This window comes from Miniopterus natalensis, chromosome 8 (genome assembly GCF_054644295.1).
Source record: "Miniopterus natalensis isolate mMinNat1 chromosome 8, mMinNat1.hap1, whole genome shotgun sequence".
In the NCBI taxonomy this organism is placed as follows: Eukaryota; Metazoa; Chordata; class Mammalia; order Chiroptera; family Miniopteridae; genus Miniopterus; species Miniopterus natalensis.
Window position 1 is genome coordinate 38,797,533 of NC_142088.1, and position 72,089 is coordinate 38,869,621.

General features: G+C 39.7%; 1 long non-coding RNA gene across 2 annotated transcripts; it reads left to right on the forward strand.

Annotated features, from left to right (window-relative positions):
• The first annotated feature begins 13,597 nt into the window (after positions 1-13,597).
• LOC107532816 (uncharacterized) lies at positions 13,598-44,621 on the forward strand. Of its 2 annotated transcripts, XR_001602778.2 has the most exons (5): positions 13,598-13,630; positions 16,439-16,503; positions 28,906-29,098; positions 35,954-36,055; positions 44,427-44,621. It is a non-coding gene; the product is annotated as an uncharacterized LOC107532816 (long non-coding RNA). The 2 variants fall into 2 exon arrangements; XR_001602784.2 differs by lacking the exons at positions 13,598-13,630; positions 16,439-16,503 and adding an exon at positions 27,103-27,175.
• Positions 44,622-72,089: the final 27,468 nt, after the last annotated feature.

Consider the following 72,089-nt stretch of genomic DNA (forward strand, 5'->3'; position numbering starts at 1 on the left):
AGAGTTTTATCGGATCCACGACAGCACTAGCTGCTTATAATTTTTTTGGTTTGTAACACAAACCATGACTTAAATCAAGGATAAACAGAAAGGAGTTGAGCTTGTTAAAACAAAAATCACCACTCATACTTCCCTGTTTTTTTTCTTTTAAAATCAACTCTTTTGTTAAACAGCTAAAGTCATCATTTATAACTTAAAAAGACTCTATAGATTTTTGTTTTCATAAAAGCATTACAGCTGGTAAAAGACCTTATTTTGTCCTGCTGTTCAAGCCCAAGTTAAAATTCTGGCATTTCTTTACTAGCACTATCTCCCTAAAGCATTATGCTTTGTAAAGACTATTTTATATTAATTCAACACATGTGGGTTCCTGTGCTCTCTGGAGCAGGCCAGGCCAGGCAGAAAGGGGGGAGAGTGAACAATGGCTGGGATTCTTCCCTGGGCCCCCAGGACCAAGCAGCTCTGCCCCCAGAGGAGACCAGCTCTTTTTCGGGTTTAGTTTTTAACTACCCCAAACTGCCCAGGGTTCACTTGCCTCATCTTGTCATAGAATTTCACAGAGAGAAATGCAATTCTGTTCGGCCAGGTGCTCTTCCACCATTTCAATTTAGGCATTAACTCACCACAGCCCTGAGATCACTTGCTTATCTACTTACAGTGTCATTGCTCCTTTCTACCCACCACCTCTCCGGTGGGGGCTGTGCTAGGTGGGCACATCGAGAGTCAAGGAGATATTTCTAGCCATTCAAGGATGCTCTGTTCCTAGTGCTTGACTAGCCATCCACTGGGGGAAGTAGGAAAGACGTATAAGACAGACTCAGTCTGAACTCCAAGAAAGCAGCTTACAGTTCCCTTAGAACAGTGGATTTTTTAAAACCTCTTTTTTTGGAGGGGGGTGTGTGTGTCATGGAGCTCTTGGACACTCTAATGATCAGGACATTTACATAAAAATTTGCATTCAATTTTAGAGGGTTGGGGCATCCCTAATCCTACCCATGGATCTCAGATTTAAGACACTCTGTTTAAGACCATTGTCTTCAAACATGGTGAACATTTAGAAGATAATGTGTTTGGCTTTGTAAGTACAGCAGAGGCCTGGTGAGGCCTGAGGTAGTTTGGAGAAGGCTTTATGGAGCAAATGAGCCTTGAGCTTGACATTGAAGGATAGATGGTATTTTGAAACCAAGTCAAAGTATTTTGCATGGAACAGCATGAGCAAAGGAAGAAAGGTAATATTTTATTCACTTATTCATTAATACATTCATTCACTTAAAAACATCAAACACCTACTGAATTATACAATAAAGGCATAGTTTCCTGACCTTGAATAATTTATAATCTATAAGATAGACTCCAACATGCATATAAATAACTGTCACAAGGAAAATGTAATTGTTCTAAGCAAAATCCAAAGATTTTGTAGGAGAGGATGAATGCAGCCAGTTTCAAAATGCTTGATGTAGGAGCCCCGTTTCAGCAGGGCGCTTTTGCAAGGAAACCAATCACATGGGCAGATTTTGGTGCTGCAGTGTTCTTGCCACTGGTTTGGCTGTCACACCTCAGACAGAGGAGGGAAGCAGGCTGGGCAAAGTTAGGTAGGGGGAAAGTGTGCTGTATGTTTGGAAAACATGTTTAGCTTGATTTCAGTACAGGTTGTGAGCAGAGAAAGCTTCGAAAGGTGAGTGGGGTCAGGTCATGGATGCTCTTAACCAGTAAGGGAGTTTGAGTAAAGCACGGCTTATCACAAATTTTCCTTAATGTGGTGTTTTAGGAAGGTACACCTGGCTACAGTGCTCAGGAAATGTTGGGGTGCAGTGGCCCTACCTGTGGGGAGACCTCACAGGCTTCTATAATAATGTATAAAGGAGCCACTAGGTGCCTCTTGTTGGGGTGTGTGTGAGGGAATTAACTTGGTGACCAAGAGAAAGTAGGTAGTGAAGGGGGAGACACAGGAATTTCTAATTCAGATCCACCTGCTGGGACAAAGATGGGACATGACTCATGGGTCACTTTCCAAAGAAGACACCATTTTACTCACCAGGAAAGAAGCAGGCATGTCCCATGACAGTGGGCTTCTACGGTGCCTCTGCCTCTCTCCCTGAAGAAGCCTCTCAATGCCCTCCTTGCTTCAGGATAGGATGTGCCTGCCAACTGTACTATTTATTCCCATAAAACATATTAGTGTCTCCTCACTCAGAGCAGGTTTTGCCCCACAATACCTGGTGCATAAGTCCCAGGTCATTCCCATAAATCTTTGACCTTTAAACCAAACTCTGCCAAGTGTCAAGGCCATTTCCTTGAGTGGGGCTTGAAGCTTTCAGAATATGGGCACTCTCTCATTTAGGAACAAGCTGCTTTTTCTGCCTCGTTTGTTTGTTTTTTGAAGTGGAATCTCCTACAGTTACCTTACTTGACCTCCATAAATATAAAAATTAGAAATATATTATTATTAATTGTTTTTTGCAGATAAGACCCAGAAGAGAGAAAACACCTAGCTTAAGATAATGTAGCTAGCAAAAATGACCCCAAGATAAAAACTTTCCACCTCAAAAGGGTATTGATGCTCAAGACAGCCCCGATTGAAAAGTAGCAGTCTCTATGTTCTCCAACCTTATCCATAGAATTTATTCCAGGAGCCTCAGTTTAATTCTAACATTTATAGTCTAAACTTAAGTCAGAATCAGGCCGAATATTGGAAACTTTGAGCTTTGCCTTCATTTTAGGGGATACTTAATTTCCCATTCAGCAGCAGATTCATTCCTAAATCTTACAGAGATTTCTACTGTGGCAAGCTTGTATTCCAACCCTGCTGAAGTGCTTTTCAAACTCTAAGCCAAATATCATTTCTTCAGAGCTCCTCTACTTGGGAACAAATCTCTCATCCCCTTCCAAGTCACCAGTGATTTTAAATATCAGCGCTTACCCAGCCATACAGTTGGGCACTTTGCTTGCTCATCTATCCAAGTCCATTGGAAGACTCAAGGCCAGTGGTTTGTTTAACTAGAAGTTTCCAGAGTCCCAGAGGACCTCAACATTCAGCTGCTTCTTCATCACCAGTGAGCTGAAATGTTATCAGATTACAGAATTTTGCGGTCATGTTCGGCATTGTTACATCTGATGCCACAAAACTCTCCTTAAACACATGCTGAGTTAGCTAATAACCGGTTTCTTTCGGTTCGCATTTCTAAACCTTTAAACCCTGAAGGAGCCAGCAGCCGCAGTCCAGGCTGAGGATGTGTGTGTTGGACACTAAGCTGCTGTAATGGGCCTTTATGACGTCTCTTCAGGCCTCTGCCCGGTTCTCTTTTGGCAGTCTTCATTGTGATGGGGATGGCAGGTGAGGGGCAGGGTTGAAAGGAAAACCCCTATCTCCTGTGAACTCAGGGCTGGCCTGTACAGCTCTCATTAGACAGCGTCTAAGCTGCCAGAGGCTGGCTCGGCTCCCACACTGGAGCTCTCACGTTAACCCTCCGCATCACCACAGTGGGAGAAAAACACGCCTTATGGGGACTAATGACTAATTCCCTACATCATGTCTAATGTATCCCAGGGTGCTAACTTCAGCACACCTGCCTCCGCTGCTGGTAAGGTAATGAGAGCACTTGTGAGTTACTGGTCACTGACAACATTTATAATATTCTTCAACCTCACGTTATTGCATAGGTCAGTGTGCCGTGTTCACCAGGAGTGGGTGAATTCTGTCTCCCCGGGAGCCCTGTTTTATGGGCAGTTGGTTGGGGAAGTGGTTCAAAACTCTTTATAAATGAGGTGGATGCGTTTGGAAAGGTTCTAGGTGTCCCATGATACCCTTTTAAATTTTGTTACTAATTACATCATCAAGAGGTAATTATAGCACTCTGAGGCCAGAGATTTTAAAATCATAACCATCCAGAAAAATTCAGCCCATAAAAAAAGGTATGCGTTGGCCTGGATAATGGGTGGTTGAGGGAAAGTGTAGGGTGGCGTGGGACAGGAAGCTCGGAAGTCCAGTTTGCTCGAATTCAGTTAGCACCTAAATGTATTCATAGCTGTCACCTTCTAGCCTATGCAGTCTAAGTACAGCTGTGTTAGGGACACACCTCTCAATGTTAGAGAATCAAAAATTACCTAATTCATTCAGGAATGTATCTAGAAAAATTGCTTTGTTTTTGTTTCTTAAATCAGTCACTTTTTTTGGTGGGTTCTTAGCAAACAGAGCTGACATTCAATTTAAAATGAGAAAAGAAATGCAAACTTCCTATGATCAGCATGTCAAGATAATGTCGAGTTTTTTGACATCAAGTGGGCAGAGAGAAATACAATGCAATGAGGCCCAAGTGTGCCTGGACTCTCTTCAGAAGAGCTCTTTAGGATTAGTCTCTTAATCCTGTCTCTAGCCCTCTTTGCATTTCTGCCCTGAATGAACTACAGCGAAGAGCTCACTGCCTCCTTCCCTGAGAGGCGCTCCAGTGGCGTGGCTAAGAACAAGGGCTCTGAAATCAGAAGCCCTTAGTTTGCTTTCTGGCTCCTCCAGGTTAATCTTGTGTATTACTTAGGATGGCAGTTGTTGCTGTCACAAATAAACCCCAAATGATCAGTGCTTTGACACAATAGAAGTTTGTCACCCGTGTAACAGCCCAGTGCTCGTGTTCCTGGTACGCAGCCTTCTGTGCTGGGATTCGGAGATGCGAACCTTCATCTTGGGGTTCGCGCGTCTCCTAGAACCTCAGCATCTTCTGCGTGCAACCAACAGATACGCAGAGAGTGTGGACAAGGCATGGGCGGTTCCCAGCAGGAATATTCATAATTAATATCTCACACTACTCTAATTAAAATAACTAGCCAAACAATATGTGATAAGGCTTGTGTTTGTTTTCTGAACAAAGAGAATCTATTTGATGGGGTGTAAAACTGCTCAGTGTGACAGTCGGACTGTCCCTGAAGGATGTGGCGCCTGCCTGTAAACCATGGCCCCTGCTCCCCTCCTGCCGCCTGTTCCACACAGAACGAGAAAGTTCACATTTCTGATGAACAGAACGGCTCATCGTTTGGTTGTCTACATGTTATTTTTTGGTATTTATTTCTATATCATTTCCATTAGAAATTGTAGGAAGCTTTTGTATTTCAGTCTATATCTGTATGCACTTTAAAAGATTCAGCAAGGGCATTTTCAACCATCTGTGCAAGTCAGTTCTATTTTATAAAACCGCTTCATGAATAGTAACCAATTCAGTAAGGTCAGGTTTTCTTACTGCTGAATTCCTCATTCAGAGCTCAGAAAAATCCCGTGGTCACTAACAAGAATCCTGAGAAAGTAAAAAGGAATTAATGAGGATAATTGAGATACAATTTTATACATGGCAGAGGCTGGGGGAACCTGCTGCTGATTAAGGTGTTACACTCTCTAAAGGGTTGCCTACTTTTATGCAGTTCCATAAGCCAAACCCCGGCCAGGCCAAATCACACCATGCCTGACCCAACCCAACCCGGCTTGGTCGGAAAGCTAAAAGTCAGGGCAGTGTGGCAGAGTTTGGGCTCTGTTAGCAGAATGCCTGGGCTGGAACCTTGGCTTTACTCTTACTGTACCTGAGCAGCCTTGCGCAAGTTATTTAACTCTTCTAAACCTTGGGTTTTTTTTCATCTCTAATTTGGGGTAAAAATAATGCCTACCTTATATATTTAATTGACATAAGTTATGTGATATACTTAGCACAATGCTTGCTGCCTGATAACACAAGTACTTATGTGCTCTGTCTTAAGAGCTTTCCTTGCGTTTACTCATTTAATTTTCATAACCATCCCTATGCGGATAAATACTATAATTTTGTCTATTTTCAGGTGAGGAAACTAAGGCCCAGAGGGGTTGGGCAGTCTCCCCAAGGTCACATAGCTAGTTAAGAGATAAAGTCAAAATTCAAACCCATGCTCACTGAGTTTGCCTCTGTATTGTGTGCAATTATGCTAAATACAGTGCTGTGAGGTATGGTGTGCCTGGACTCTCTTTAGAAGAGATTTGGTCTCTTGATGCTATCTCTGGCCTCCTTTGCATTTCTGCCATGAATGAACTACAGTAAAGAGCTCAGAAATGTAACCCATTACTTACGTTTTTATTAAAAGGTAGAGGTTAAGAATTTAATTCAGGAATGTTTGATAACATAGCTTTTAAATTGGTGGTATTATGGTATAAAAGCCTGGAAAAACTTTGCTCATCAATACCTATTGAGCTGGTAAATGAGTAAGTGAATTAATGTATAGATAGAAACAAACCTTGCATAATGTGTTTCAGAACCATATTCTGGAAATTAGCATCAGTGGAAGACATGGACATTGCACCACCATGGTGTCACATTCAATATAAAATGACAGTTCTGATGTACTAGTTGCATTTGAGCCATGGAAACCTCCCCGCTGAGTCTCGACGTCAGGTGAAGGAAGGCTGCCGTCCTGAGAAGCACTCAGTGTGAGAGGCCTATGTCAGTAATGTGTGTGCAAGGGTGGCTTGCCAGAATGCAGTGCTGGCCCATGTAAAACACATTTTTATCTGACTTTCTAAAGCCACATTTGGTGTTCCATTAGCTGCGGCGTGTAAGAGGCCCGAGTGTCCTCTGCATTATGCTAATTGTTTAAGCATGACAGGTTATTACTTCAGTCAGAGGGGTAATGTAGATTGGGGGGAAAAAGTAGGACACAAACACAATTTTCTAGTTTTTGAGAAGCAATTATAAATAGATGAGAAGCCATAAAAATATTACACATGGGATAGCTTATCAGTAGGACTGAAAAGGCAGCTGGAGCCCGTGCAGCCAAGAGGAGTGGTTCAAAGCTGACAGGCATGCAGCGATGATTTAAAAATAGCAATGGTAATTCTGCAGCAAAACAGAACAATGGGACCAAGAGTCACAGTGCTCAAAAAAGACATTGGCCCAACACAATGCTCTTTCATTGGATAAGCTATTTTCATAGCAAACCCAAATTTCAAAATGTCAGCCTGATAAATAGGGGAGATCTTAAAGAATAAAGTCAAGGTGTTTTGTGTTAATGCTTAAAGAAAAAAAGAAACTTACTCTTGTTTTGAACAGTCTTTTAGAGCTTTAACGAAAGAGTATGTTGTGCTTTGAAAAGAGATCAAGTTATGTCTCGTCTAAATGCTATTTTAATATACACAAGCATTAAATTGGTTTAAATCATATTATGAGGCTCATTTTTTTCCTATATAATAAAATGAATATTGGTTAGAATTTGATAACCATGAAGAGCTATAGAAGTTTAAAATATAATGTCTTACTCTAATTTCCATTTTCTCTGAATGTAAGTTTTATCTTGGTGTGGTAAGATTAGGTAGGGTCTACTAGCACAGACTTAAGCGTTATACATTCCTACGTTTGAGAACCATTGCCACTTATTGGCAGGTAAACATTGGACAGTAATTAATATCTCTAAGGTTCCCTTTTCTCATTTTTAAAATGAAGTAATTAGCATCTACTACATAGGGTAATTTTGAGGCCTGAATTGATGAATACAAAGCATGTTGTATGAGCAAAATAAATAATAGCTACTATTATGGTAAGTTTCGCTGCTGTTGCCTGTAATCTTGGGCAAGCTGTGTGATATTTGGCAAGCCTCTTGGTCTCTTTGACTCTTGAATCTTTCCAGGGATTGGGCTAGGTAGCTTTGAGCTCCCTTGAAGTCTTGGGATCTGATTAGATATGGATATAGATATAGATATAGATGATATGGATATAGATGATATAGATATAGATATAGATGACATAGATATAGATATAGATATTGATATTGATATAGATATAGATACATAGTCCTTCTTTATAGAAACCTCCAGGTCTCTTAAATCAGAGGTCTAAGCAAGGTTTTCTAAGAACAGTATGTCTCTTAGGAATTAGGAATTTTCATTCCAATTGTTCCTCCTTCTAGGCAAAGATCCTCTTAAAACCAAACTCCATCTCTGAGATTAGAAATAAAATCATAACTGATTTCAAGTTCTAGATAAATTGGCACAGCTGGCAAGAGCAGTTCAACTTGTATGCCAGCTCTGTCTTGGAGGCTCATTCTTACTTACTAATCATTTAAAATAAAGAAAAGGTGTTTTAGGTTCTGCCTTGTTCTGCTCTGATCTTCAGCGGAAAACACACCTGGAATTAAATAGGACCCAGAGAGCAGCAGAGTGCAGTCCTACCTGATCTCCTCAGCATTGTTGTTTGCTCTGTGCTGAGAGAGAGAAAAGCCATCCAAGTGAGTTAGAAAGTGGCGTAGCTGCCAGAGTCCAGGGCCAGCTTCCGACTATACAGTATTTTGACATTGATTATGCCTGCCTTTGCTATTGAATGTTGTTCTAGTCAATGGGATTACAATAGGGAGCACAGAGAGAAAATGATACATAGAAGCACAAAGAAAGTAGTAAAAGGAAATGCTTAAGAAAGGCTAAGCTAGTTTGGGGCACTTGAGTTGAAATGTCAGGTTGGGATTCCCTATCAAAGGAGTAACAGGAATGCCAGACCATTCCCCTTGCCAAATCCTGCAGTTGTCACAGAAAACCTAAGATCAGTTTTCTGTTGTCCATCTTCCCATTCTCATTTGTGTTGAGATAATATGAATTATATTTAAAAATTGTTTTGTCTCAAAGATCTTCAAAAAATAAAATTCATGAGATGTGGAAGGCAGAGAATTTAGCATTCATTCATGATAATAATAATGTATTACTTTGATATACTACTTAATGCTTTTCTATATATTTTATCTGCCTAGGCCCTTACAAATATGCTATGATATTATTATATCCACTGTATCAGTTGGATACGTTAGGCTTCAGGTAAAAGGAAACTCAACTCAAAATGTCTTTAACAATAAGTACATCCATTCTTTTAGTTCATGGTTGTGGGCAGATTTCAGAGTTGGTTGATTCAGTGGCTCAACATTATCATCAAGACCCCCCAGTTATTTCTGTTTCTATCAAAGTGCTATCCTTGGTGTTGCCTACCTCCGCAGGCTGGTAAGAAGATGGCTGCAGTAGTTCCAGGCTTCACAGCAGAGCCCAGACATTTGCAGAGGAAAATGAAAGATCATTCCCCATCATGGTTCTCTCTCTTAGGAGTGAGAAGTTTTTTTCCAAAAGCCCTCTGGCAAATTTCCCTTTAAGGCTCAGTGGCCAGAGTTGCATTGCATGCACTTCTTGAACCAATCATTGGCAAGAGAATGGGATTACTTTTAGACCCATCAGGCCTATTCCTAGGGCTGGGGCTGGGCTCAGGGTGCCCTGGGGCACGCAGCTGTATGGGAGGGAGGTTTATGTTAAAAAGGAAGAAGTGGGGAATGGACACAGGTAAGTCATAGTCTCCACTACACCCAATATGTGGATGCAAGGACGCTGAGACTCAGAATGGTAAAGGGAATGCCTAAGAAGTGGCAGGGCCATGGTTGATAAAACTGTGTTTTTTATAAAGCGTGTGTAGAATATGAATGGAACATAGAATGTTCTGGCTGGAAGAGACAATAAAGTCATCAGGTCCTTGACCTATCCTAGTACTTTGAAAGCATGGGCCTTGGTTTTGCTAGCTCCTCAGCCAAAATACCTTCCTAGGGATACCTCTGAAGCGGACTTACCCCCAAATCTGTCGATCTTCCCTTTGAAGGGCAATGTGTGCTTGTTATATAAAAATTTTGTGTGGTAGAGAGGGGGCCAGGAGAGCTCCCAGTCCCTGAAGTTCCCCTGCTCCTGAGGGAGTGGAGTGTGAGAGGGGCAAGAAGACAGAAGCTTGTTTCCAGCAGGGTGTCTTCCGTGAGAACCAGGGGCGGAATGGCTGCCTCGCCTTACGCTGAGCAGCCTTCTGATCCACCCGTGTCCACCTCTGGAGGCCCCTGGGCCTTCTTCTTTCTTCTCTCTTCTCTGTTTTTTACAGTCCTCTCTCTCTTTTACTCTACCTCCTCCCCCAAGTTCTGCTTCTTTTTCCTGTTGTCATTAAGCCCAAGCATTGAGTTCCGTGTGGTTCTATCTTAATAAACCTAGAGTGGGAGCCGGGAATTGTTTTTAGGTTCCGCAAGCAGAAGGTAAAAAACAGCAGCATTGCTTGTTCTAGCCTCAGGATGAAGCATCTTCAACATAAGCAAACGTTTCTCCTGCAAAGAATTGACCGCACAGAGCATAATTCTGGTGCGTTAGTATGCTTGCTGAGTCTTTGTCTCTTTGCTGAACCTTATCAAATATTCCTAAGATTGTCTACCTTTTAGCATAATTGTAGACATCTTAATGCTAAAAAAAAAAAAAAAGGCACTTTCCTCCCTTATCAAAGACATTTTTATCCACATTTGGCAGGTGCACAGGTGGGCATGCTCGTTAACACTGGGCCTGCTCCACACTGTCAGGGCTGTTTGCCACACGCTGTCCCTGACTGGGCCACCAATCTTTTATCTCTTAGTCCTTGGCTCTCTCCCCCCATGATTCAAAGTCTGAGAGGCAGTGTCCGTGTGGCTAATGCTGGGTCAAATGTCCTTGCTCCGATGTGTGCTAGTGTGAAGGGGTTAGAGGATGAGAGGGAGGACATTCCTACTGCAGTTTTTAGAATGGAAGTAGGGTGTTCTCTCTGCCACCAAGACTAATCCAATGAAGAATATGGATGTCAGGGGTTCAAATGTTTGGCAGACAACAAATGACCGGAGTCCATAACACTGGTAAATGAATTGCCTGAGTTTCTAGACTGGAGGAAAGGCTCAGAACCAATGAGAAAAGAAAAATCAAGTTAAAGAAAACCCACTAGTTAGCAGAGCAAGTCAATCAAATGTTTCTTAGAACCACTATGGAGGTGGTTCTCAAACTTCTGGGTGTGTCACAATTTGAGGAGCACTTAGTAAAGATATCGTTTCTAAACCTCACCCCAGGCACATTGGATGAGACTCCTCTGGAGGAAGGGAGCAGGCATCCACACTTTCCAGAAACTCCATGTATAATTACAATGAACTGGGTCTGCAGAGCTCCTCTGAGAAATACTACTTGCAGACTGGGAGAAGTGATTAGCATAACAGTAAAAATAGCTAAATTTAAGTAGAGCTTTCTATGTTAAGCACTTTATCCAGGTTGTCTCATTTTAACTTAACAATGGCCCTGGCAGTACTATTTTGCCCATTTTACAGATAAGCACAGAGATGTTAACTAATTTGCCTAACATCACAAAGATGGTAAGTAGTGGGTCCAAGATTTGTAACCCACAGTGATTCCAAGCTCATACTCTTAAGCCTGAGCAGAGGGCTCCTTAAAAAGGACAGAGAATCCAAATACTGAAGTTTTCAGCCTCAGGTTTGTGGATCCTGGAGACTGGTCCCATGGAGAATACAGAGTAAGAAAGACAATTATCGCACCGGAAGAGGGGGAGAAGCTTGAAGATAGAAACACTAATATAATCAGAGTGGCTAATATGTCCTACCTTATTGTCTTTTAACTTTCTAAAATTGGGTCCGAAAACCTTGAAACAAAAAAGAGGGGGCAGGGCAATAGATTTTGTATGACACTAGCTAAAATTGTACTGTCTTGATTTCCTTACTTTTATGGGAGTAAAATGAGCTAAGATTCCTAGAATCCATCCCAGGTTCTACTAATAGCAATCCTTAGACAATTGGATTTATTCCCCTTGCTTCTAAGCGTGTGTGGGGGGGGTGGGGGGGGGCAGAGACAAATGATAACCAAAGAAAATTTTGTTTTTAAAAATATCTTTTGGGCCATGTTCTCAGACCAGTACACATGGAGCCCAATATTCGATGTGTTTTTTACTTGTGTTCAAGTACCGCCCAGTGAGACCTGACATTTAGAAAGATGGCCCCGCTGCCCTGTAAATCACAAGTCATGTAACAAATATTTGTGCACTGTGCTGAACTTGTTAAGGAATAAAGATGCTTGAAACACGAAGGTTTAATTTCAGTTGAATAGAGAATTCAATTAACCAGAGAATCCCATTTGTTGAAAATATAGTACTCCCCCACCCCCACCCCCACTTCATATATCATAATTTCTGTATCCGAGTGGGAGGGAGGTGTGAGGGGGAGGTCTTACAGGGGAAGAGGTCAGCCTCTCTAATGATACACTTTTGAACGGAAAGGAGTAACCAAGTGTTCTTTATACAACAAAATATATCAGTCATCTTGATGAGTTTGGATTCAACATAATAAAAACCAGGAGAGTTTCAGAAAAAGAAGAGTAGCTTCCTGTCCATCTGAATGGTGGGCTCATAGGGAGGCAGAAAGATGTACAAAAGTCTTTTTGTACCCATAATCCTTTGATCCTTTATTTTTATAGGAGATAAGTCAGTAATTTTTCTGCCGACCCATAGAAAAATTCCTAAGAGAAGCCCAGAAACCACCCTGGATTATAGTGAATTTATAAAGCTGGTAGAGAGCATATATAAAGATGATTTCTTTCACCTTATTGTAGATATCACTTTCCATTAAAAATCGCTTCAACAAATACTTTTTATCTTACATCCTTATGAGGTATGAAGGAGAGTTATTGTGAACGCTCTTTCACAGGTGGGGAAGTAGCGAAATGAGCCTACCTGACCTGCTCAGTGAGGATCACAGAGAGGTGTCAGAGGAGGACCTTTAGGGTCCTTTGCTGCTCCCCCACCCATATCTTCTCCACTAGCCTAACTCTACCCTTCACTAACCATCCATCATTAGCAATGTGGCCTCAAATTATTTTCTGCTTCAAATTATTTTCTGCTTGAAGTCCCATCCCAACCTCATCTCCACACTAAGTAGTATCTTCATCAAGAAAAAATGATTTGCCATTTCTTGTAAAAGTGAACTTCCTACTTGAAGGGAGGAAAATAAGAGAGATGGGCAGCTATGGAATTTTCATAGAAGCTTTTCATGTGGCAGGTGGCATGTGCTTGTCTCCTATTCTCAAGGCAAGTGGCCCTTTGTGTGTGTCTCAGAACATCCATTGGATTTTACAGTCCTTCTCAATGGGAGTTTTTGAGATGTGGGAGAGAAAGAGACTTACTGACCTTTAAAAAGCGGCTGATCCATTTCTAGTCTCTACTGTCGACTTTGCAGTTACTTCAATATTTCAGTGGAGGTTTTTAATAAAAACAAGGTTCAGGAGGCACACATTTTATTTCTACTGGACCACTGGGAATTACCATATTTGATCATTTGGGAGTTATTATAAATGTTCTTTAGTGTCCCTTTACTACATGGCAATCAAATAATAGAGCTTGTTTTGAGGAGGGCAGAAAATGGTAGCAGTGTAGGAGCTAGTTGAAGTGAAACAAAAGAGCCAGTGAAAAATTAATTTTCCCGTGGAGTTGAAATAGACAAGTGAGTCTGTGGACTCATGGCTTTTTACAGTGTACACACGGCTGGCTTTCATTTGAGAAGGGACAGCTTAAAGGCAATGTTCGGGTAAAGGTTGTTCGTGTCCTCTTGGCCGGAATAAAAGTTATTGCATTCCCATATTGGAAAATTCTGAAAACAAAAACAAAGCTGTTTTCCTTTAAAGGTTACTTTTAGTGTGCTGGTTTCCATGAAATAACACAGAAGGCGTCTGTGGTGGCCGAGAAGTGAAAAGGGGACAGTGAGAAGGAGCTGTTGATGGCAGGGGCTTCCGTGCCCTTCCAACGATCGGGAGAAGGATCCCCTGATGGTCCAAGTGAGCTACCCATTGCTTTTGAATAACTGCAAAGATAACATCAGAAAAAACTTGAAAAATAACTAGAATCAGGGTGGTGGGAGGTTGTGCTCATCCAGGTTAGTATGATCAGAGCTTCAACCCAAAGAACAGAGATGAAGGGAAATAGTAGAAAAATTCCATGAAAGTTCAGTTGGCAGTATTTGAAAAGAGACCAAACTGAAGAGTGAAGGGGTGTGGAAGAGGTAACATTAATTTTGGGATTTTAACTTTTTTATTTGAAAGTCTATAATTGGGCAGCACTGCCCTGTGTGATGGGTAAGCAAAGATGAATTTGGTTTACAGCAATTATGATTCACTTTGAGCCAGCCTGGAAAATAAAATGGTACATACCCATGAACCAACGAAGACAAAAAGGGACCAGGAAGATCTGTGCGTCATCTACGTCTGTTTCTAGAGCTACTTTTGGTTCTTGCTGAGCTGGCTATTTACGAAATGCCTGGAGTGGGATAAAGCCATGCCTAGCCCCAGACAGAAATAAGTAGTGTGCCATATTTTGAAATGTTTCCCAAATGATGTTGCAAATCCACACAAAAAATGTAGTGAAAAGAAATAGGCAAAGTATATTTATCAATAAAATGTTACTGAATGTATTGAACCAATGGATAATTATATTAGAAACAAGGTAAAAATAAAAATAAAAGACCTCAATGCATAAATGCTTTCTGAAAATTATATTATTTTGAGTTTAGGCTATTAAAAAAATCCAGACTACTTTTACTCCACTGACAGGAAAAAGAATATTCCTCAACTTTTTTCACCCACTATTATGTAAAGCTAGGAGCTTTACATAATAAAAAATTAAGGAAGTGAAAGTTCCAGTGTATTTCTGAGCATAAAGATGGTACTTTATAAATGTGAATGTGTTGAATCTAAAATTAAGTGAGATTCCCACACATTGCGCTTTATTGCTAAACTATTTTACCTTTTCAGTTGAATTTATATAATATATTCCTTTGATTGCCTGCATTTCTCTTCTACCTTTCTTAAAAGAACCGTCTAGCTTCATTGTCGCTATTTCCTCACTTTCTTCCAATCACCTGGCTTTGCCCGCCTGCCCACCACTCAAAGGAACCTGAAAAAAGTTACTAATTACCAACTCAATGGCAGTTTCTGTTCTCATTTTACCAGACCTTGCTGGAATATTTGACACCACTTTTTCTTTCCTGCATCTGTATCTGCCTTTGGTTTCATGGACATTTCTGCCTCCTGATTTCCACCCCTCTTTCTGAATTAATCTTTCCCAGTTTCCTTTGAAAGTTTCACTTCCTCTCTCTAGCCCTTAAGTGCTGTAGTTCCTTATGAGTCTATCCTTCTACCCTCTGTCCTGCTCTCTTTCCCCTATTTGAAATCTTTTTTGCATCAAAACACACCCGTGGTTTCAACTACAACCATTAGGCCAGTAGCACCAGGTCTGCATAAGCAGCTGTCTCCCTTGGGTTCCAGAGGAGCAGTGCCGATTCCCGGGACACCTCCATGGGGACGCCATAAATAGCTCAACATTATCACACCTGGAACTGAATTCATTTGACCTTCTACTCCATAACCTTCTCCTCCTACATTCTTTATTTTGGTGAATGATAACAGCACCTTCTCAGTTGCCAAAACCATAAATCTAAGATTTATCCTTTACTCTTTCCTCATGCCCAAATGACATCCATGTCAGTCCTCAACTACTGTTGATTGTCTTTTCCACTTCTGCTGCTATTTGAGCTCAAACCCTTATTATTGCAGCCACTTTCATCCTTCTTACCTCCAGCCTTACTATTCATTGATTCATCCATTCATTTATTCATAACACAATCATGGAGTGTTTACTAACATCCAGGCACTGTGCTGGGAATGTGGTCCAAGAGATGAGCATAGCAAACTTGGTCTCTGCTCTCATGGAGACTGCCCTAGGGCCTCTGTGATTACTTTAAAACCCAGATATGATCATGCTATTTCTTGTTCAGCATCTTTCAGCCGGCTCTCAGGCTTCATCTGAGATAAGGGAAACTTAAAGTGTAACCCTTTCCTCCAAGAGGAGAGGACATACATACAGCAGTTTTCCAGGTACTCTTACCAGTTCTTACAATAGGCTACAAACCTAGGAACATGCTCCACACATTGTTAGTGTCCATTTGGAAACATTTCCCATACTCATGGGCTTTACTGAGCCATCTAAAACCTAGTCTTCACCCCATCACTTAAAAGACCTGTACAGATCTTCTTTCTCTGTGGAGATGTCCAGCCTCTTCAGTGGGTCATGTGGAACTCTCTTCTGCTTCTTTGGCCTCATCTCTTACCACCATATTGCCTTTTTCTTTGTACGTTGAAGAGCTTGTCCTTCCCAGATAGCACATACTGTTTTTCACCTCCAAACCTTTGCTCTAACTGCCTGGATTGTCCCTCACTTCCTCCTAAAAATGATGACTTCACTCATTGCTTAAGGCTTTTAAAACTTGACTCAGGGGTCTTCCTCCTCCCAGAACTCTACCCCAGGACCCCACTGACTGGGTTAGATGTGGCTCCTCGGTGCTCCCAAGTACCCTGTGCTCAGCTCATTCGTTGCAGTGGCCTCAGCGTTTAATAAACATCTCCAGTGCCAGCACTCCAAAGGCAGGAACTGTATCCTGTTCCTCTCTGAATCTTTCCAGTGCCCAACATATGGCTGGTGTTCAAAAATATTTCATTGAATTAATAAATAAGTAGAGTATTGAATGGCAATCCTCTCAGAACCATGCAAATTACCTTACGGCACACATTTTCTTTGACTTCCTCTGACAGGCCATTAGTCTGCGCCTGTGTACATTTCCACATCCTGGATGGGACCGATGATTTAATCAGCTAAGGTGAGAGTTTGAAGTTACACCTCAGGAACTAGCCCAGTTTTGGAGAAGGAGGTGAGACCGACTGTAAACCCTTTATTTAAGCATCAGGTTTTGTTTAATGACCTTGAGCATTCCCTCCTTAGTTCTGAGCATGGCCACAGCTCCCTGTCATGTCAGATCATGTCATAAAAGGACTTGGAGTGATCACTTTGGCACCACAGAGTCATCATTTGCCTGAAGAATAACCTGACATCCCAGGAACTCCTCCACCTGGAGAAACTGAAATAGCTCATTTAGCAGCTTAGAGAGTCTTTAGTGGAGGTGCCACTGTCTGCACATGTCTGAGACACTTGGCTGCCATCTCTCCAGACTAGCTTCCCTCCTTTCTTGTGGAAAAGCTGCCAGAGATTTATATATATGGGGGCCTGGTTGGTGCTAATAAAAAGTCACCTACACCTACGTGATCCTGTATGAGTTACCTCTCTGTACCTTAGACTCCTCATCACAGGCATGACAATACCTATGTCATAAGGTTATTGGTAGGACTAAGTTATATTATTATTTAAAGAGCACAAGCAAGATCTGTAGTAAGTGCTTATACATGTCAGCTGCTATGACAACTATTGTGATAATACTGGTCTGTGGTGCTTATGAAGAACCAATCTTGAGATGAAAATTCAGAGAGAAAAATGTCCTAGAAGGAAACCAAAATAAAAATGTAAACCATAGTCTTTGAGTTGGAGAATCATTTCATTAAGGAAGAGTATGTCTCATGTCATTTAATGATCTAAAACAAAACAAAAACCAGAGCATGCATGAAGATTTGAATCTGATTGTTTTCATGTTGTATTATTATTATTACTTTTTTGTCTTATCTTCCTTTTTGTGTTGTCACTAAATTCCCTGTGCAAAAGTCACCTCTTGGGTCCCTCATATCTATTTGGTTCAATTACATTTTGAAGCTTCTCTGAGCTTTGCTTTGCACTCATTTGTGCATGTTTTCTTGTTTGCCTCTTACCTCTTTGCCCACTGCTTCTCTATCTGCTTTGCTCGCTTTTCTTCTACTTCTGGTCCTTCAATGCTTGTGTTCCTCAGGGCTCTACTAATGGACCTGAACTCTCACTTTTCATTTTCCCTGGACAAACTTTACCATTCCAGGACCGTAGGAAGCAGCTCTGTCTCCCAAGCTCCAGACAAGTACATCCAACTGCCTTCCCAATGAGCCCTACTTGTACATCCCACACACAGGTCAGTCAAACTCAGTATAACAAAAATCATACCTATAGTCTTTCCTCTTCTGTATTTTTCCTATAAGGACACCTATCATTAGATTTAAGTCCTGCTCAGATATTTCAGGATGATTCCCTCAACTCAAGATTCTTAATTACATCTGCAAAGACCTTTTACCAAATAAGGTAACAGTCACAGTTTCCAGGGATTAGTATGTACTTATATCTTTTTTTGTGGGGACCATCATTCAACCCACTATGGGTGCCAACACTGAGATGACAGAGAGGTTAGAAGTATAAGACAAAGATTTTAAAGTAGTCATGATAAAAATACTTCAATGAGCAATTTTGAACATACTTGAAACAAATGAAAAAACAGAGACACTCACCAAAAAATAGAATATTACAGGAAAAAATCAAGTGGAAAATTTAGAAAAAACAATATGGAAATCAACAGCAGAATGGAGAGATCAAATGACAGAACCAATAAACTAGAAAATAGAAAAAATATAAATAATCCAATGGAAACAACAGAAAGAAAATAGATTGAAAAACAAAACAAAACAAAAAGCTAAACAGAGACTCAGGGAGTTGCAGGACTATAACAAAAGACCTAACATTCCTGTCATTGGAGTTCCAGAAGGAAAAGAGAAAGAGGGTTAGACTACAAAATTACTCAAAGAAATAATGACCAACAACTTCTCAAATTTGACAAGAGACATAGCCTACAAATCCAAGAAGCTAAGAGACTCCAATAAGATAAAGCTGAAGAAATTCATACCAAGATGTATCATAATTAAATGTCTGAAAACTAAAGACAAAACAATAGGGGAAAGGCAGTACAAATCGCATTGTATTTCTCATCATAAACATTGAAGAACAAACTGGCACAATGTTTTTCAAGTGCTAAAAGAAAATTGTCAATCCAGAATTCTATACTCAGCGAAAATATCCTTCAAGAATGAAGGGGAGTCAAGGTATTCTCAGATGAAGGAAAACTGAATCTGTGTTCAGAAGACCTACCTTAAAATAATGGCTAAAGGAAGTTCTCTAAGCAGATAAGAAACAAAAAAAAAGAGCTTTGAAACATCAAGGACCACTGAAAAAGCTATACAAAAAGATATACTCAAGAAATGATAGATAAGTAAAATGGAATCTAAAAATATATTTAAGTAAACCACAGGAAAACAGGGAAAAGAAAACAAACCAACAAACAAAAGTGAGAATAAACAAAAATAAATAAATAATATAGCAGACTTAAGCCCTAACAGATCAATAATAACATTAAATAAAATTGGTCTAAATATACAAATTAAAAGACTGGCAGAGTGGATTAAAAAAACATGCTATCTGCAAAAAATATATTTCAAATATGATATATACAGGTTGAAAGTGAAAGGATAGAAAGAAATATATCATGCAAGCATTAATAAAAGTAAAACAAGAGTAGCTATATTAATGTTAAAACAAAGAATATTACTAGAGACAGAGAGGGACATTATGTGATAGAAGGATCAGTCTACCAGGAAGACACCATAATTCTCAAGGATTATTCACCAAACCGTAGAGCTGCAAAATATGTGAAGCAAAAACTGATAGAACTAAAAGGATAAATTTAAAAATCCACATATAGTTGGAGATTTCAATACCCTATGCTCAACAATTGATAGAACAAGTAGACAGAAAATCATCAAGGATACAGAATAACTGTACAGCCTCATCAATCAACAGGATCTAATCAACATTTATAGAACATTCTATCCAACAACAATACAATATACATTCTTTACAAGTGCTCTTGGAACACAGAACAAGATGGATAAAACCCTGGGCTTTGAAACAAACCTTAACACATTTAAAAGAGCTGAAAATAAAGCATGCCTTCTTTGACCACAGTGGAATCAAACTAGGAAATTTTATAGCACTAACTGCATATATCAGAAAAGCAGAAAAGTCTCAAATTAATAAACTGAACTTACACCCCAAGAACTTAGGAAAAGAAGAGCAAAATAAGCCCATAGAAAGCAGAAGGAAGGAAATAATAAAGGTAAGAGTGGAAATCAATGAAAATAAAAATAGAAAAATCAATAAATGAGAAGAACTGATTCTTTGAGAAGATCACCTCTAGCAAAACAGATAAAGAAAAAGAAGACACAAATTACCAACTTCAGGAATGAAACAGGGGCCATCACTACAGACCCTGCAAATATGAAAGGGCAAGGTGATACTAAGAACAACTCTACATGTATATAATTTACAACTTAGATAAAGTGGGCTGCTTCTGTGAAAAGCACAAAACACCACAACTTATCCAATATGAAATAGGTCGTTTGAATATCCATATATCTATTAAAGAAATTAAATTGCATTTTTAAAACTCCCAAAATGAAATATCCAGGCCCTGATGGCTTCACCAGAGAATTCTACAAAATGTTTAATGAAGAATTTACACCAATTCTACATAATCTCTCCCAGAAAATACAAGAAGAAATTCTTCCTAATTAATTTAATGAAGCTAGTAGTACTCTGATATCAAATTATACAAAATCAATACAGAAAACCACCCATAGATCAATATCCTTCATGAATATAGGTGCAAAAATCTTAAACTATTAATATATAGGATTCACAATGTATGAAAAGAATTATACAGGAAGATTAAGTGATGTTTATTCCAGGGATGCAAGGCTGGTTAATATCAGAAGATCAATGCAATCTACCTTATGGACAAAGAAGAAAAAGCACATGATCATATCACTTGATGCAGAAAAATCATTTGACAAAATTCAACACTTGTTCATAATTAAAAAACTGTCAGAAAAATAGGAACACAATGGAACATCTTCAATTGATAGAGATTATCTACATAAAAACCTAAAGCTAACAGTATATTTAATGGTGAAAGACTGAATGCTTCTCCTCTACGATTGGGAGTAAGGTAAGTATGGTCTACTCTTATTCAGCACAGCTCTGCAGCTTCTAGCCAGGGCAATAAGGCAAGAAAATATCTAAAACTATGCATGTCAAAAAGGAAGAAATATAGTTGTCGCTATATGCAGATAATATGATTGCTTATGTAGGAAATCCCAAGGAATTTAAAAATAAAGTAAAACCAAAAATGCTTCTAGAGCTAATAAGTGACTTTAGCAAGGTTGCAGAATACAAGATAAATGCACAAAAAACCAATTGTGTTTCTATGTATTAACAATGAACACATGGATACAGAAATTAAAAATACAATACCCTTTATAACCACTTAAAAAAAACACTTAAGTGTAAGTTTAATGGAATATGTATAGGATTTTTATGCTGAAAACTATGCAATGCTGATAAAATATACTGAAGAATAAATAAATGGAGCAGCACACCCTGCATATGAATTAAAAGGTTCAACATAGTAAAGATGGTCAGTTCTTTCCAAGTTGATATATAGGTTTAGCTCAATTCCTATAAAAATCCCAGCAATATTTTTTGTAGATATAGGCAAGATTATTCCAAAACTTATAAAAAGGCAAAGTAAATAAAATAGTTAAATCAACTTTTAAAAAGATTAATTAGAAAAATAAGAATAATAAGAAATAAGAATAATAAGAATAATAAGAAAAATAAGAAAAATAAGAATAAGAACTATAACATAGTAATAAGCACTGTATGCTATTGGCAGGGGAGTAGAAAATGGAACAGAATGGAAAGCTCAGAAATAGACCCACACAAATATGCTCAACTGAATTTTGAAGCAGATGCAAAAGCTATTCAATGGAGGAAGCACAGCCATTTCAACAAATGCAATTGGACATCCACAGGCCAAAAAAAATGGACGTTGACCTAAGTCTCATACCTTATATAAAAATTAGCTTGAAATAGTCATGGGCTCAAATGTGGAGACTAAAACTGTAAGGTTTTTTAGGGGGGAAAAACCATAGAAAATCTTCAGGATTGTGGGCTAAGCAAAGAGTTCTTTGGCTTAACATCAAAAGCATGATTCATAAAAAGAAAAATGGGTAAATTAGATTTCAAAATTAAAAAGTTCTTCTCTGAGAAAGAGCCTGTTAAGAGAATTAAAAGATAAGTTACAGAGTGGGTAACGGTGTTTGCAAATCACATATTCAACAAAGGACAAATATTTAGAATATGTTTTTAAAACTGTCAAAACTCAAACAAACAAAAAATGTAAGTAGAAAATGGGCAAAAGACGTGAAGAGACATTTCACCAAAATGACAACTAAGTACATGTAAAGATGTTCATTACCATTAACATTAGGGAAATTTAGGGAAATGAAAATGAAAACCACAATGAGATATTGCTATACACCTGTCAGAATGGCTAAAATAAATTTGACAACACCAAATGCTGATGAAAAATGTGGAGGAACTGGATCACTCATACATTGCTGATGGCACTATAAAATGAGTATAGCTGCTCTGGAATATAGCTTGACAGTTTCTTAAAATACTGAACATGAAACTACCATATGACCTGTACTCCTGAGCATTTATCCCAGAGAGAAGAAGGCAATGTCCACATAAGAACTTATGCATGAATGTTATAGCAGCTTTATTTGAAGTAATCAAAAATTGAAACAACCCAGATGTCCTTCAGTGGGTGAATGGTTAAACAAACAGTGGTTCATTCATACCATGAAATACTACTTAGCAATAAAAAGGAAAAATATTGATACATATTTTTATATGAATCTCCAGGGAATTAAGCAGAGTATAAAAAACTTACCCCAAAAGGTTATATACTATGATTCCATTTATGTAACATTCTTGAAATGACAAAATTATAGAAATGAAGAAAAGGCTTGTGGCTGCTGGGAGGGGGTATTGGTAGAAGGGAAGTGGGTTTGGCTATAAAAGGGCAATATTTTGAATCATTGTGGTGATAGAAATGTTCTGTATTTTGACTGTCAGTGTGAAGTGTCAATATCCTGGTTGTGATATTGTACTAAAGTTTTGCAAGATGTTGCTACCCTTTTACATGGATCTCTCTGTATTATTTCTTATAACTCCGTCTGAATCTATAATAATGTCAAAGTTAAAATATAATTCAAAAACATTAAAGCCAGATTTTAAAACAGTTTAATACTTTCATAACATTAATACAAAAAAATTACTTTGGGTTGCATTAGTATTGAGAGAGCTAAAGCAATTTGAGTTTTGATGGTATAAAATTCTTTTGACCCATTTAACTTATTATTTCTATGTGGTAAATTTCTGGATATGTTGGTTTTATGCTCTTGTTTTTTGCTTTATTTTGTTTGTTTCTTTTGAGAAACCGTATCTTAAAAATCTAGAGAATGATTTTTTTTAAAGTATAATACAACACTTGTAAAAGATTCATGATCCTTTTATAATTCAAATTATAATTGGCCCCTCTCTGCCCTAAGCTGAATCTGTGTTAAAAAATTAGGAAAAAAGTGCTCATAGCTTGGAAAAGACTAAGTTCAGATAATTGTACTCTTGACCACAATGAACCTTAACTTTTTTACAAAATACTTTGGTCTTAAAGACAGGAAACAAAACACAGAAAACCCCACGATAACCCCCTCGCTCTGTCTTGAACGGGGTTATACTCTGAGTGAATCACATCCCTGTGCACAAGCTGCTCTACTCATTGAGGCCCCAGAGCTCTGTTTGTGACATTGCTAGTTTAAGTTCAGGAATCAGCAACAACAGGACTAATACCCAACTTTGTTCCACTTGTGCCCCAGTTAGTTGGATCAGCATGGTGGCCTGTAAGAGTATAGGCCTTGGGTGGGTCACAGGGTCTGGGTTCAACCCCACCTTTCTCATTTACAAGCCATATGGTATTGAGAAGGTCAACTGAATTTCCTGAGCTTAGAAATTTTTATTTGTAACAAAGGAAAAATTATATCTTTTACCCAGGATTATGAGAAATAGAGATAAACTATATAAACAGGCCTGCTCATATTATGAGCTCATTAAGTGACGGTCTTACAAATCACTGTTATTTGGGCTTTGTATATGCTATGCTGTATTCCCATTTAACTTTGATTTATCTCTCGGGTTGGATGCGAGTGCCTAGAGGGCAGACACACCACCACTTCACCTTTGTAACCCTCATGTCCCTCAGGACAACGTCTTGTACTCAATAGGGGCTAAGTAAAAACAGTAGTTGACAATAAAGATGATGCTATAAGTGGAACAATTGAAGGTAATAGATCGTGCTGAAGTTCCTTTCGCAAGTTTTAGTGCTTTGAAATAAACTAGGGAGCTCAGTAAAACAAATTTCATTCAGCTGCCCTAGGAATCTGCATTTTAGCAAGCTCTCTACATAATTATGATTCAGGTGGTCCATGTGCTGATCACATTAGAGAAACCATGCTTTAGAAGAAACACCTATGTCATGCTGAGGGTTAAGTTGTAAGGAGATGCCCATGTAATACATAAAATGGCAACAAATGATCGATTAAGGGAAAATTTGGTCTACAGGGTCATTCCAAAAACCCACTTTAGCACAGAGGTGCCAACAGATATTATAAAACTAATCAAAACTTACTTTTAAAAAGTTAATTAACATGTTTTATGTCCTAGTTATCGTAGCCAAAATTATATATGTTCATGCTGTCTTTTTGGCTACAATTTGCCTAGAGAAGAGAAAATAGAAATGGAATAAAATGCCTACCGGGCATTAGGCTGCAAATACATTTCTCCCGCAGCAAAGCATCAATTTATAAAGATAACTGCAGCACATTATTCATCCGGCCCCTCCTCATTTGGCCTCACACCGGTCTCTTAGCGGGACATTTCCTCTCCCGAACTGCTGCTATTTAGGACAAAGACTTGGAACCAGTAACAGAATGACTGTAGGGGCACTACCCTAAAGCGCTTCCTTTTAATATTAGGAAGAATTGATACAAAATTAAACAAGAATTGGAGGCAAGAGTTAGGTCCTCTCTCCACTGTAGGGGCACAGGGACCATTTACAGACAGTAAAATAAAAGTAATTTTGTTCTTCATGAGAACAAGTAATATAGAAAAGAGCTGTTATTTCCTTCTGGTTTTCATTCAAAGACTTCAAAATATTAAGATTAATGCCCATTTTCAGATGAATAATATGAAAAAAATGGGGGAACATTTTTTTGTTAGCCTATAAAACTGAAAATAATGATTTTTGATGTCTTCTCCATGCTTATATTACTTACAAAACTACTTCTACTAATATATAAATTATGTAAAATAAAATATAAAATCAGTTTACTAAGAAATCACAGTTAAGTAGAAGGTATTAGTATATCACATGTGTATTCTGATTTCAGTGATAATTCAATCATCCTTGACCCCAACATAGGTCCTACAGTGAAATAAACTGGCTCCTTTCGTAGGCCATCTCAAACATTTCCTATCCTGAGAATATGAAAAAAAAAATGGACTTTGAAACAAAACCCACCAACTATGTTCTTAGATCTTGATTCTACTCCAACCCTGCAATAATTACAGTAATTACAAAGATAAAGGGTAAAAGTCACAAAGTGCTGGCTGGGACATTCCAGAGCAGGAGAAAGCTTGGCGCCATTTTTATAGTTATGCCTGTTAAGATTTAATAGACGGAAAGTTTCATTAGTGAGCTGTGCTGCAATTAACTTCAAGGAGGTTCCAGACTACTGTATGTTGCTGTTACTGACAGAAAACTGTTTAGATTTCCCTCTTGAAAGAGTGTATTGGATTTTCAACACTTCAATTATAAACACGAGTAAGAGGCACAATTTTTAAAAATTTAATATAAAAGATAGGTTTTTCTTATCATAGAATACATAGTAAAAACAGACCTTTATTCTTCAGTGGACATACCAATTGTGAGTCGTTTTGGGGGTGATTATTTAATTGTCATTATTATTGTTGTTATCATTATTTTAGACAGAATGAAGGTACAAATATTTTTGTACTTATTGTCTCCATCTCTCCTCCTAGATCTTGAAATCATGTCCTAATGGAATTGTGGCAAAGTTGGAAACTACTATTTGTCTAAATCAAAGACTTTCCTGACTGATGTACTCCACCTTTAATATAAAATGCTTGCTCTTAACTCTGACAAGTTGGCAGATGCCAGAGCATAGACTAGGGAACCCAATGGCTTGCTGGTCTCCAGCGGCTGGTCAGATTCCGGCCAGACTTTTGGGGGTTTGAACACAGGGTTCACAGGCAAGGCTTCCCAGACTCCTACTCACTGCAAGTTAAGCTGCTGCTCCCTTTTTATGCAAACTACTAAAGGTCATCCGAGGTTATTCTCAAGAGAGTTACTGCAGTGCTCTAGGTGTTGCGTTCAGTAGACTTTCTCTATCTAGCATGTTATTTAATTTATCTGTCCTACTATGATATGGCTAAATTGTTGTGGACTTCACTGCTGTATTTTCTCGGATCAAGCAGCAGACTGCTTTGGCTCTTTAAAATGACTTGAAGAAGGAGACCTGCATTTTATGACTTTTAAATCCCGTCTTGATACTTGTTTTTCCAGTTAAAACCCACCCACCCCCTTTCGTTCTACATATGTTTCCATTAATAGGCTGCAGACTTTTTAGGTGTGGTAAGCATGTAACCCTGAGAAGCACTTTTGGAGACATGGTAACTTTTTCAGACCATAAGGATACATTTGGTGTTTGACAAGCAGTCATGGAGTGCCTAAAACACTCGAGTTTTCATTACATGGAATTATCCCCTGGACCAGTGTGTGTGCTGCTGTCCAAGGAGCACAAATGAATCAATTTTCCCCTACTTGAGTGTGAAGTCTGGAAGTGGGTGACATATTACTTTACCTTGTATCATGTGGTAACACACTGTTGCTGAATTGTAGGTGGTTGGGAGACTGTGGGCTAGCTTATTGGACTAAACGTCTCCCTGAACTTGCAGTGTCCCCCAAAGTACCACCTCGCCTTCAGCAGATGATTCTCCATGAAGTTCTAGATCCTCTATATTTCCCCTGTCCTTGAGTTCACCAGACCCAGCCACACTGTGTCCCAAAGTGTAACAAGTGTGTGAAGAATGGAAAACATTGTCGTGGCAGGAAATCATGCTCAGGGGTCCTGTAATCCCCCAGGAGGTTACAGAACTGGATTCATACCGTGGCACAGGGGCCACATCAGGACAGGCCCCCACACCCTTTCACACACCACGGTTTACTCCGATTCCGTCTGATGTTTTAGAAAGGTAGGTTCTGTTTCTTGGAAAAACCTCATTGGGTTTAGTTCTGAGAAAATCATTAATACCTGGATTAACGTTGGGTCAGAGTTTAAGAGATCAGTATGTTTATTTGGGTTTTATATATTTATGGTCGGTTTTAGTTTCTGCTCTTAAACACCAGCCAGCAAATTCTTGGGGTTTGTGAAGCATTGCGTCACTTTCTTTATGTCTTCTTATGACATGGTGTTTTGATCCTGCAGCTAGAAATCAGACAGAATTAAAGTCTCTTTGTCACAACTGCTTGAGCATTGACCCCAGGCGCGGTTTGTTTGCATGATGTTATATATTTTTTACCTTCTCTGTTAATCATCTTGTTTGTTTATCAGTTCTCTCACAGGAGGGCAGTTAGAAATAATTAATCTTTAAAATGCAGGTAGGCAGTGTAACATTATCAGAACTGGTTTGTGTGTGTCGGATGGATAGCTGCACTTTGCATATTTAGCTATCTTTATTGGTCTGCATTCTCATTTGAAGAAACATTTAACTTTTTATAAGCAAGGACAGTATAATATACAATACTACTAAGCCTAATATTCAAGAATGTTTTCATACATGTCTTAGTATTAATTAGGGAGCAGTTCTTGTTTGACATGTTTACTTTTAATTCTTAATAGGTTTCCAAGTAGGGCAATGCAGTAAGTACCCAGAAAAACTAACAATTATCTAGTCTAAAGAGCTTTGGATTTCACTGTAAAATTAAAATTGTGGGGAAATTGTGTTTTCATTCTACTCATATTAACCTTTTCTTATCCATATTAGCTAAAGGTTAACTTGTTCTTGCCATTTTTATGAAGTGAGAAGCAGGAACTTTGTCTTTTTATGAAAGGAAGCACGGGAGCGCCAAGCATTCATTAGAGATTGAAATTAGAAGCAACTGTGAGATTAAGTTAGACGGTAGCTCATTGTATAAGTCTAATTTGGACTTTTGTAAGTGCTGATACTAGGAAGAGTAAACGCATATGAAATTTACCTTCATTTTGCCCCCTTCTGATGCCCCTGCCCCTTGGGAAAGGGGCTGAAACTTCCCCGGGGGGGAAACGCATCTCCGCAGGCGGGTGTCACCGCCCCTGCCCCCTGGGGCACCGGGGATCTGTTTTCAGTGTAGCCAAAGACCAAAGAAGATTAATTCCTGTTGTTTTCGTGTTTTCATTTTTTTCCCCCTGGATTTACCACCGTGTTACCAAGAGGCTAACTCAATTTCTTTCTCTGCCTCACACAATTGAACAATACAGCCAAAGGAAATATTATTAGTGTCTTTGCAAAATGGCAGAGTGTGAAAGGATTGTTAGGTTTCCAGCTCTCATTTCACGAGTAGCCCCTGGAGTGGGAGTCTCTGAAGGAGGGGAGGGGGCAGTGGCTGGCCCTCTGGGAGTAGATGGGAGAGTGAGCCCCAGCAACAGCAAAGCTTTCCATAATGCACCTTCTCCCAGGAATCTGAGGAAACAAAAATGGGAAATAACTCCTGTTTATTAGATTTTTTAAAAGTCGATTGGAAACATTTTTCACCTCCCTAAAGAGAAAAAGAGAAGCCCAGTCTTTTAAAACACTAATCTCCAGTCAGTAGGGGTGAACCCTTCTCTAGAATTCATCCCATAATTTCTAAATGAGTGAACAGAAATAAGAAAGGTATTATACTACTTTATGCTGAATTAACCTCACTATGTACCACTAAAGATCTATCTCTGGAGACACATCATAAAAACCAAACACTTTTACCACCATGGCAGTATTAAAAAGTATTTCATATTTTACTATTAGGGTGTAAAATTACTAATCAAGGGTGAGAAATGACCAGAAGAAAACAGGAGAAAAAGAGCCTCATTGAAACACGCTGAAATATTACCAAGCTTTCATTGAATGCTTTCGCTTGTGTTTTCCCCTCATCTTTTAGGGCCAACACCTTGTAAATAAAAGGCAACCTGTTTAGAATAATAGAAAAACCATAGTAAATAACTGCTGCTAATGAACGAACGAATTCTATTTTGTCCAACAGAATCGTCAAGGCAGAAGAGCTTTTCTGAATGCATCATTGATTTCCATGAAGACCAAACTTCTTTCAGGTTGTGGCCCCCGTCTCCATCGCAGGATCACTTCCCTCCAGCCAACAGAAAAACGACCACCCCAGGATTAAGGGGATGATTTTGTTGCTTCTGGAAGGAGGGTGGTGAATTGATGTCTGCTTTTTAGTAAGTACAAAGAAGGCTACTTTTTGAATTAAAAAAACAAACATGCCCTATATTTGGTAAACTCGAATCTTCTGGAGCGTATTCCACAGGCCCTTGTGACCCTAGAATGTACATTAAGGACCACTCCTCCCATAGAAAGCACTAAAAATCAGCACACTTGCATTGCATTTTGAGTTCCGTCCTGCTGTGTCTTAGGTAGGCATTGAGCCTCTCTGGTCTTTAATTTTCCCCTCTCCTGCTGTGTTCCATTCGTTCTGCATGGCAAGGAAACATTGGGAGACTTAGGCCATGAGGTTGGGACCCTGTCCTTCTTGTAGAAGGTAGTACAGGCTCTTAAGTCAGACTGTATGCATTCAAATCTCAATTCTACCATTTATAATGCCTCAGTTTTCTCATCTGTAAAGTGGGAACAATAATGGTTTCTATCATGGAGGGATTAAATAAATTAACATATGTAAAGGATTTAGAACAGTGCCTGGCACAAAGTAATTACTAAGGAAATATTATTTTATGTGATTATTGCTGTCTTTCCATTCTCAGTGCAAAGGCTGCCTCCGCTCTGAGCTTTCCTGGTTTTCCTCGGCAAAGTCTTGTGCTTTGTGCATAATCCCAGTAGAGCAATTTGGTTTTTATCAACAGTTGTTGTTGTTGTTGTTTCATATTTATTTCCTCACTAGACTGTAAATCCCTTAAGGCAGGAAATAGAGAATGGTGTTCTATTGGTGTATTCCTAATAATAGCACAGTACCTGGCATTAGGTAGGTATCCAATGTTCATGAATGAATGAACACATGGATGAATTAATATTTCACTTGTCTCCCAATATGCATCCTCTCTTTCTTTAGCAATAGAGCCTCCAAATTTTAGCGAGCATATGGCTGTCCAGGCAATGACCGCATTTTCTGGCTAGGTGGGGCCATGTGGTTAAGTTCAGGCCAATGGGATGTACATGGAAGTGTGATGTTCCACTTAAGGGTTGTGCCCTTAAAGGACAGAGGTATGTCCTCTAGTTCCCCCTTTCCTCCTGCCGCTGGCTAGAATGTGGATGTGATGCTCAGATCTGGAGTAGCCATTACAGACAAGGACATGGGTAGCACTTGTCAAACATGGAATCTGTTGAGGATGACAGAGCAGCGAGATCTAACAACTCCCGGGTTCCTAATGATATGGAGCAGCTGAACCAACCCTGCACGGTTTGTGTTCAAATTTCTCTCATGTTTGGAGCCCTGTTTTGCTGTTTTTTATTCATTTTGTTGGTAGATGGATCTTTGTTTCACCAACCGAGTCTGTTTCCTAATTCACTGCCCACAGGGCTATATTTACTTGATCCCAGCCTTTTGATAATTTTCTAATGCAGATAAAATTGATAAAAATATATGTGAATTAGATTATCACATGTGATTAGAATTGAGCAAGTGTGTGAATTAAATATGGCAACAAAAAGCTTTGGTTTAACTATTTCTTTAAAAATCATTTAAACCTTATTGCCATTCTATTCCCAGTTGCGTAGTGGTGGAGCTGACTGGTTTGAGAGAAGAGGGATGAAAGTGGGACGAAACCCTGGGTTACAGGGCTGAGTGCTCGGGGCAAGGCTTAGCCCAGGAAGTGTTTCTTTTCAAACCTCATTTGGCCGGGCAGGAGGGACAGAGTTTTTGCCCAGGCGACTCTCCTCACCTCAGCAAAACAACCTTCCTCCTTAGCCGGCACCCCAGTTGCTGAGCCCTGTGCCTGCTCTGGACAGCGAGGCCCACGGGGAAGGGTAGCTGCCCCTTTTCATCATCTCTTACCTGTATAATGAACTCCTTTCTGACCTTCTAAGCAAGAGCTACTGAAAGCAAACTGTTTGGGTCTCTGGGTCAAGGACTCAGACTTGTGCGGTTATAAGGTGACCAGTTTTCAAGTGTCCACAAAAATTTACCAAGAGATTTACCAGGATGATGTTCCACAGGTTTTTATTGTAAAGGAAAATCATTCTGGGGAAAACTAAAAGGTATAGTAACAGCTTAATGATGATTTCCAGAAAAGTATAGAAAATAGTGATGAAACATGAATATGCAGATACACATAGGTATACTTTTAAAAGTTTTTATTAACATTTGCATGTAGGAAGTGTTTAGACCATAAGTGTACAGCCTTATATATACATTTATTATGTTATTTTGGACATAAGTATACCTAATTTTTCATTTTCATGAGAGCTAAACACATCCATTTTACCAGCATACAAATAAAAAAATATTCAACATATATTTTTAGTATCTGGAACTGCATGGTAAAATGTTGAACTACAAACAACATTTCTCATGAATAACAAACATTTTCTCCAGGGTTTCTATAATTTTACATTTGTAAGTTGGAACTAGGAGGAAGTCATATCTTCAGACGCCTAAATCTTTCAACTCAATGTTTAACAGAAATACATAAGCGGAATAGCACAACTGTGTCCATATGTAATGAGAAGCCAGAGTGATTTATCTCAGCCTTCTCTGCAACTGTCCCTTTGACAGTTTCACAGACATTCTCTCTGTCTTTAGATAAATTCCTTAACCTCTCAAAGCCTCAGTTTTCACAACTGTGGATTGGGAACGATAGCTGTGTATAGGATTGTGCTGGTTAAGTGAGATCAGGTGTAGAAAGAGGTTTTCATGATGTTTGCATGTAGGAAGACATCAATAAATGGTGTTTTGTTATTGTTATTATCAATGCCAGTATCATCTAACGCCTTAGCCCCTGGGTTTGGGAAAGCTACAGAAATACATAATTGTATCGAACTATGTAATTTTTTTCTCTCAGGAGGATGGGATAGGCCTGAAGTGAAATTGCCAAATTTATGTCCTTGACAGATGAAATATGGTTCCTCTAGCAAGAGGAGGTAAGAGAGGTACAGTTTACATGTGCGCTTCTGTTAGGACTGTTTTAAACTGATGAGTTATCATGTTGGAATTGGTGTAACCCTGAAGAGACCATTTCCAAATGGTCTTAAAGGAATGTCATGTAGCATTTATTAGAGTCACTGCAACGGGGACGCTTCCCACTTGCTTTGATTTAGTGACATTACTTCTGGTTAAAAGCCTTAGGTAAGGCCACACACAGTGGCTGGCGATTCGTATAATTAGAAGGAATGGCAGAGGCCTGTCTCTTTACGAGGAAGTTAGCAGTGACATGCAATTAAAGCAAACCGTGGGGGGAGCTGTGTAGCTGGAAGGATTGTAGTGGATTGCGTGAAATCAAACAATGTTTACAGAATTCCGTCTCCCACAAAGGATTTCTGCTTGCTTATTTTAAATAAATTGTTCCAGAGATAACTATGCTAAAAAGGCAGAACAAAGAGGACAATGTAACTCAGGCTATCGTTATTTTTTCTCCTGATTTTCTGGACTACACCAGCCAGTGGGTAAAGCTGTTTATCCACTGGACTCATGATGAGGCATCTGAGCCGTAAATTATCATGCACTTATCAGGGTGGCGTTTTCTGCTTTAAAAGACACTTTCACATCCATTACCTGTTATGATCTCTGCCACTGCATAAGGCGAGGTGAGTCATTATGATGTCCATTTCAAACAGAGAGCAATGGAAGCTGAGCTTGGAGAAGGGATTTGCACAGTGCATTTGTGGGGGAGCTCCATTAACACTCGAGTCATGTGCCTCACAGTGCAGCACTCTTTCCAGCACATGGGACCGTCTTCTCAAGCATAAACGTGCATTCTTGGTTTCTGAGCTTTGCAAGAATATGGTTTTTTCTCTCCCTAAGACACTGCAGTGGTCAGAGTACCTTGGAGAATAAACTGAAAGCTCTAGACTTTGTCCTCAGAAAAACGCACACGTGGACACACACGTAAAAATCTGCATCACCTTCAGGCCACCTCCTTCTAAAATCCGCACGGGAAATAGTTTAGAGTGTGGAGTATCCTAGTCTGGGGTTGCGGGGGCGCCTGCCGTTCTCGGGCAGGAAGAGCAAAGTCGAAGCCGTGGTGCCATGAAGGCTTATCCAGCCTTACTCAGTGCGAGGCGTCGCGGCGCTTGCACCGTGTTAGTGCAAATCGCTCAGCCTTCAGTGGTGAGCGTTCCTGTTGGAACCGTTTTATAGATGAAGACACTAAAAACTCTACCAGAATTGGAAGCCTGGTGGACACTTTTTATCACTATGCTGAGCAGCCTCTCAAAGTGATAACTATCTGTCAGTGGAGGGCAATTTCCCTTGCAGCCGGCCCATGCCTGTGTGTGGTGGTGTGGCCAGGAAGTGGGGAAGGGAGTTTATAGGAGCCTCTCAGCAGCAAGGGTTCCTTGGGGAAATCCTTTTGTTGGGAGTGATGGGTTGGAACTGTTAACGGCAGCAGAAATGTGAAGTGTGAAAACTGTTGAGATACCAGGATAGAAAAGAACAGGGCAGCATCCGTTGGGTGGTCTGGTTCTCTTGGGATGTGTGTTGGATGTCCAGCTGTTGTATTAATTTTTATAGATTCCATGCTACATTCTCTTGCTAACTTGGCAAATGATTCATGGAGTTACTGAAGTGGGGTGAGTAATCTGCTCACAAGCAGAGCTGGGGCTACGGGAAAGGAAAAGGCAAGCCCTACATTTGGGGTTTCCTGAGCCATAAATAATGGCCGTGTTGCCATTCCCAACAATATGCTTCTGTCATTAATTAACTTTTATGGAAAGCTATGGTGTTCATGACTTTGGCCTCTCCCCGCTCTTGATCTATGTGGTGTTATGTGGTGTAGACAGCCGTGCTCACAGGTGGGATTTGTCTAACGGGGGAATCTGAATGAGCTAATGTGAAATGCCTGCTAATATATGGCAGGCCACTGCCTTGGGTGGGTGGGAGGGGAGAGCAGTGATGACACCCTTCCGGTTCCTGCTGATTGTTTTTCCAGCACCTACACATGAGGTCAGAATATTCAGTTGTTTGTTAGGTTAAATTTTAGGAGTGAGCTTTTTCTGTTGTTGATGAGTGCTGAGTGGTCACCCGAAGATTTGGTGGTGTGTGCTCTCTACTTGAGAGAGGGAATGATAAAGGTGGAAAGACATTGTAGAGCCAAGGGGCCCCTCCTGTTCATTAGGGCCAAATAGGGAGATCCAAGTCCAGCCTTTTGAAATGTCCCACATCAGTGTTAATGATCATGGCAGAAAATTATACTTCACCTTTGACCTAAAGTCTTTCTGCTTGGTTTCCAGAACAGTGGGTTTTTAAGCATTAGCATACATTAGACTCACCTAGAAGGCTAGTTAAAAGACTGACTGCTGGGCCCTACCCCCAGAGTTTCTACCCGCCACCTCAGCTTTACTGAAATATTATCGACATATAATATATGTAAGTTTAAGGTATACGATGTGATAATTTGATACACATATATATTGCAAAATGATCGCCACAACAAGGTTAGTTAACACCTCCATCCCCTCACATAATTACAATTTATTTTTGCGTGGTGATAACATTTAAGATCTACTCTCTTGACAACTTTCAAGTACATAATTCAGTGTTGCTAATTATAATCACCATGCTGTGCATTAGACTCCTAGATCTTATTTATTTATCTTACAGCCAGAAATCTGTACCCTTTGATTAACACCCCCCATCTCCAATGCCCCCGCCACTCACCTAGTCCTGGCAACCTCCATTCTACTCTAACTTATGACTTCAGCCTTTTTTTTAATATTCTACATGTAAGTGAGAGCACATGGCATTCGACTTTTTCTGTCTAACTTATCTCACTTAGCATAATGCCCCCAATGTCCATCCATATTATTGCAAAAGATTTCTTTCTTTGTTACCACTGAATAATATTTTATTGTGTGTATATATATATATGTATATATGCTACATCTTCAGGGTTTCTGATTCAGTAGGTCTAGAGTGGAGCCCGAGAATTTGCATTTGCAACGAGGTGCTGCTGTTGTCGCTATTTGGAAACTACTTCTTTAGATGAAGTCATGAGGGTGAAGTTCCCATGATGGGATTAGTATACTTGTAAGAAGGGGAGAAACCAGAGCTTTATCTTTCCCTATCCTTTGAGGATGCACACCAGTAAGGGGGTCCTCACCAGATACTGAACCTGCTCCAAACTTGATCTTGACCTCCCAGCCTTCACAACTGTGAGAAATAAATGTCAGTGCTTTAAACCATCTAGTCTGTGACATTTTGTTACAGCAGTTTCAGTGGACTAAGACACTACTCCTCCCTCACTTCTATCGAGGAAGTAAGGATGGCATGATGTCAGTTTCTAAAACAACAGATTCTTCACACAATTTCTTTTTGAAAATAACTGAATATGAATAGTCTGTATAATTGCTGACTGCCTAAGATATTTGCCATATTGGAAACCCCCTTTATCCCAGTTAAAGACATAAATCCACAAGGCACCCTGTACAATTAATTGCTCAACAGAATTAGTCTAAAGAAGTGAGTCATTCAGATCCAGGGACATCAGAAACTTCCAGTGGGCAGGGGCACCACAGGACCTAGGCACCGCATTCAACTTCACTCTTCTAAGCCTGAGCACAGGCAGACGATCCTGGGCATTGGTGCTGTATTTATAGGCAACAACTCAGGGAACAGGCTTTTCCTGAGAGAGGAGATTTTCTCCCAAGATCAGTTTCATTACAAACTGTAAGGACATAACCTCATATAATTTGGAAATCGACTCTATTCTTAGGAAGTGTTTAAAAGTTTTCAGTTGGGGTATGGTGTTGTTCTATTGGCCACATTCTTCTTGAGGAGGGAACTTTCAGTGTCTCTGGTGTTTTGAGGATAATCAAGGGTCCAGAACCATCAGGTGAAACGTCTTTGGAAAGAAACTGAAATCTGCACTAAAAACTAGGTTAGAAAGCAATATTGTTTGACATTCTAGTCTGTTGAATCCAACGACGTGGGATAATTTTTCTGATTGGCAATGAAGAAGCTCAACAATGCTTGTCTCCCTTTGGTGGAAGTGAAATAGAATACGAATTGGGTAAGTATCACTCAGGCCAGCCCAGTCGATTGGACTTCTGTATCAAGTGGGCATTGAGGTAAGGATCACATTTTGATCTTATGAGAGGTGCCACTTCCAGGCAAAAACAGGTCTTTGGGGCTTTTCTGAGCTGGGCTTTTCAGGCAGACAAGTCCAAACTCAAGGGAAAGCTGGGCACATGAGTTGTGCTGGCCTGTCTAGGATTTTGATTAATTAATGACAAGAATTGGTAAGTGTAATTTTGGTAAAATAAATTTCTTACTGGAAAAAAACTTGACTTCTTTCTTAAGCAATTTGAGAAGTAAAATAAAAATCCAAAATTCTTATTTGTTAAGCAGTCAGTTCTTTAGCATAAAACTGCCTAATCCCCCTTTACCAAAGAGAAGGATAAGAGATGACAGGAAAATGAGGCTGGACAGAGGCCCGCACTGTTAGGAATTGTACATTTTGCAGTTGTAAAAGGCAACATTGAAAACACTGCACGGTCTACCCCACGCACCTGGCCCGCAGCAGGGATGGAATTCGGTACTTGGCAAAGCGCATGCTGAGCTCCTCCGTATTGCGGCGCCTGAAGCATGTCTCAGTGAGGCGGGCGCACTCAGTCCCAGCTGCAAATTGTTCTAGTGAGAGAAAGCTCGAGTACTCATGCACAAGACATGTCATGGTAGCAATAATAGCACTTACTCACATTTACATTTATACGTCTGGTCTTTTTTCGATCTGTTTCTCAGACAGAAAACTCAAATACCAAGCTGTCTGGTCTAAAACCAGACACATGGCAACCGTATTTACTAAAACTTCACTGACTGCCAGGCACTGTGCTATTTGTGTTCACATGTATTACATCTGTTATGTCTTATTAAATCCTTGTAATTGTGCTATGAGTAAAGTATTTTATTCCTATTGTATAGATGAGAAAACTAGAACTCAGAGAGGTTAAATAAGTTGCTTGCTGTCACCAGCTAGTTTTCTAATAACGTAGTGTGGCCTTGGAATCTCTAATTTCACATTTATTTCCCTTTTTTATTCGATGCATTGAAATGATCCAAGATATTTCCTGATATCTGTCATTCAGTTTTTTCTCAGTTGATCTCTGGATATGAATCACTTGAAAACTAAATAGTGTTCTATTAAGTACTGGGAAAAGATGTGAAGACTATTGTCAATAATCAACTGTTGATAAACTTGATTGAGGCCAAATTTTGCAAAAAATTTCCCCAACAATCCATGAAAGACAAGAAGAAGAATTGCAGGCTTTGATAATAAATGGTGTCCCTGTGACTTGGTCAGAAGCCACTTCAGGGGCTCAAATTACCATTAAGTTTCAGGACCTGCCCAACTGGGGTTACCTACTGTCCATTGGGTGCCTTGTTTGATTAGATTTTTACTCTTTACTATTTTTTTCAAAACTTTCAAGTGATTTGTTGCAATAAGTGGAACCAGATGGAGAGACACTGATGCCTCTTCCATCTTCCTAAGAAAGTGCTCAGGGAAATCACAAGGCAGTCTTCAGATTGCAGGCTCCTCTATTTGTGTGAATGATACTTAGAGGTGTTAACCAATTTCCTCCCAAGAGGCTTCACGTTCTCCTTTTCACTGTCAAGTGGGAGCTTCCTATAAGGGAGCATTTCACAACAAAACTTCCAGAACCATCAGCTGGATATTGGTACAAACTTGATGAATATATCTTGGTTTCAATTCTGAGCAACAAAAAAGACTCCTGAAATAATGTTGTAAAAAAGTATAATTTATCCATCTAGAACTGACTTATGGTTGCAAGTATGACTATTTCTGTTTTCAAATTACCTAGAAGAATTTTTCCTTTGACCTTTTGAAAATGATACAACTCCTAGATTTTACTGTTATGGTACCAGGTGGGGGGGACTCTTTCTCAACTTCATTTTCAAAGGTGTGAAGAGTGCATGACCTGGCCTCTCTTAGAAACAGTAGAGCGGACTGATGGATTTGTAAGCAGAGCACTGATGGAATTCCTGACAGCATGAGCAGAAGTTGGTTTATCTGAGATGATATGCAGGATTTCTGGGGATGAGTACTCTCTTTTGGTAAAAAGCAGAACGCCCATGTATTAGAAGCCTCCCTTAGTTTCTGAGGCAAGTAGAGCTAGACTAGGGTACTTTATTGGGCCATTAGAAATATGACATTTGGATTGGTCAAGAAGCTCAGAAATCCCCCAGACTGTTAGATTGAGAAAGGGTGCAGTTCTCAGTAATGTAATACACCCATCAAGCTGTGGATTCTTTTCATTTAATTTAAGTTCCTTATCAATAATTGATAGGGCAGATAATAATCACTTTTCAACTAATATGATGTGTTTATCAAATGCCCTCATCTTAAATGAAGCAAGAATAGTGAGAAGCTTTAGAAAAACATATGTTGTGCCTGACAGATGTTAGAAACACAGCAGGAATGTGTTTAGGGTAACTTTATCTTACATGCTTCAAAACACAAGAAGCCTCTCAGCATATGTAAATGCTGAGGACTCTTTAATTCACAAGGAATAAAAAACTGCCTCAAACAAGCAAGAACACCAAAGGAGACTATTAGGTCCCAGGTCTGGGGAAGCCTGAGGCTGGAGCTGTCTCTGTAAACAGCATTGACCACATTGGCTTGCCCTCTCTCCTTTGCTCCCTCTCTTTTTCTCTCAAAGTATTAGCCTTATTGCTTTCCTCCTTCAACCCAGACGCTTCCTTCCTTCAGGTGGTCAACTTTAGGCTTATATCACCCAGTTTAACAATCCCATGAAGGAGTAAAGAGGGCTTTTTTTCACAGGGTCTTGTATAAAATCTAAAAGCATTGTTCCTGTAGTGTCCTGTGCTCAACACTAGCCCACCATTTCAACACATGTTTGAGGCTCTGGTCCAGCCAGTATGAGGAAATTACCAAAAAAAATTAAAAAAAATCTTTGACCTACAGAATAATAGGAGGTGTAAGATATTAACAAATATCATATAATTTGAGGTAGCATGTGATAGTGAGACAAGAGAAATCTAAAATGTGATGGAAATCAGACAGATTGGCTGAATGTGACCAAAGGTCTTTCATGAAGAAACGCGTTTCATCTGTTTGTTAACGAATGGATTAGGTACCAGTGGTGGGGCGTCTGGGGCAGAAGGAGAGCCATTCCAGAAAGGAGAGGTACAAAGAATGGCGAAGAAGCAAGGATAGGGGAAGAGTAGGAGTTTGGTTTGAATAAATGCAGGTTTTGTAAAGGAAGAAATGTGAGCTAAAGTTAGAAAAGTTGACATCAGAGGTACAGAGAGGTAAATGACTCACCCAAGGTCATGAGAAAGTAAATGATGGAGGGAACATTTAAACCCCCCAGACTGGTTTCAAAATTTTTTATCTTAACTGTTCTGTAACACTGTCTCTAAAATTCAGGGTTCTGTTAGCAAAGAAAGAATAAGAGAATGAAATTGGGTGACAATCAGTTATTCCTACTATATCATCCAAGCATCCATATTTGTCATACATAGCAATGGCTCCAATGGCTCCAAGCTTTGGGCTTCTCTCCCTCATTGCTCTGTTCTTTCTAGTTTTCCAGCAGATTGCCACTCACACCAGCCTAGAGCCCGGACAGGCTGACATGGTAACTTTAGGTCTAGCCTCCTGGCTTCTAGCTTCTCCACACTCCATCCTTCCCAATATTTTCCACCAAACCAAACAAGTCTTCTCTGTATGCTATCTCCTTCATGCCATGTCCCTCTTTAGAAAAAAACAAACAGAGGAAAGGCACTACTTAACTGGATCAACTTCTTTCTTATGAGCCTGGCCTTCAAGGTCCTTTACAATTTGGTTCCAAACATACCTTCCAAATGTACAGATCCTTCCTCAGAGTCCACGCAAATCTTCTCTTTACCTGTCAGATTGGTCTACTTGTGCCATATGTATTCCTATAACTCAGTGGTGTGGATGGAACAGGAAGGGTCGCCTCTGACCACTGCTAATGTCTGCACCTTGTTCCACTTCCTTGCATCTGCCTTTCAGGGGCTAACTCAAGAGTTCTGCACTGATGTGCACTGGCTGAAGGTACATGCTCAGTGGCTCACCCCACTAACCCATGGTGCCCGCTCCTCCCTCTTCTCTCATTACTCTTTCCACCCCTTGCTAAGGGTGTGAGCCCTCTCTCTTCGGATGTAGCCTTGCACCTCACGAGACAGAGGCCAAGTTTTTTTTATTGTGAATCCCTGCTGTGGTAAGGTGCTCAATATACCTCCTTGACTGGCTAACAGTTGGTCAAAAGTGACTTGTTTAGTCAACTTTGAGAATTCCTTAAATAACGAAACTTGGAAAACAAATTTCTAGCTAGCGTCCTATGAAAAGCAAAAATGCCACATTAAGTCTGCAGGATTACCTCTGATAAATGTAAAGAATATAAGAATATCATATCTTTTCCTTTGCCAAGGGTATATATCATCCACCTTAGATCAGTCAGAAAAGGCAGATATAAAGTTATAGGGATGTTTGATCCTCAAATGAACACTTTCCTGTGTTGAGCAGTGGTGGGTAGAGAAGCACTGAAGAGCTCGTCCAGCTATTTGTAATAACCTTGAGCTGAAGCTGAACACTAGCCATCTCTTGAACATCAGCTTTAAGATGAGGGAAGAAAGCCAATGGGCATTAATGAAAGATCTTTATTTCAGAAAGCAAGGGATCATGTGCTTCTGGAATGAAGGAGGAGGAATGCACTTTTCAAAGGGGTACCATCCTGCAACCTTCTTTGTCCTCTTGGCTCCAGAGTAAGAGGGAAGAGGTAGTGACAAGAATATATTTTAAAGGCAGGGTGTTGTAAGCTTGTCTTAGACTTCTGAGCTTTCAGAGTGTTTGTTCAGGAGGTGGTTTCCAAGGTTTTACAACTTTGCTAAAAACATTTGGTCTCCTCTTTAGATCCATTCAGCTGATATCATTTTTAGTGACTTCCGAGGCAGCCTTGTTACCGAGAATTGATACAGCAATGAATCTTTACTAGAGCCCATCAAAACTGGACTTTTGTATCTCACATTTTACTTGGACTACATTTTTTTTTTCTTTTAGAAATTCCCTAGAAAACAGCTTTGTCTTGGCTATCGAATATCAAGCATGGAATTTATATAATCCCTGCCTTGTCACAGTACAACTGATTTGCATCTTCTGGTTAAATGCAAATTGTCCATCCTTAAGTTCAACAGCATTTGCCTCTCTTTAAATGAATAGCACTAAAGCGACGTGTAGACATGACTGTTTGTTTAGCTTGACTTCCTTCTTTGATCTCATGTTAACATACCTTAATGGCAGGTAATGATTGATAATAGACTATTGTAAAGTTCAGGTAATAAATACTGCTTAACTCATAATAATGCTGAATAATGTACTTTTTATGACTTGATTTGATGGAAAATTTCCTTGTCAGCTTGGTCTAATTGTCCAAACAAAATCATCCATTACTTGAAGAAATACATGTCTACCTTAGACACATTAATTAGGGTCATGGCTAGGCTTCACAAAGGAATATAGTAACACTTCAGTTATCTTTCAATGTAATCTTTGGACAGTCTTACTAATGCTAAACTCAAGTTTAATTAGAAACTTTTGTTTACACTTGCCCTTTGAGGCTCACAGGCCTAGTTGGAATCTATGGTGATGGCTGTGGCCACATGTACACACAACAGGGTTTTTCCTTTGAGGCTTCCAGAGATCATCAATTCTAGTGGTTTGAATGCCAAAAGTCACAACTGTAAGTTCTCTTTACCTTGGCATGGGGGACGGGAGGTTTGTATGAAGAGAAAAGAAATATCTTTTTAATTTAATCTTTTAAGTATTTTTAATTCTCAAACCTATTTGATGATGAAAACTAGCTTTTGTTTTGTTGTTTGTTTTTTAGAAGTAAGCCGTTGTCAAGTTGGGACATTTTGTTTCATTAAATGACTGATGGTGTCTAGTGCAATAGATTGTACATGTGAAATGCCCCCAACAAATGACTCTCCATCAGAAAAGAAGTGCTCTTGAAAGTGTGTGTGTGTAGTTTACAAACCACACTTGTGTAACTAAAGTGGTAACTTACATTTGTACACTGATGGAACATTATGGATTAGTTTCTGAAGCTCTTTATTGTGTGCTAATGAAACCTTGAATATTCATGACTCTGATTTTAATCAAGAAAGAGCCCCTTCCACTCTGGAGCTAGTCTTCTCTCATTTGATTCCTCTTCCTCCCCTTTCCAGCCTTTTGATTTTCGTTGACTCTCTTCTCTTCCCTCTTCTCCAGCTGCTCCCTCTGTCTGTGGGGAGATGTGGACAACAGACATTATGAAGATGGTAAAACAGGCAGATTGGGGGAAAACTGGCAAAGGGTGCAGAGATGAGGATGGGGAGTTAAGAGTGAAGACAGGGTGACCACAGGCCTCTAACACTTACCTTTATTTTAATTATTTTATTAAATTTATTGGAGATGACACTGGCTAATAAGATCATATAGGTTTCAAGTGTCATTTCTATGATACATGATCTCTAACCGCTATCTTTAAACACCTACAGCTGGCTGGTTCTCCTTGTGGTCGGATGAGGTATCCTGTGGCATGCAAATCACATAGACCCAGACTTCAGAAATGTTCCTGAATTGCAGGGAAGGGTTTGGCAATAAAGAAGAACATTGTCTTTGTTGCTATTTAATGAAGACTATTTTGGAGTTCTTTTAGGAAAGTTCTAGCTAGACAAGCTTTTTCTTCTTATTATCACTTTTTCCACCATCAAAATCTATGCAACTATCATCTTCCTTAGTCTGTGTTCCTAGAATGAACGAAGCTGTGGTTGACCTCTTTTTTGTAGACACTTTCACTGCATTGTTAAGAATGATAAAAGAGGTGTGAAGGAAAGAAATAAGCTCAGAAGCTAGCCAGCGAATGAGTGGGACACAAGAAGCTGCAGACAGAAGTGAGCAGACTTCAAAAGAAAACATTTCTGAGGGTGCATTAGTTAGAATTATATTCAGATGTGAGTGACAGAAACCTCAGATAACAGTGGTTTCAACAAGATAGAATTTTATTTCTCTCTCATCTAGAAGTGTGGGTTGGTGGCCTGGGGCGTGTCCAATGTTCCACATGCTTTATATCTTTGCTATTTGGAGGCACAGCCTTCACCTCATGCTCCAAAATGTTAGCATCTTCATTGCAGGCAAAAGGATGAAGAGAGGAGTGAAAGAGAGTGAGCCAGAGAGAGCACATACGTGCTGTCATTTCAGGGAGGTTTTTAGAATGACTGTACAACTTTCTGCTTATATCCCATTGGCCATGACTGGTATTGGCCAACACCTAACTGCAGGAGAATCTGCGAAATCCAGTGTTTATTCAGGGCAGACATTTGTCCAGTCAAAACTTGAGCACATTTACCATGGAAGAAGGGAATAACTTATACTGAGGGATATGGTAGGCTGTGTAGTTATTCACAAAAATGTCTGGCCCCTCAATTGCCACTGACATCAAATTTAGCCACGTGACTTACTTCAGCCAATGAAATATCAGCTAAAGCTTTAAGAGCTAACCAATAATTTACCACGTCCCCTCTGCTCTCTGCCATGAGACTAGCAATGCTCCAGTCGGAGGCTGTTCCATCATACAAGGTTCTGGAGGGAAGATGACAAAGCAGAGCTGCAGCTAGTCTGTGGCAAGCTTGAGACATGAAAGGAAAATCAACCTGAGATTTGGGGGTCATTTGTCACTGCAGCATAACCAACCCACTGGCTTCATAGCGCAGTCCTCTAGCCACCACCATCAGCATTGCCTGGGAACTTGTTAGACATGCACATTTTCAGCCCCACCATAGAGCTACTGAATTACAAACTATGGGACAGGGCCCAGCAACCTGTGGTTTAGCAAGTCCTCCGGGGGATTCTGATGTGGCTAAATTGCATGAGCCCCTGTGCTGGCCTATTTTGGCTGACCCAGGGTGCTAGGCGTCTTTCTCACGCAGAGGCTGAAGGGTCTGCCACCTATAGGCAGAGCCAGGAAGCAGGGGCTGCCATCATTCCTCCTGAGAGGACAGAGAGAGGAAAAAAATTCAGTAACTACGAGTGTGGAAGTGGCATATTCCTTTGTCATTTGGTGTGACTTTAGCTCCAAGGGAAGAGGCCACAACTACAGAAGTTGTGGCTCCTAGCTCTTCAGTGCAGTGAGGAAATTAGTTATTGCAAGAAGTGGTCGTTGTGCTCATATCCTTGAAGAAGCAGGAGTAGAGTGATGCCTTAGAAATTGATATCTCACTTCTTTGACTCTATGGCACCTTATTTATATAGTTGGAGTGCACACAAGTGACTAAAACAATGTATCTTAAACATTAAAGTAAATTGCCCTATTAAATGGCCTATATCTGACTTTTCCCAGGTAGTACCTGTTGCTATCTGACTTTTTCCAGATACCATTTCAAGACAGTTGAAACACCCAAGCTTGTTCCAAAAGATGCCTGACAAATTACACCTTAAATTCTCAAATGTGACTCAGTGTAATGTGCCTGCGTCCTGCGGGTAGAGAGGCCTGAGGCTGGCAGTGGAAACGCCAGGGTTGCTCCGTGGGGCTGGAAATAAGCAATGGACACATCCGCACAGTAAGTCTTTGATGCTCTTTTTTCACCCCCTTGCAGAAATTTGGCGTTTTCCGAATTGCCTTGGTATGCTGTACAGAATTCCATATTCTAGATCTTTCCTAGCAATCCAATGTTTCCACTGTCCTGTGTCACTTACCATGACTCAGTGAAAGCATTTTCATAATATATATCATAAGTTTAAAACTAGTTTTGCCTAGTAATGTCACTCATAAGACTCTACTAAAAAATACCAAAAGTGAAGACTCAAGATTTGTGTATAAGGCTACTGAACACCTTGCTGACCAGCTATTTGGAGCCAGAACTCACTCATGCTGCCTGCCGGCTGCTTTTCCATTGTGACCGGTCAGCACGGTGTTTAAAATTACTTAGTGTAAGTGTAGACACGAGTTATCTCATGACCAGTCAGCAAGGTGTTTTAATACAGTATCATATCATTTCTAACAGTAACAAAGGAGGAATTTATATGTCTTACAGAAGAGAAATAACTTAGATTCTAGAGGGATGACTATAGAAACATGCAAGCTTTCCAGGCACAATAAAACACATTTAGTTAATAAAAGTTCTACTTCAAAGGGTATCAAAGAAATAGCACACAAAGCCCTTAGAACACTGCCTGGCGCATAATAATAATAAATGTTATTATTTCATAATTATTAGCTATTAGTATTAAAAGAATTTCTTCACTGATAAACTTGCAACTGAAATTTCTATCACCTTCAACCACTAGTTAGACAGAATGGCAGAAAGGTAAATAGTTGAAAGAGTAAAGGCTTTGACGTCAAATAAATAGGAATAATCATACAAATATTAAGTGTTTATTGAGGAAATTTAAAGAAATAATGTATTTGATGTGCATTTATAGGGATCAAAACATCATAGTATAAAATGAAGGCACATTGTCATCATTAAAAATCACTATGGCCCGGCTGGGCGTGGCTCAGCGGTTGAGTGTCGACCTAGGATCCAGGAGATCGTGGTTCGATTCCCAGTCAGGGCACATGCCTGAGTTGTGGGCTCAATCAATGACTCTCTCATCATTGATGTTTTTCTCTCTCTCTCTCCCTCTCCCTTCCTCTCTCTGAAATCAATAAAGATATATTTAAAAGAAAAATCACTATGATTACCAACAAAACATACTATAAATGAATAACCTAAATGTATTTTTTTTATTGTGGAAAATTTCAAAATCAAGATTATAAATACAAAAATAGAAGCAATAAGAAAATGAACTCCCATGCATTCATGCAAATCTAACTTTGAATATTTTCAACAAATGGGGACTCATTGTTTCATTTCTGTGCCCAACCCTAACACACACATACTGGATTATTTTGAAACAAATTCTAGACAGTATTTTATTTATAAATGTCTTATGGTGCATCTCTAAAATATGAACATTCTTTCATTTTTAACAAGGCCATATCATTACAACTAAAACAATTATTTAATATCATCACATGTGCAGTCAGTGTTCAAATTCCCTGTTGTCTCATATGTTTTTAGTCATTTTTTGAATCAGGATCCAAGGATAGTCCATAACATTGAAATTTTATCTCATTTCATTTAATATATGTATGTTCCCACTCACAACCTCTATGTCTTTCTTTGCCATTTATTTGCAGAAGACAATGGATATTTGTACAAAAGAATTTCCTAGTCTTGATTTTGCCTACTGTACCCCCATGGTGTCCAAAATATTGCTCTCTCTTATTTCCTGTAAATTGGTAGTCAGATTTGCATTCAACATTTTTTTCCTTTTCTGGCAATAGTAACTCATGTTCTTCCACCAGTAGGCATATTATGTCTGATTTTCTCTTATTTTATGATATTAGCAGTCACTAATTATTGCTTAAGTCCATTCTTTCATCAGAATGACTGTATTTTAACTCTTATTAGCTAGAATATAAAAAGAAACAAATCCCCATTTATCTGTTGTTAGAATTCATTTAGAAGGATGAATGCTAGATTCTTTTTTACATATATTCCAATTTTCAAAATACTGAGATGATTTCCTAATATTCTCTGAAGTGAGTAGTTGATTCCATATTAGAGTTTCTTTCTAATTCTCACAGACAGATACTTATTGTGCTATAAGATAACAAATTTGTTGGTTGCCCTCCATTGGAGATCTGCATGGAAGCTCTGCAGGACTCCGTATGCAAAGATGCTGGCACCAGCCATGCAGTGCCTGTTCTTCAGAGGTCTAAGTGCCAGTTCTGTTGACCCCTTTTTATGTTTCTGAGTTTCAATAACTGCAGCTTTTTCCCTTTGTTTCCATTGTCATAGTTGGTTGTTAGTTCCTATAGTTACTACTCGTGTGATACCTTAGTGCTCCCATTTTCTTCCACTTCTATGATTTCATTTTAAAAATATGTAAATCTCATAACAATTTGGAACCAATCCTATGACGAGTGCCAGAAATGGAATCAGTTTTATCTATTTTTCCTGTGGTTAAACAGTTAGTCCAACACTACTTATTAAAAAGCCCAGGTGTTCCTAGATGTTGTTTGTTCTTACAAATGAATTGTGGAATCAACATGATAAGCATTTAGTACATGGAAAAGGCAGTATTTCAATCAGCAGAGAACAAATTCTTATTGCTGGAGTGGAGAAGTGTTGCTGTTGTGACACTCAAAGGAAGCGGAGGCAAAATAGAAATGCTAGTAGCATCCTTTATTCCCCATTCATAGTGCCAGTCTAGGAACAGCGCCCCCTGCAGGCAGAGACTAACAGAAGCCAGGAGGGAAAGGAATGTCAGCAGAGGTCCAGAATGCAAATCTACACAATAATACAACCTGTGGGTTCTGAGGCTGAGAGACAAAGGTTTAATGACTGTCTATTTACAATACTTTGGTATTACAAAAGAGTGTTGCCATGAATAGCATTCTGCATATAAGTTTTCATGTATTTGCTAGTGCATTTTGAGATAGATTATCAGAAATGAGATTGCTGGGTCAAAGGATAAATGCAGAATATTGTCAAATTCTCCTGCAGAGGGGTTTGCCATTTTCCATTTCCTACAGCAATGTCTGGCAGTGCCTGTTTTCTTTCAGCCTCATCAACATATAGTCAAAGTTTGGGATTTTTGCTAGTCTGATTGGTGAGAAAGAGTATCTCAGTTTTGCTTTGATTAGTACCTTTTTTTGTTATGGGAAGTTGTGAATATTTTCATATATATAAGAGCAATTTGCATTTCTTTTTCTGTGAGCTCTCTACTCACCTCTTTTGCTCATTGATCTTTTACCTTTCTCCCTTTAGAAGGCTTTTATATATTACAAGTAGTAACTCTTTAAACTGGAAGTTTTTAAAAACCTTTTCTGATTAGTTATTGTGTTTTTCACTTTGCTTATTAAATTTTTGCAATGCAAATTTATTTCTTAATATAGTTAAATTTATCAATAATTTTTCTTATGTTATAAATATCCACATGTTTTCTTCTTGTTTTATAATTTAATTCTTTTTAAAATTTAGAGCTCTAAACCAATTAGGATTTATCCTGTCTACAGTGTTAGAAATGGATACAATTCTATCTAGTTTCCTTATGATTAACTAGTTATCCCAACACACTTACTAAAAGTTCATCTTTCTCCACTGTTTAAATACTGCCTTTATCATTTATTAAATTTCCAACACAATAAGGTCTACTTATTGATTCCCTGTTCTCTCATGTTGGTCTGCCTTCCATTTGTTCACAACAGCATAATGCTTTAGAGATAGAGACTGGAAAATGTTTTAATAACTTATAGAGTCTGCCATTATTTCTGGAATTTCCATGTCCTGATTATTATTTGCTCACTAAATGAGTTTTATATTAACTTGCAAAGTTGCAAAGAAATACAGTTTTTCAACATTTTCTTGGGAAAGTTTTAATGTTGATTGCACCAACATGACTGGAATAAACCAAGAGATAACTTTCTCGGCAACTCACCAAACCCCAAATTAATGCCTCTGAAATTCATACCTTTCCTGGTTTGGTTGTTTTCCTGCGACATTAAGAGGGCATCCAGTCCCTTGCCAGGAGGGATTTGTCCTTTTTGTCTAGTCAGGAGAATGCTTTAGCTATTTGCATTTCTGAATTGCTTAGCTGCCCAAGCATGCTCCGTGTGTGCTGTTTGAAATGTGTCATTGAGACACGTGACTGCTGTTCTCAAGCTGATGTTGGACTTTCTCCAACAAATATGGATTATGTTAAAGTCGGTTCTGAATTGACGAGGATATGTTAATAACTCCCAGATGGGCATCTCTGTGCTCTCCAGCAAGGAAATGCAAGCAGTCTATGGCAGGAGCAAGTGTTTGGCAGGTCCATCATTCTGTCATTAAAGGCCACATTATTACTTACAACTGTGTTTGCATGACAATGGCTGCGATGAGCCCAGCCTCACAGTCGTGAACTTCAGGAATTAGCTTTTAGGTAGATTGTTTTTCCAGGTGGTGAAAAATATTTTGTATGCAAATCTCTCTTCCTAGCCCTCAAATAAGATATTATGAATGAGTCCAAGGGCAGGGTGGGAGGCGGGAGGAGAGGGGTGGTCTATGCTCTTCCTTGGAGACCTGGACAAAGCAAAGATATAATGACCATGGATACATGCCTAAGGACGCTCATGGAGAACAGTCCTTGTTCAGTGGAACAGCTTTTCTCTGGGCCTGTCCTGAGCTTGTGTCCTTCAGTGCCTACTTCCTGCCCTCTCAAGTTTCAGTTGGAACAATGAATTACATTACAGGTGTTTGAATTGTGGTTGCAGTTCCCATTTTTCTTTGTCTTTGGTCCTTAAACTATAGTAATACGGGCATTTTAGTATTGTTTTGCTATTGTTAAAAAAAAAAAAAAAAGGGAAATGAAAAAGATACACCTATAATTGCATTTCCAGTCCAGAACGAAATTGAGTATATTTGATGTTAAATACCAATGTGACAAGTATTACCAGGTTGTGGAATATGTGGCTAATATAGTTAATTGTGGTGAAATTGGATATTACAATGAAAGGAATAATTTGACAGAAAAAAACATTTTAGTGACTCTATAGGTACTGCTATCGATTTGCCATATTTCAGTAGAGTGGTGAGAGGCAACAGGGTCTCCATTTGCAAAGTAAATGCTGCATGTGCACTCCTTTCACTTAGAATGTAAAATAATCTTTCGTCCCAATATACATGTTGTGGTGAGAATGACCGAGCACCATAAAAAGTAATTGAAAACATTCAGTTGCAAATGATGCTCTTTCTCCTTTGCAAGAGCTCCCCATTTCAATAACAAGTAATCCAGCCACAGGGTCCCTTGCTTTATAGTCAGGTATTTTATGATGTCATTTCATCTGCATAGGCATATCTATATGTTCTCTTTTCCTTTCCAGCAACTCCAAGGAATTCAAAAGTATAAAACCACATCTGCCAATAACATTAGGATGAACCATTTAGGACTGGGTTTTTTACAAGGCAGCAGCACTCACTGCCATTGATTCCCAGCATGCCCTGCTGCAGTTTTAAAGCTAACAGTCAGGGTTTAAAAATATTTCATTTTAAGTCATTTAAAAACATCTAAAGCTCAGCAAAGACTTCACAGAGCGTTTGCATTGAGGCCTGCCTGAAGAGGGTTTGGGTAGGCGTGGGGCTGTGACAGGTGACAGTTTAGGTATTCCGGAAGGGCGGGGAGATGAGCTAGGCCACAGGGCTTGCGGAAGGTGTGGCCACAGCTCCCCACAGGCTGCAGTCTTCAGACCTCTGCACAGAAGGAGAAGGGCTTTTGCCATCACCTGCATGCAGACTACCCCGGTCCTTTGTAAATGTTATAACATGTTATGCTTCCTTATGTGCGAATATCGTGAAATCTCTATAGTCCAAGAGTGCATACAGCCCTAAGCGGTTGTATATTTATTGCAAATTGCTTCAGCTCATCCTCACATTAAGAAGCGCAGAAGACAGGCCAGTGGATGGTGACCCACTAACTCCAACGCAGGATCGTCAGGCTCCCTTGCCTGAGCTTGCCCATGCAACATAAAGGGGGAGATTATTACTTAAAAGACTCTTTTAGTTTATTGACCCTGGGCGTTTCTCAAGTTTTCGAAGTGTACTTTTGTGCCATTAATATTTCATTAAAGAAGTTCGGTTAATGAATCTCTGTTCGTAGAAAATTTGGGGAGTTGGCAGGTGCAATAGAAATAGAAGATACTCTATTTTAATGGCCATTAAGTTGAAACTTTTTGAGATACTCTAAGACTCCAGTTAGTTAGCTGAATATCACCAGTGTCGTTGTCATTAAGTATTAATTAGGCAGCTACAGAGTGCTAGATGCTTTGCAAAACTCAGAAAAGCAACTGTTACGACCGTTTTTTCCGGAAACCTACTCTTCTGGGGGTGGTGATCTTTGTTGTTGCTACTTTACCATTTGTAATGAACCTTTGTGGAATGAAGAAATTGGTATTTAGAAAGAGCTCTGCAGTCTTTAATTACAGCCTCAATAGCTCATAGCACACAGTGTTCCATTTACAGGAAAGGATGCCAGAGGTTCTGTGGCTGAGCTAGCATTGCAGTCAGGGCCTTTTGACACTCTTTTAAATGTTATGTCACCTGTGACAGAGCATGCCTGACAACCTAAAAGGTATAAGAGAGTCTGAGGGAGAGAAACCCTTGTGTAAAAGCACCAGTGGTATTAATAGGAGATCAATGCAGGTGAAGGGGCGAGGTTTCTTTTTTTCTTTCTCTGTCCTTTACTACATAGGACATTATTCTTCTCATAATGGTACTCAACTTCCTGGATTGTTAAAAAGGAGCTTATAAGTGCAATTGAAAGTAATATGGGCATTTTAATATTGTGACACTTAATGCTACATAAAACCTTTGTTTCCTACAGGTTTATTGAGCTGGTGTATTAGATTTCCTGCTGCATGAGCAGGAAGATTATGGTGGCTTAGGTCTAAGTATACTTTGGGGAAGCATTTTGTACTTTCTCCATAAATAGTCTTCCTAAAACAACACAATTGTGTAACTATTAATGTTTATATTGCATTATACATCTCCCAAAGTTTACTATTCGTAGTATAGAGTGCGGTAACCGAAGGAAATGTATTTTTGTCTATGAAACAGGTTGGGAATTGGCATTATCAAAGTAAACCTGTTTTACTTATTATTTCATCAGTAGGATTTTAATGGTTTGGTGTTACATTATGGTATTATGGTATTATGTCTATAAGCTTCTAGGGGCTGCTAACATTTATACACATATATGCACACACCCGCATGTATACATGTATATGGCATGTTTTGAAATAATAACCATAGCAGAACTGAAAAACTAAAATGGAAATAATGACATTTAGGTGATTCAAAATGGGCAGAAAACTTGAAAACTGTTGGTTTTAAGTATATGGCTTTTACACACAAAAAATTTGATTAAGAGGACTGTTGTTCAGAGCATGGATCAAAGCTTATTTTTCATATGAAATAATATCTCAGGCTTAATGAAACTAGCCAAATCATTAATCCCCTATTAAATGTGCATTTAGAAGTAGCTCACGCAGAATAACCCCCACTGTGCAGGGTAAATTTTAGCCCTGCCAAAGTACAGCACAGATCTCAACTTGGGTTATACTTTTGTTTCTTTTCCTGTAGAAACATAACCTATGGTGAAATTGCATTTCTTTGTGTGAGTAATTTAATGAGCAAGTTCTTCAGAATTTATAAGAAAAGGGCCCAGCCCCAGAACTACAGGTCCCCCCAGAGCCACTTTTTCTTCCATACATGAATAACCAGTTTCATTATGTTCAAAAACATAGCACGAAAGAAACAAATGGTGAGGGCTTTTCCATCCAAAGAAATGAAAGATCATCTTCTCCAAGCAGCAGAAATTAGATGTATGAGGCCTACCTTTGAATCACTCTTAGCCTCAGATAGAACATGACGGTATGGGTAATCTGCAATTTGCTAGGGGCATTGTTAGCATGCTTGCCTCCAGGGTAGGATTTTAACCAGGCCTCCAGCAGCTGTGTGTTTGGCGTCTCGGCCACATTAGGTATACAGAACCCCCCTGCTATTACCCTGGTGAAACCCATGCCAAGGCCCCTGGTGACACGACGGAGGTATTAGGTCAGATGAGTTACATTAAGTGGCAAGTGATAAATTCAAGATGACAATTCAAAACAGCAGTGTTTCTTCTAGTAATTAATTCCAGTGGTGCCTGAGGCGGTGCTTGGTCGCTGCCACTGGTGTGGCAATGCTGCGTAGCTAATGAGAAAACATTACAGTGAGGATTAGGGCCTGTGCATTCTGGCAGGCTGAGGTCACTATGATTAGGAAATATTAACACAGACTTGCTGTGATAAACCATACACACCCAGGAAACTTAATTTTTATTTTAGTCATGTAAAAACTGTTGAATACTTTACAATGTGGTGTTTCACTAAGCAGGCTGTGGAGGGGGGGGGGGCAGTTCTCCCTGGGTCTAGGGCAGCCCCCTCAAGGGACATCAAGATGGTGATAAAACGGCTTGCCAGAGCTGCTGGCCCTTTTTTCTTCTGTCTGTGGACACTATGTCTTTGGCACATAGAGATACTATTAATGGTAAGCCTGTTTTATTTTCCCAATGTGACTTAAGATCCTTTGTTATGATCCATTCTCCTTGCTTAAGAAACTACTCTACATTGGTTGTATGGTGATCTTGTCAAGCAATAGGCTAGGAGTTGACTTCCTCTTGCTAAGTCTGTCTTCGATGAGGGCTCCTTTGATTTCATAGTGCTATCAGGTTTTCAGAGAGCTTGTTCACATTTATTCTCACTGCCAAAATCCTGTGGGCTTTGTAGAAGTGTCGCTGTTCCAATTTGATAAATGAGAAACCTGATGCCAGAGTCACAAAGAGAATGAGTGGAGATCACACAGTCTCTGTGCAGATGCTTGGGCCTAGAACTCAGCACTCAAAACATCTAGGATGTTGCTTACCTGAATATTTCACAGATAAGAATTCAGAGCCAACCATCAAAGCAGTTTCCTAAAAAATACCCAAAGAATATTCTGCTGGGCAACCTTTTGTGCACATACACATATGTGTGTGCATGAGTATGCGAGTGTGCGTGCACACACACACACACGCACACACACACACACACAATGTGAACTCTTCCCTAGTGAAGGACTTTTAGTTTGAGCAACTACAGATGTCTTGTGGTGTACTGGATATATGACCTATAAAATACCTACTAAACACTTTGCCTTTGGCACTGAAAAATGAACTGCTTCTAGAGGTAAGACTGTTTCCTTATCACCTGCTATAAATTGGCTCTGATGTTTGATATTCAAGTTCAATAAGTGCTCTGTCGCACAGGTATGTGTCTAAGTGAAGGGAGATGAGTAGGAAGGCCATTAGCAACATATGTTCTCTGAAATGTTGAAGTGCTACCACTCACTCACATCTTCGTATTCTGAGCCTCTTAGTTTATCAAGAAGTTGATTACATTTTAGGGAAAATAAAAACTTTGAGTACAGTATATTTTCTTGTTTTTATGAATTCTGTAGAACACATGATATTGATCTTGTATTAGTGACAATGACATTTAGTTACATTTTCTAGAATTGTAGAAATAGTGGAGAGAGCTCTTTCTCCATGGTAGTAAACAAGGAAGCCTCAGTTTCAACAAATAACAATTAAAAAACCAAACTTGTAATAATGTATATGTAACTGCTGTCACCTTTGTGTATGAGAGAGAAACAGGAAAAGTCACTATTTAGCAAGTAAATCTATCTTTTCTTTACATGTTTTGAGCTGATGGTTTGAGAAGGAACCGAAGAGTTCCTACAAAGCCTTTTCTCAACTCTGTAATTGAACTAGGCAAGAGGCAGACAAAAGAGGGATGGCCAAGTTAGTAAAAGAATAGATAAAATGATCAAGCCTGATAACTGGGTTGTCCACAAAAGGCAGTAGTGACTAAGCTAACACGTGATAAAAGGCAAGAAATTTGAGTGAATGTAAATGATTTTTATCATAATTTTTATACTTTATCTTGAAAGAGTCCTAACTTTGTAGGTTTCCATAGGTGAACAAAAGACCAATATGCAAATCATTTTCTAGAAGGCTAAAATCTACTGAGAGAAAAACATAACTTCAGAAATGTGTAGGAAATTATAGATAAAAAAATAAACCTAAGCCAACTTCTATTTTAGGTAAAGAGAGAAGACTGAATTTTCTTTTATAAGTGTATAAAATTCTGTTTTGTTCAATTTACATCATACTGTTTAATCATTTAATTTTATCTGTAAGTTCACATTTAAAAATTTTAAATATTCCTTTAATAAAGGGCGAAGTCTTGATTCCATGACTTAGTTGGGATGTTTTTTCCAATGACAAATAAGCCAGAAAATAAAAGATTTCTAGTGTTTTGAAGCTTGTAACCTGTTTAAATCACTAGACAGACTTTAGCTACTTAAAAACAATGCCAAGTCTTTCACAGAGAAGGTTCTAGAACAAAACTGTTAATTCATCTGTATTTAAACCTGCTTCTCACTTTCTGTCTAGTCAGCTTTTAAAAAAATAGCCATTTGGATACCCCATGCAAACCTGAAGCTTATAAGAAACCAGACTATTTCTACTTTGTTCCTCCAAGCTTCTGGTTTCTCAGGGTTTTACCTTTTAAAATATTTTCTGTTATGCTATCAAAGGAAGAAGAGTGTGCTAGGAATCCAAAGATTTGGGTTGTAGTTCTAACCCCACCTCTGACTCACTGTGTGAACTCTAGGCCTCATTTTTCTCATATCTGTGAAATGAGAGGGAGGTTCTCAATCCTGACATCAATCACATCATATGCACTTGGAAAGCTTTCTTTTTTCTTCTTTTTAAAACTTATTTAGAGAGTCTTTAAATTATAAAAACAATTTGTGCTTGTTTTAAGAAGTCAAACAACAGGGAAATATAAAGAAAAAACTTGATAATGTTCTACCCTCTCCCACCACACTTGCTTTTAATCTCACTTTCCTGAGATAACCAGTGTTAAACTTGGCACGTGTATCAGTTAGGATTAGCTGTATATAATTGTAATGCACCAGACAAAAATGACTTAAGCAGAGAAGTTTATTTCTCTCACACATGAAAGATGTCCAGAGGTAAGATGTCCAGGGTTGATATAGTGGCTCCGTAGTGTCATCAGGGATTCAGGCATCTGTCTTTTTTTTTTTTTTTTTTTAATACATCTTTATTTATATTAGAGAGAGAAAGGAAGAGGGGGAGAGAGAGAGAGAGAGAAACATCAATGAGTCATCATGATCGGCTGCCTCCTGCACTGCGCCTCCCCCCCCCCCCCCCGCCCGAGGATCGATTCCACAACCAGGGCATGTGCCCTGACCCAGAATCGAACCACATTCTTCTGGATCCTAGGTCGATGCTCAACCACTGAGTCATGCCCGGCCGGGCAGGCATCTGTCTTTTTGTGCCACTATCCTAGCTCATGGTTACCATCTTCAAAGTCACCTCCTGATCCAAAAATGGCTGTTGGATCTCCAGCCAACAGAGACACATCACCGGCCAGAAGGAGGAAATATAAAGGAGGTGGGGGAAGCCTTCTCATCTGAGCAATCTCCTTTGAAGCACACAATTTTGTGTACATCTTATTTGCTAAAACTGAATTACATGGTCACACCCATAACAATGAATGCAGGGAAATGTAGTCTTTTATCTCAGGTGGCAATATGCCTAGATAAAAATTAATTATAATTCTAAAGAGGAATGAGAGAATGACTGAAGGGAAGGCAGTTGGCATCTTCTTCTCAAGTGTGCATCATGCTCATATAAACATTTACAAACATAAAGAGTTTCATTGGTGGTTCTGTTGTGATTGTTTATTAAAATGGATGATATACACATTTTTTATAACTTTTTTTTTAATGTATTATGGACATCTGTCCAAGTCAAAGTATAGATAGTTGACTTATTCTTTTTAATAGCATATAATATCCCATAAATAGATTTATTATAATATTTACCCAGTTCCCTATTGATTAAAATTCAAATGGAAAATTTGAATTTGCCAAGTTTCTAGACAACCTGGAAGGTAGAGTGACTGCATTTCATGAAGTCAGATCCTGGTACCATCTATCTGTGGCTACACCATTTACTAGAGCAGGGATCAGCAGACTTTTCTCTAAAGGGCCAAATAGTAAATATTTTAAGCTTTTGTGAGCTGTATGGTCTCTGTTGCAACTACGCAACTCTGCAGTTAGAGCACAAAAGCAGCCATAGAGAATACATAAATGAATGAGTGTGGCTGTGTTCCTCCAAATCTTTACTTATGGACACAAAAATTTGAATTTCATATAATTTTCATGGATTACAAAATATTTTCTTATATTTTTTTGAACCATTTAAATGTGTAGAAACCATTCTTAGCTTGTAGACTATATTGAAACAGGTGGTAAATTTGGCCATGGACCATAGTTTGGACCAGCGATTTTTAACCTTTTTCATCTCATGGCCCACATAAACTAATTACTTAAAATTATGCAGCACATCAAAAAATATGTTATATTTTTTGCCAATCTGACAAAAAATAGGTGTATTTTTGATTCATTCACACGAGACATCTATTGCTGTATTGGCTTTTGTCATAATTTTTATTTGACAATCTAAGGAAAAAGAGGTCAGTGCCCTTGACTAAGGAGTCAGGTACTGAATGTTTTAAACATTCTTGCAGCACACCAGTTGAAAATCACTGGTTTGGACTCCTGTTAGAGAGGGTTGCTCTATTCTGTAAGGTCAAAAATAGTTCATCACCACTATACTTATATCCCAGCCCCAAAGAAATGGGGACAGGAGAAGCAAATGACAATCATCTTCCTTTAAATAGATGCAGAATTTACATGCATTACTTCTGGCCACTCCATTGGCCAATGCACAGTCATATGGCCATGCCTAGTTACAAGGGAATATGGGAAATATAATCTCTAGCTAAGCTGCCATGTTCCCAGCTAAAACTTGGGGAGTTTTACTACTAAAAAGCAAAGAAGGAGAGTACAGATATTGAGGGGCAATTAGCAATCTCTGCCGCAGCACTTGAGAATGGAATTACAATGATGACAGAAATATTATTTTCTGGTCTTGGGGTCCTTTGAGGTTTGTCTTCTTGTTGTTGCCAAATATGAGATCTGTGATGCTCAGTGACTATAAAATAAATCCCTTTTGCTGTCCATGAGATAGACATGATGGTTGTGGGACTGCAGGGGAAAAAGGTTGCTGGTCATCCAACCGGCAACAATGGCTACAGAATGTAGTCAGTGTTGTCAAAAGCCACTTGGTGGAGAATTGTCATTTAACACTAAAAATGGATGTTACACATAATTTCAAAAGCAAAGTTCTTTTTGTTCTTGCTTTTTATCCACCACTTACACTTTTTTAAATTAAAGAAATGTTTGTATCTGGTAAACCTTAATATAATCCCACATTCCTTATCTAGATGTTAATATTTACTATGGTTACTCCATTCCCAGCCCCAAATTTTCAGCTCATGCTAGAAGAAGAAACAAGAGTGAAGGGCAGAAAGTGGATGTCCACTGAGCTTGTTCCTCTAATCAGGAAAATAAAAGCTCTCTAGATAGACTCAACCTGTAAACTTTCAACCTGACAAGAGGAAAAGAGTAAAGATCTGTTTTTTTTAGCCATGAGCATTGCTCCCTGAAAAAACTGAGGTCCTGTTGGTAAGGGGAAGGATAGATTAGTTATTGGATGAACCACTAGCTGTATCTACCATGTTCACTTCAATTGTTGAGTTCAATACAGGTTTATTGAGCATCTACTATGTTCAGGGCACTGCACTGAGCCTTAAGAAGGCAAAAATTAATACTACTTTAAAACATTTTCTCTTGAAGAGTTCATAATCTCAAAGGGAAGACAGATTAGTAAACTCATAATTAACATTTAGTATGATAATAGAAATGTGTAGAAAGGACAGAAAGAGTTCAGAGCAGGTAATGGTTAACCCTGATCTTGGGAAAGTGAGAAAGGAAATCAGAGAAGCATTAGAAACATTGGAAGGAGAATAGCATCATCTTCCTCCCAGAGAATAGAATCTGATTATAAACAGAATAGCATCCTATCCTGCATGCATGTGATATGAGAATGCGAGAGTGTTCACATCAAATGTATGGAAGAGTGCATGTGTACGTGTGCGTACACATCAGGACCGGGAACTGCATGTCCCCCCAGGAGTCTGAGTTTTACTGCCTACAATTGATATTATATGTATTTACTTACCTTGGTACAAGTGCCTCTCCCAACCACAAGGGACATTTCACAAGTACTATCTTATCAAAAAGCTATGATTTGGTTCTAAAAATATGCTTAGGATCTAGATGCCCATTTCTCTTATTTACTGACCACGTAGTAAGACGTAAAACTAAATGCCTTTTTTAGGACATGGGGAAATATATGTCAGGAAGTTCCCTTTTTATTTCTCGAGTGAAAATGGTTTGGTTATTGTTACATGGCAATATTTTCTTGTCTAACCTGAAAGTTGCTTGTGCTTGCATATTGGGCTTAGACATCCTAGACCCCAACAAGCCTTAAGAGCAAGAAGCGGAAGGCTTGGAGAACATATAAACACTGAGAGACGACAGGCTTTTGTGGCTGTTGGAAACGGGGGGGGGATAGATAATTCCATCATTGTCTCTCATTCTGTTCCCACGTGGACTAGCTTAAATGTCATTTCCAGCTGCAGGTTCTCACTCTTTTCTTCCTCGGAAGCCTTATTCCACCTCTGCTCAGACATCCTGAGCGGAGCCTGGCGAGTGTGCGCCCCTGGGGAACTTCTCTTCAGGCATCCCCAGGGTTGACCTGGCCATTGCTGTCTGTGATCCTCACAGTAGTTTCTCGATCGATGCAACAGCAGCCGGGGAGCTCCTGGGAACGGCAGCGCGCAGCACCGCACCTTGGAGCCGCCGCGCTCTCCGCTCGCTGCCGGGGGCGCTTGGCCTGCTCCGCGTGGCGTGACCGCCGCCGAGGTCAGGCGCGGGCGCGGGCGGATGGCTGCGTGGCCAGGCGGCTCCCGCCCTCCCGGACGCACTGAACCCTGATGGGCCTGGGCTAGAGGCGCAGAGGGATCGGCGTTATTATGGAAGGAAGCTTTGAGAGGCTGGCTCTTTGGTTCCACCCCAGAAAGGGCAGCTAAAGGGACCGTTGCAGTGTATGAAATGATAGCGAATGAAGTTTTCCTTCTCGGAGAAGGCAGCTGTGATACATGCATTTCATTACTTCACATGGTCCTTTCTTTTCCCCTTTGTTTTTGCATGACTTCTAGGCAATGTGGGGAAAATAAATGGGAAATTATTTTAATTTTATGAAAATGGACCATTCATAATATGTTCACCACTAAGGGAGTGATTATTTAGACTATGAAACATGGATTTAGCAGAGTAATATCCACTAATATGAAGAAGAAATTAATATCTAAATTGTAATTGAATGTAGCATTGAGCCCTCACCCCCTATTGTTTAGAATATAACACTACAGAGCCTGAATAATTCTAAAAATGGTTGTCTTGCAAGAGGTTTCAGCGCATTATTTATCTAGCTATTTCCTGTTCAGTCCGATCCTTTTTTTAGTAATCAGACAAAGAAAAAATAAAAATGCTTGGCGTGACCTAAATATTGTCTGTTATAAATGATGGCAAGTTTCTGTGTAAATAAATAGACCACAAAATACTGTCAAGAATATAATCAAAAGTGTAAATGTTGGGTTCAGACAGAATCTATGCAGAATCAGAGGGCTTCATTAAATATTTGATTACATAACAATTATCTAATGAGTAGGAGAGTGGTGGCTTTTCAGAGGCGTTATTAACTTACTAAGACTTTGGTCTGTGCATTTAGGGAAGGTCTGTGGATAATAATGCTTGGGTAGAGCCCCAGATTAATTCATTATCTCTCCCAGGACCTAGCACAGTGCCTCATGCAAAGAAGGTCTGCTGTAAGTATGTATGGATTGAATGGAATGAAATAGAAAATGAAGTGAAGTAAAGGATGGTTTGGGGACACACCTCTGGGTGTAAGGTTATGTTTTTCCATCTTCCTAATGTTGAGGATTATGTTAGGCTGATATAAACTACCAATCTTTGGTCTAAATGCTGCAAAACATTATTTTCAAATATTTAAGGTAGATTTCAACTCACCTTCATAATTGTACATGTTTGCATGGCAACCAACCCTCACAAATGTACAAAGAAAATTTAACTTTTCCGTTTTCCATGACTGATGCAGTGGTTTTTTTAATATACTCCAAACCTGTGTAGCCAAGGCATAGTGGGTGTGGGGAACATCTAATTAAGTCCAAATTGTTCAGTTCAATCCCGAGCAACAATTTCAATAGACTATTTGGGTATCTGCAGACTTTCCAATTTTCTACTATTCTTCCTGAGACCCTTAGTACAACTTCTTGGGTATCTGGAGGGAAGGGTTTGTTTACACAACCTTTTAGTTATGGGAAAGAAGGGACTCTTGGATGACAGACTCAGGACATTGTACTGTCCTGAGAATGGATATTCCATGTCCTCCAAGTCCTTGAGTGTCCTGCTGGCATCTGATGCTGGATCCTGCTGCAGCTGACAAACTTGTGATCTGTTGGCTCGGTTACATTTGTGTCTGATGAATTGGCTCCACCTTGATCTTGTAGGATCTGTGCATGCCCTGAAGTCTGGCTGCAGGTCCCATTTATTCCCAGCCCTGGCAGCCTATCCTATGGATCATGCTTTCAGGACTCCTCTGCCTCCACTGTGGGGGTCTTTTATGTCGATCCCTGTATTGGCACATGTGTCCCCACCTCGTGTGGGGCTCTTCCACACTCCCGGCAGCTCAGGAGTGCTAACTCAGGTGTTTATGTGCTGCACCTCGCAGCAGCTTCAGCTTGTTGTGAAGGCATCCTGTGAGGCGATCTCTTTCCCAAGCCTCTCATAGGAAGCGGAGAAAACACCCCTCTGCTTTGGGCTTCCCTAGACCGGTCCAACATACTTCTTCCTTCTAGGACTTTGGCACAGGATGGGAGACACGGAAGATACATATCTCCTCCTCCCATCTCTAGCTTCCTCTTTTCCTGGAAACCCTCAAGGCCTGAGAGATGAGGGCTGTGTGTTCCCTCTTCCAGGCATAGGACTTCTTTGTTAGTTTGTCTTCCTCTTAACGTGTCATTTCCCTGGGTCTGTGACACTGAAACATGGGCACAACTGAAGGGAGGAAGGAAAAATAAACTGAACAGGTTTCAAAATATTATCCCCTTTACACATACATCTTTGTTTTACTTCTCTCTAGTTGCAATATTTTTTCTCAAAACCTCAGTAATGCATGGCCAAGTCAGTGCTTAAACATGGGTTTCAGGTTTCTCATAAAATCTGGCATCATATAAGGTATATTGGGTTGAATGATGGCTCTCAAAAAGATACGCTCATATTCTGGAAACTGTGGATGTCACCTTATTTGGAAGATGGATCTGTGCAGACAAAACTAGGATAAGAATCTCAAGATTACATCATTTGGGATTACCCAGGTGGGCGCAGAAGAAGAGACAGAGAAAAGGAGAAGACCATGTTAGGATGGAGGCAGAGACTGGAGTGGCCACAAGCCAAAGAATGCTGACCACCACAAGGTAGACAAGGCAAGGAATGGATCTCCCCTACAGCCTGCGGAGGGAGCATGCTCTGCTGGCGCCTGGACTTCGGGCTTCTGGTAACCCACACTGGGAGAGAATAAATCTCTGTTGTTGAGGCCATCCAGTTTATGGTAATTTGTTACAGCAGCCACAGGAAATTTATACATGAGGTGATGTCATCTTGCTTTCCCCAGCCATAATCCTTTGATTATGAACTCCATGAGTGTTCAGCAAACATCCTGACTGGTTTCTGTGCGGTGCTTCTCAATTGCTTCCCTATGCTATTTACTTTTTCTTAGAAATATCTCATTTAATTGTACAAACACTTATTGAGCACTTACTCAGTGTCAGACACTGTGAACGGTATGCTAGGAGCCAAAGATAAATAAGACCCAGCTCTTTCCCTGAGAGAAATTGCATGCCCATGTCTATTAGTGTGAGAACAAGTGATAAGTGTTTTAGTTTACTGTGGGATTGGGATGCCAAATGGACCACTTTTTATGCCTCTTTCCCCATCTAACAGAATAATTTCTAATCAAATTTGAACCAAGAAATTTCAATGGTTTCATGCCAGCCTAGTTTTCAATCTTTCTTCCCAAGATCGTCAAATCATTCCTTGTTTTTTGACACCAACTCCCCAGAATAACAATAAGGATTAATATCTCTAGATTATAAGATAACTTGGGAATTAAAGTATGTACCACACTCATATTGTAGTGGTTAGGCTGCACTGGCTGGACTAAGCTGGTAACAAGTACTAATCAGTGTACACAAATGCAGATTAGAGTGATTCCAGGACTATTCCTGGAACATTCAGAGATCATTGAGATCATTACATTCAAACACAGATTTAGTTTTCCGGCCATGTCTTTAATTTATCAGTGCTCTGTGAGGGCTGGGCTTACATGGTGGGTAAACTGTGTTTTGTTGGCTCTCCACGGTGCACTTGGGATCACGGGGCAAGAATTATGGGTGTGGACGTTCAGTGGTCTGTATTAATAAGAGTAAAAGAAAGCCCCAAACCTGAAGATCTAGGAGTATGCCAGTAATTCTATATGTTTTTTCAAAAGATGGCAAGAAGTTGAAAATTTAGAACTGCATCACTGATTCAGTCTTTGGAATAAAGCAGAGCTTTGGAATAACATAGACCCAGCTTTAAATCAGGGCTCTGACACTTACTGCCACACAGTTTGGGGCAAGTGACCTCTGTGCTTTAGTTTCTTCACCTGAAAAATCGAGACACTGCTACTTCCCTCTCAGAATTATTAAAGGATTAGAACAGGTAATTGTACAGTGCCCAGTACTATGCCTGGCACTTTGTGGTCAGCTAACAAATGAAAACCCTGATTCTCATTGCCCTTCTCATTCCTGTCCATCGTTTCAGCTGAAGCAGTGGTGCAAGAGAAGTGTCAGAGGAACAGCCCTGCACTGGCACCAAGGGGGGACCGGTGGGGGAGTGGGCTCTGTAAAGAAAAACAGGACGGGCTAAGAGGGATCAGAGCACATGGACAGTGGACTGGCCTGGGAGTCAGATCACCAGGTTCCAGCTCAGATTCTGCCACCAACCTGCTGATTTCCTGTGGAAAATAATGTGCCCCGTGTCTCAGTTTCCTTGCCAGTAAAATGTAGGATTTGAACTAACTTAGTGTTCTTAAACACCTTCCTGGGAATCAGCGCTAGCCCATGACTGTTTTCACTGGTATATATTGAACTAAAAACACTCTAGGCAGTTTTTATAACACTAAACTAATTACATTCAAAGGATTGCCTTTAATCTGAAATTATGTCTGTTCTGACTTTCTGATGTTATATTGTCTTTTCTTTTAAGAAATGAAGGTGATAGTAGATGGCTACATCTTGGCAAAATACAAAAAAAAACAGGAAACCTTATAACTACCCCAAAGTTGTTGGTTTTTTGTTTTTTTTTTTAACTTATTAGACCATAAAATCCCCAGACTTCGGAACCACTGAGCTAGATGATCTCAAGTGCCTCTTAGCTGCAAAACCTCTGGCCCCACAGAGTATTACTAATAATATTCTTGTGCTTAGGGTACTAGCTGGAAAGAAAACCTGATCCAAGACAACTTACAAGAGAGTTGCAATTCAGGGAGGTGGGATTGAGAAGGAAGTGCGGCAGCTTGTATGCCGGAAAAGAGGTGTAGCCCTTGCTAGGCAGTGGGATGGACCACGTAGAGAGAGAGGCCCCGAGATCTAAAAACCAGGCCTGTCCATCATGGTTGCGCCACCAGTTGGAAGTAGAGATAACTTGAGATTATCTGGCTTAGTGGTTCCTAAATCTGGGGAATTTTTGGTCCAGTAAGTTAAAAGTAAAACCAAAACCAAAAAAGTAAAACCAAAACCAAAAAACATTGAATAGTTATAAGGTTGTCCACTTAAAAAACATTTTTTCAAAGATGCTGTTGCCATCTATTGCCATCATTTCTTAAGAAAGGGGGCATTGTAACACCAAAAAAGTGAGGAGGGACATAACCTCAGAGTAAAAGACAACTTTTTGAATGTAATCAGGTTAGTGATTTGAAAACCTAGAGCTGATATTAGGAACTCCATTCAGTCCAGACACAGCATGATGTCCAGATGGTATGTGGGCAGGTGACCTAAGAGGGTCCAACCAGAGACAGGGACTCTGGCTGCTAAGTCAAAAGGGGGGGAGGTGGAAGGCACCTCAGAGCAGGCAGCTGTGGCTATGCCAGCAGGCAGACCTCGGGCCAGTATCGGGGAGGTTTGGCAGCTGGACTGATCTCAGTGAGGATGTTGTGGTTCAGGAACTCACCTCCTGCCCTGGAAAGAGGTGGGTGAACGGATGATGAGAATAAGGTAGGGCCTCGTTCTAGGAGAACTTCATGCAAAAACCTGGTTATCGAGCTGATAAATCAGGCATAGAGGTACAAGTCCAAGAACCAGTTACCAAACTGGGTTACAGAGCAGACCTGGAATCCAAGGTCAAGGTGGAACTGAGCTTGCGAACTGTGGCTACTCCAGGGGTTCCAAACCCGATGAGCGTATTTGAATCATTGCTACCCTTGTTCCACTCCCAGGTTCTAATGTAATTGCTGTGTGGTTAGTCCTAGGCTTTGGCATTTTTTTAAAAGCTCCCTCATGCCCGGCCGGGTGTGGCTCAGCAGTTGAGCATTGACCTAGGATCCAGGAGATAGCAGTTCGATTCCTGGTCAGGGCACATGCCTGGGTTGCAGGCTTGACCCCCAGTCCAGGGTGTGCAGGAAGCAGCCGATCAATGACTCTCATCATTGATGTTTCTATCTCTCTCCCTCTCCCTTCCTCTCTCTGAAATCAATAAAGATATATTTAAAAAATAATAAATAAATAAATAAATAAATAAATAAATAAATAAATAAATAAAAGCCCCCTCAGGTGACACTAATGTGCAGCCAGGGTAGGGAGCCCTGGGCTACTCAGAGTCTCTGTGGAAGGGATAGGATGTGAGCTGATAGGAAAGCACTGAGGTCTGGTTGAGTCTACAGGTGAATGCCAGGCAGTCCTGGCCATAGGGAAAGTAAATGTGTGAACAGAGTGAGGCGGAAGGTGCCCAGCACATATGCAGGAGTTGCTCCACGGCTGTCTGGATGGGAGCTCAGGGAGAAGCTAGCTTGCTGAAAAATCCAGAGGTCTTTGTTATTCACTGGCATAAGCTAACACCCCCGTTGGGGAGCACTGGCTTAGCAAATATAGCTTTGTGTGTGTTAATTGCTTCAGTAGATGTAAGAAGCATGACAGGTATTCACTCAAGCAGAAAGAGCAGAATTTCTCAGATATCTTCCACTCATTTTATTCAAAATTGAAGCATAGCCTGCCGTCAGCTGGGGCATTCTGCTCTGCACAGAAAACCCCAAACCTTCGTCCCCCGCCTGATGGTATCAAACTGGAAACTGGAATAAGTGGGCACAGCGCTGACTTCTTAAATAGTCATTTCTACTGTTAGAAGTCCAATGTTAAATTTTGCTTTTAAACCACAGCAGTTAAAAGGTCAGGTGGACTTTTTTGGCTTTGATAGTTGTTAAGCAAAGGAAAAATATCTCAGAGACCTTTAGAAGAGCTTGAGAACTCTTCGGTGGGACACATATGATATCAAATAATAAAAATAATAACAATAGTAACCAACATTTACTAAGTGCTTATTGTCTTAGTCTACTCAGGCTGCTATAACAAAATACCACATATTGGGTAGCTTACAAGAGAAATGTATTGTTCACTGTTCTGGAAGCTGTGAAGTCCAAGATCAGGTGCTACCCTATTTGGTTTCTGGAGAGAGCTCTCTTTTTGGCTTGTAGACAACTGTTTTCTCATTGTGTTTTCTTATGGAGGTGGGGGTGAGATTATGATTGGATGATAGATAGATGATGATGATAGATAGATGATAGATAGATAGATAGATAGATAGATAGATAGATAGATAGATGATAGATAGATAGATAGATAGATAGATAGATAGATAGATAGATGATAGATAGATAGATAGATGATAGGTAGATGATAGACAGATAGACAGATAGATAGATGATAGGTAGATGATAGACAGATAGACAGATAGACAGACAGACAGACAGACAGACAGACAGACAGACAGACAGACAGACAGACAGACAGATAGATAGATAGATAGATAGATAGATAGATAGATAGATAGATAGATAGATGATATAAATAGATAGAGAACTCTCTGGTGTCTCTTCTTATAAGGACACAAATTCAATTGGGTGAGGGCTCCCCGCTCATGACCTCATAACTTTACATCATATAAACCCAATCCAAATGCAGTCACATTGGGGAATAGGGCTTTAACATGCGTTTGGGGCATACAATTTAGTCTACAGCACTTACTATGTGTCAGCATTGTTTTAAGAACTTTGTACATATTATTATATACCTTAACCCTCACTATCTGTAAGGAAGATACTTTAATTATCCCCATTTTACAGGAGAGGAAACAGACTCAGAAAGTTAAGTAACCTACCCAAGGTCACATAGCTGTAAGTAATCTCTTTGAAATATCAAGTATACCAAGAAATGACCAGACAGAAGCACTGGTATTACTTTCCCTGATCCTTGTATAATTAGTGTTCTTGTTTATGTCAAGTTCCTTGGGGACTATAAACAGCTAATGAGCTATGACACCCAGGATTAGGAGATCTGTACTGGAAATATTTGGTACTTATACTCTCTTCTTTTCACACTGAACCAGAAGCTGAATTCAAATGCACAATCTCACATTTGTTTATAATATCATTATGTTAATTCTACTTCATTTATATATTAAACCAGCATTTTTAAGAACCTACACTTATTTCAGGCACTCAGACCTTTTCCTGTTTTCAAGGAGTGTAAGTAAAAGAGCTGGCATGTTTATAAATAATTACTATACAAAATAATGAGTGCTATCAAAGTTGTATCCAGGAGCTCAGAAAGAGATGGAAGGGATTACAGGTCATAGAGGCCATCAGAGAAGAGGTGGCAATCAGCTGAAGTCTTCAAGAATGAATGCCAGCTGCCCAGTGAGCCCTGCAAGAAGGCCCTTCCAGCATGTGCAAGGAGGACATGGTGGGTGGTCTCAGAGGCCATCCTCCATGTGGGGTATTCCATGTGGCCCACAGTGGCTGGGCTGAAGGGGGACAGGTTGAGGGGCCATGTATGGCAAGATAGCATTGAAAGTCCTGTTTGGGAAAGGGGCAAAATCCCAAAGCATGCAGAGCTTTCTCTGCCTTTCTGAGAAACACTGCTGCTATAGCTGCTGGCAAGTCCTGCTGGACCTTAGGCCTAGAAATGACATGACAAGATTTGTGTTTCTGAAGGATAACAGGGAGGCCAGAGAGTTGAATCAGCAGATTGAAGACAGGGGACCATTGCTGTAGATCTTGCCAGAGATTTTGGGAGCCTGAACTCAAGAGCCAAGAGTGGAGATGGAGAAGCTGGAAAGGAGTCTTGGTATTCATGATTTACATTTAGTAAGTAAATCCAGTGGAGGTCATTACCAGAAAATAAAAACTGAACTTGCTACCCTTCATCTGATTACATGTAAATATAACTTTTTGGAAAACATTAAGGAATTTTTTCCCTACTAGCTTATGATACTCTAGATATTTTTCATCATCAGAAATTAAACTATCAGATTGTCATCAATGCATAGAGCTCTCCAATTGCCAATGTGAATTGACCATAATTGCTACATTATTGAAGAGTTTACATTCTATTGTACTTGAGACCCACTTATGCATTTTTTCAGACTCTTCTTGGTTCCATTGCTGTTTTAAGGAATAAGTCAGGTGGGGAGAGATCAACAACCCTAGTCCTCCCCAATTCTATCAATACCCTGAGTCTATCTTCACCAGCCTCCCATTCCTCACCTCCCATATTTCTCCAGCTGCTTCCAGGGACATTCTCTCCTTCACTTTTCTGGATTTGAGGTTAATGGTTCTCATAATTCCTTAGTTTGGTTGAGATAACATTGTACATTTTCAAAAGGAAACCTCACAGAGGACAGATTTTTTTTTATCATATATCAATGAAAAATATCCCTATAGATTTCTTTATGTAAGGAATAGCTTCCAGAACTTTATTTCAAAGTATTTTGGTTTCCTGAAAGAGTTACTATGCCATATCCTTTCCTAAAAAGCAAACAACCTCCCATTTTGCTTTGGTTAAGAAAGCTCAGAGCCAAATTTTGCATTCAACTGTAACAAATGTTAGAGTTAACTCTGGTTTCCTCCACTCCAGTTTCCCCCTTTCCTTTAGTCCCTTAAAAAAACTTTTGCCCAGCCGGCATGGCTCAGTGGTTGAGCATCAACCTATGAACCAAGAGGTCACAGTTTAATTCCCAGTCAGGGCACAAGCCCAGATTGCGGGCTCGATCCCCACCCAGTAAGGGGCGTGCAGGAGGCAGGCGATCATTGACTCTCTCATTATTGGTGTTTCTATCTCTCTCTTCCTCTCCCTTCCTCTCTTCAAAATCAATAAAAGGGTATTAAAAAAACAACACCTTTTAAGCTTATGACATGTCATCTCCAACCCTTTGAGAAAAGAAGTGAATTATAAGTAAAATAGCATTAGTAAATACTTATCAACCGAACCTGAGGTGCACAGTGACTTGCCTAGAATAAGCTCTCAGGTGTTAGTGCTTTGCCCTCTTGTCTGAGTCAGATGTAATGACAGCATTCCATCTGTGAAAGGCACGGAAAAGCTTGAAGCTGTGTCCACTCTGGAGCAGAAACTTGGCCATAGCAAGAATCATGGGACTTCATATCAAGAATCAGGGACAAAGCATCTCCCTGTTTACATCTCACCACCCTTCCCAGCCAGTAGAAGGCAGTTCTGCTCTCTGTTCTAAGCTTACAACACTGCTCCACTCCTAGTTCTCACTTCCATTCTAAGAGGTCTCTCTAGCTCTTTGCTTGTCTTTTAGAGCAGAGGTTATTGGCATCCTCTGGCCCATTGAATCCTCAAATCTTTCCTGACCAGGTTACCTAGAGCTCACACTTCTTTCAATAGGTGTTCTTACTAATAATAGTTACATTGCTAACCAACACATACTATGAACTTATCATGTGCCTGGAATTGTGCAAAGTGCTATCAATACAGTATGTAATTTAATTCTCACTGCACTCCTAGGAGTTCAGCAATGCCACTTTTACCATTTTGTAGAGAAATCTGAGACCAAGAGAGATTGAGTCACCTATTCAAGAACACATAGCCCAGTAAGTTCAAATCAAAGCCAGGAGTTAAACCGAGGCGTAAACTAATGCAGCCTGATTCTTGGTGCCCTCTCAGAGGCCTCACAGCATCCTTTACCGTCAGGCGTGCTCCATGCCAAGGAGTGATCAGAGCAGATTCTGGTTGTCACAGTTTGGTAATGTCATACACCATCGACTTCCTGGCGCAGTACCAGGGAAGAGGGCGGTGGTTGTCTCACACACCTATGCCTAAATCGCTTTTGTTTTGTCATGTTTGGCTTGAGCACAAATGGGAATGGAATTTTTGTGATGAAAATTGCCTCGTACATACTATTTCTGATAATTCTCATGCTTATTGTGAAACATTTTGTATGTTTCATATTTTCACATTACAAAAAATAATTCGTTACAAATGTGAATTAATTCCTTCAAAGAGTAATTAACAGGACTTGATTTTTTTCCTGGAAGAGCTAACAGTCACTTCTCTCCATGCACTGAAGGCTTTCCAATTAGAAATTATGTATACAAAGTATTCAGAAATCAATAATAAAGGACAATATTTATCATGCAGAAAAAAATACTTCAATGGTAATGACTATCACACTTAGAATGTTTCAGATTTCATAGCTGCCTTTCTGGTCTACCATACCAGGGTCTCCACATACTGTGAGAGAAATCTTTGAAGTTAGTATAAAGGAGAAGGCTTCCCTTTGACAATAAGAAAAAGATTTCTAGGACAGAATCTGTATCAGGTTATGTTGAATATACTCCTCTCTCTCTCCCTCCCTCCCTCCCTCCCTCCCTGCCTCCCTCTCTCTCTCTCTCTCTCTCTCTCTCTCTCTCACACACACACACACACACATTTTTAGCTCACAATAGGCAGATACCTCTGAATGGGTTAAAAGTAAACAGAAGCCCTCAAAAGAAAGGCAGAAACAGTAATGACAGTTTTGAAGTCTCCAGTACCTGTTGTGACAGGAATAACAAATTAATTGGGACTATAACGGATTCTTTGTAAAGGTGAAGTAAACACACTTGACTGTATATTTTTCACCATCAGTTAAGTCTCAATTGGTTCTAAAAATAAACAGAAGACATTGAACAGTTTTAATGGATTCTGACACCTAGGTATTATGCTGTCACTCCAGTATAAATGAATCATAACTTTGGACTGCACCTAGGAATTACTACACATTTGGAGAAAATTTATGGTGCACCAAGCTTTGAATCATGATGTGATATCAAAACTAAAGTCAAAAGAGGGGAAAAGCCGGGCATAAATTATTATCCTCAATTCCAATGTATCTTCCAGTGCAACAGGTAAAAGTTTGAGGATTTAGGAATACTGCCAGTAATTATCATGAGGACTGAAACAAATTTATCCTTCTGAAGGTGGTTTGTAGTAAAAATTAAACAAAAAACAATCCTTCAGAAGGCCAGCCTTGTACACCTAACAGAGATGTTTAATTTCTTCTTTCTGTGTCAGTCCCTCTGCCCAGCTAGACTAGAATCCTCCTGAGGGCAGGAGCATTTCTGCAATCTCAGGGTACCTCTCAGGGGCCACACATTTCTATTTTCAATAAAAGGACCAGCCTTCAGACCAGTTCATTCACCGAATTGACTACTTTAGTAGCCATAATCAGTCAAGCTCCTTGTTTCCAGTGACACTGACAAAAATCTGTACTTCTTGCTTTTCAAGTGAACAGTTGTCATGGTATAAACATTGCCTTGGAGCTCGTGACTAATCATAGAAGGAAGAGGGCCAGAGGATATACCATTTTAAATAAAGAAGTCTGTGAATGAAAAACTTCATGTTTTGAGGCACTAAAATGATTATTAAATGTTCATGTATTTATTTAGTTGAAATACCAAGTTTTAAAGAGAACAATTCCTAAAGATACCAGATTCAGACACCAGGAGAAAACTTCTGTGAAGCACCTCTGTTGTACAATAGAAGCAATGCCATATGTTTGTATGGCATTGGGCATTTTCCAGAGCATTGTCATCAGTAGCACTTTACTCTGTCTTCTATAAAGCAACAGGGCTGTCGTGTTAAACAGGGATGCTCTTCTTTTTAACATTCGACTCAATGTATTCTGATGGTTCCAAACCACCCGCTTAGTTAACTCACTGGATTGGT